The sequence below is a fragment of the Tachypleus tridentatus genome, chromosome 11, assembly GCF_004210375.1.
Source record: "Tachypleus tridentatus isolate NWPU-2018 chromosome 11, ASM421037v1, whole genome shotgun sequence".
Classification (NCBI taxonomy): domain Eukaryota; kingdom Metazoa; phylum Arthropoda; class Merostomata; order Xiphosura; family Limulidae; genus Tachypleus; species Tachypleus tridentatus.
Genome location: NC_134835.1, coordinates 29,605,079 through 29,667,180, shown reverse-complemented (window position 1 = coordinate 29,667,180; position 62,102 = coordinate 29,605,079). Strand labels below are relative to the sequence as shown.

The 62,102-nt window shown below is 34.2% G+C and overlaps 2 protein-coding genes across 2 annotated transcripts; both read left to right on the top strand.

Moving 5' to 3' along the window:
• Positions 1 to 16,732: 16,732 nt before the first annotated feature.
• On the top strand, positions 16,733 to 32,416 carry LOC143231847 (uncharacterized). The gene is made up of 4 exons (XM_076466565.1): positions 16,733 to 16,751; positions 30,680 to 31,060; positions 31,109 to 31,298; positions 32,283 to 32,416. The coding sequence occupies exons 2-3, from the start codon at positions 30,688 to 30,690 to the stop codon at positions 31,279 to 31,281; spliced, it is 546 nt and encodes a 181-aa protein (XP_076322680.1). The 5' UTR covers positions 16,733 to 16,751; positions 30,680 to 30,687; the 3' UTR covers positions 31,282 to 31,298; positions 32,283 to 32,416.
• Positions 32,417 to 35,025: 2,609 nt separating this feature from the next.
• LOC143231846 (uncharacterized) lies at positions 35,026 to 38,163 on the top strand. Its single transcript, XM_076466564.1, has 3 exons — positions 35,026 to 35,307; positions 36,477 to 37,047; positions 38,032 to 38,163. The coding sequence occupies exon 2, from the start codon at positions 36,485 to 36,487 to the stop codon at positions 37,028 to 37,030; it is 546 nt and encodes a 181-aa protein (XP_076322679.1). The 5' UTR covers positions 35,026 to 35,307; positions 36,477 to 36,484; the 3' UTR covers positions 37,031 to 37,047; positions 38,032 to 38,163.
• Positions 38,164 to 62,102: the final 23,939 nt, after the last annotated feature.

Genomic DNA, 62,102 nt, shown 5'->3' with positions numbered 1-62,102 from the left:
CAAATATCATAATTATAGGGTGAAGTGATGTGTGGTTTTAGTGCGTTCACAAGTTACTATACAAGTTACTGCGTGATGATAGGTTAAGTAATGTGTGTTTGTGTTCACAAGTTACTATACAATACATAATGATAGGTAAGTGGATGTGTGTGTTTGTGTTCACAAGTTACATATACACGACAGGTGTGCTGACGCAAGTGTCAGGTTCACAAGCAATACGATAGGTTATGTGTGTTTGTGTTCACAAGTTACTACAATACATAGTAAGGATGCAAGCTACTGTGTCTCACGCTTTCACAATACAACAAGTTAATAACACAACAAACGACAGGACAAACAGATTCCATGTATTTGTCCACATGCAACCCAACGTGCTGTAGAAAATATCTGATAAACAAATGCCTTTTTTGCCAGCTCCATGGCTTGTCACCCCTCTTTAAAAGCATCCCGGTGGATGTTGGGCGATGACAACTTCATGTTAAAAGTTGGGTGATCCCGTGATGGTCAGCCAAATAGATAGCCCGATGTGTGCTTACTGCATGTAATACATAATAAAGTCCTGTAAGTTAAGAACTAATTAAAATCACTTGAGAAGTATCACGATTATTTAAGTAAATACATATAATTTAAACTAAAACATGACAGCAGATTTAAAACATCATATAGATTTTGTATTAGTTTTGTAACAAATTAAAATGTTTATAACAAAATAAACTAACATTTATTTGATGATAGAAAAATATTTGTCTAATCAGAGACGTAGCACAGAATGTACCCCTTCCCTCTGTGTGAATTCCATTGTGACCTCCAATATCGGACTATTGACCCCAATTTAGAGATTAGCCACTACACCCTTATCCGCCAAGTATATCCGGCTCCAACCCAAAACAAAGGCCGCTTTAAGAAATGTATTAATTATCTTGGAATACAGGGGCGTAGATTTTTTACAATCTGATGGGGATGATTTTATAACCACTTATGTGGACTGTTCACGGTAAATTGGTAATATCTTATTAGGTGAATCTGAAAGCTGTAAACATGCAGTCACAGAGTAACTTGCTGCCGATACTTCAAGGTTTCCATGGTTTGTATAAGTGAGGGTTGTGAACAGTTTTCAAAATGTTAGTAGAATAAAGATAAATGTGTCACAAATTAACTGCCACATGAATTTATTCCCACACCGTAATAGTATAAAAGATGCCATTATATTCTGACAAGTACTAATAACTTTCATTGCATGAATTACGTTTTCAAATGTTAATAAAATTAGTAATTACCCTTGATGTTTATATCTACTGAAAAACTGTTCAATGTTGTTTGATGTAATTAAAATGTTCTAGAACCTTGGAAAATTACACATCAATACAATGTAGCACACATAATTATTCATACTTTTATTAAAGTAAGATTCATTTAGTTCTCTAGTCTACATGTTCCCAAACGTCCCTCCTCCTTGTGATGATCTGTTTATGAATTCTTTCATAAGCTCTTTCTATCTATATTTATCTTGTCGACCTCACTTTTGTGAGTGTGACAAACCGTCACATGGTTGGAGAGGCGACACTGAGACATAGTTGACCTTAACCACGTCTTCAACCGTCTTAATGCAGAAAAGCTGCGTTCACATATTTGCAACTGGATACTGGACATATAAGTAAAATGTTTCATGGGAAGAAACACTTCACTGAACATCTGCTGGCTTGTTTCATGCATTTTACAGTAAGCATCCTTCGCACCTTCAGAGAGATACTGCTTTTGTTGTTCCTTTGAGCATGGGCAACTGAAACTCGAGCTGTGCAGAGATTTCTGGATAGGAGTTTATAAACCGAGTTGTCAATCTTGCCAGATGTGATCATGTTCTCAAGTGCCAGATATTGCCTCAAGTCATTGTTGTCTGCATTGAATCTAGTGGTCAGATGTTCTATGACTGTGTGTCCACAAATTCAAAATATTGGCTTCTGTAGTAATCTCTAGCTGTTGCAGAATGGTGTGCTGAGCCATCATCTGTGATCCTTTTGGTCTGCGAATGCGTGATAGTTCAATAGGCACCAGATCTAGGAAGTTACCTTTTCCTCAGCTTCATCAAATATCTTGTTGTAATTCTCCCTGTTCGCACAACCCGCAATTGCTCAACTGTCATTGCAGATGCTTCAATCATGCCAGATACTGTCGCTGATGTTGCTTTGAATGCAACGGTTTAGTTCCTCTAATGGCGTTGCATGGATGCTGAGCCATCAACAATCTTAAAACTGTCTTCTTCCTTTGTCAAATCTGTCCAGCAGACCTCGTGTTTTCACTGTTACATCTAAATTTTCATTTGCTAATTCAGACAAAGAATCAACAATGTCACTGTAGTGATCATTAGCACATGTAATTGCAGATAAGCAGCACAACCAACGTGTTGGACACAGTGGGCGGATGTATTTAACTGGACCATTGTGGCTGTCTGACGATGACAATATTTTCAAAGATCGTCTTGTATTTGCCTTGACCTCTGAAGCAAGACACCAAGTTCATGTACCCACTGGATAGAATCTCGAACACATTCACAAGCTTCCAACTGCATGTTGCATTATTAAATTAGCCTTGTAGTCTCCTGCAGTGAAAAACAAAGCTGACGGTTGCTTCTTTCTTATTTTTGCTTGGCATCCACTGTAATGCAATCCACTCCATGTTAGCGGCTCCATCATAAGTTCGTGCTCTTAATCCTGACAGTGGTAAATTGAGTCTAGCTGTGCAGTACATCAAGTATAGTCGAGGATACTGTTTCATCAGTTGTATTGGAAACACTGTACAAACCAAGAAATGTCTCATGGACGTCAAGGTTCTCATCTATGTATCGTACACATATATTGCTTCCTGTTCGACACACTATAACTTGAGTTCCATCAACCATTAATGATTTTACTTTGCTGCACTTGGTGCTATTTTCAGTATTTGATGGCTGAACATCTCCATTATTTCATTTTGAGCCTGGGGTGATGTGAATGGTTTTTCTTGGCAAGTAGGCTATCAACACAGGATCTTCGTCTTCCAGGAGCTTCATTAACTGCAGGAAGTTCCCCTCCGTATTAGTATGTCCACGTAATGCTAAACCTTGACACAGTAAGAAACGTAAACTTCTGAATATTTTTATAGACTTCTTTTTGTATTCTTCCTGCTGCTTATTTTACATCATGCAGCTGGACAGTCACTGAGTTACATCAAGTTTAACCTTCTGGAGATATAGCGAATCTGTACTGGGTGAAAGATTGGTGTTCGTTGAATTTCTGTTTTGCCTTTTCCAGTTGCAAAAAACTGGTGGATATGAAGGTATACTCCACTGGCCTCCAATCCCTGTAAAAGGTCCCTATTTTCCGCCTTGGTACAATGAAAGCATGTGACTTTTGAGTCTGATTGTCGAAGTGTAGCCATGGGAACTCATCAAACCACTTGCCCTGGAAGTTGATATTTTGAGATTTTGCTTTCTGTCGTGGTATTAGTTGTGCGTCTGGATGACATGGCTTTCCACACTGTCTCTGTGGAGTGTCAGATTTTTCATTACTGCATAAACTTGTTTCACAACTATCTGGTGGTTCATGATGTGCAGTAGTTGCACAAGCATTTTCAGACTCGTCCTCTGATGAACATGGTATTTCCTCTGTATGGCAAGTTTTATTCCTTTGTTTGAGGTTGTTGGATTATCTGCATTGTCACTTGTAATACTAGTAACTGGCTTGCAGAACTGTCTAGTATCGAAAAGTTTCAGACACTTGCTTGTCATAATTGGAATCTGTTTCTCAGATGACTCAACAGGCTAAAATACAGTCTTTATTGAAAAACTCTAACGTACAACGAACGAAGATAAAACAGAATGGAAGTTGGACTGATCTGTACAATGTATTTAAGTCGAACGCGCGAACCTCACAGTGACTATCGAGCCGACTGACCGCCTGGATATCGCTGGAGACAATGTATGTGCTAGTTACAACACAAGTAATTGCAAGTTTCTCGAAAAATACTTAAACAATCACAAATATATTATATTCCTGTTAAAGCTCATCAAACAAACACGTTGTGATATAATGTCTACAAGCACGTCTATTAAATAAAAACATCTAAACAAAACTAGCAATACAATTAGAGTAGAGCCTTCAGGCCGCTGAAATCGCTCCCTTTGTGTTCTAATTATACAAGAAAATACAATACTTTACTATCTATGATAAAAGATATATTCTTTATCATAAAGCACCAGCACTTTATTAGAGGGCGGTGATAATCGGAAATTTCATGGATTAATGAGGGCCACAAACACAGGTCTAATGAGCCCTGTTGTAAAATCGAGGCTCAGACTAAAGGGAGCGGAGGGGTGATTTAGGCGCGTCTGGATCCGAGCGGCCCGAACTGTCGTTAACTGTACACTAAACGTACACTATGGTCATCGACTCCCGGCAGCTAAGGAGAGTAAGGCGTTCGACAATAAAACCGGCTAGACATGCGTAAGAACAAATGGCGTAGGAAAACCGCACAATATACACATAAGATTGATGCAGCTACAAGCTACAAATGGCCTGCCAGATCTAGATCACAGGAGTTTATGCTTGGGAGTAATATTTTCAAATTTCATGCTCTGTTCAATCAGCTGTGATGAAAATTTTACTTAATCTTGCACTACGAACAACACGTAGGTAGATTCTGTGATAGTGCTTGCAAGCCTTGCTGTATACTTAGGCCTACTGACTGATACTTACGAACTATCGCTTTGATCGAAAAGCTTAGAAGCACGCTTATATTAAAATGTACATTTCGGCTACTGAAAAGCCTACCATCTAGGCCCACCATGTAATTCGATAAGAACACGAGAATCACAAGAACAAACACATTTGTAGGCCTGTGATGCAATAAACAATTCAACAGGCCAACTGTAGGGGATGATTGCATACACTATACCCCCACCTAAAATGAAGGGGAAATGTATACTCCCATCCCCCAGGATCTACGGCTCTCTTATGATAAGCAAAGCTTTTTCTCACAGTGTTAATTAGAATAATAGCTTATTTCCCATTGTTTTGTCATAGTTTGCATTTCGTAAACAACGGGGTTGTATCTTACTATTGTGCTCTTCTTCATGATATAGGGTATTTACCCCACTGGAATACGCAGAAGTATTTGTGTAAAACCCCATACTTTTAATAAAAAAAAAACTAAAGTATTCATAGTAAGCAATCTTTATCATTTCTCCTTTGTATTTTTATAACAAATATTTTGTACCTGACCCGGTTTCAACGTGATTTTAGTAGGTGAGTGGTTCTGGTTATTCAACCGAATATTATACAGTATGATGCTCCCATCCATGTTTTTTTTTTTTAAACATATTACGTCATAAACACGATAAACCTGTTTTCTGGTAGCTCAGAAATAAGAGTTTATAACGCTAGAATTCAGTGCTCCTTCCTCGAGAGTTACAGAAAGCAGGTTGCCTGAAACAGAGAGCCATGGCGTTAAAACAAAGAAACAAACGGAAAAAAGAAGTTACAAAAGTGTAGATGTTAAATGATTCTATTGTTGAAGGGTAGTCGGTCGAGCCATAAAGAAGATTTAATTGTTCAAAAATGTCATGCATTTTATATTACGTACATTAATATCTGTTGATTTGATGGGATAGGAGAGGCAGGTGAAATACTGTTGAGTCACTCCACAGTAAACTACTGAGACCCAGAAGTCCCGAGTGGTACCTGTTTAAAACGTGACGATATAACAACGACCTTGGTTTTAACAACATTCGCAGACCTCACCCCATAAACTAATGTTCAGGGAATCTCCTTGCCTATTCCGTAACACTGAATCACTTATTTTTTCAAGTCTTATATCAGTTAATTATATAGTCTGGACCAAACGCTGTTACTTGTTTAACTTATCTAATTCCAAGAACTTGCGAGTTACAGCATATTAGATTGCTATAATGTAATAAACACATTACATCTGCTACGTCCAGTGCCAATAAGGCCTAAGATATTGCGCACTAACTCAAGTAAAAACAACTCTGTATTTTCTGAAAAAAAAAAGACATTTTTTTCCTACAAGGCATTAGTTCCTGTGTAAAGAATGCAACTGATAAAACATAATTTAGTTAAAGCAGACATTACATATTAGTTTCATTTATTCATAATTTATATATACGTTTTTGTAAATGTATAATTGGAAGAAACAAAATTAAAGTTAAACAAAAACACGTGCGTTTGATTTCCCAGAAGATGTGAATATACTTATATGTAGATACACTTATTTTAGTTAGCTAATGGAACCCAAGGAAATTAGTGTCCGCTAGTAGGATTAAAGAAGGTTACAATGTTATCTAGTGGGATTCAAAAAGGTTACAATGTTATCTAGTGGGATTCAAGAAGGTTACAATGCTATCTAGTGGAACTCAAGAAGGTTACAATGTTCACTAGTAGGATTAAAGATGGTTACAATGTTATCTAGTGGGATTCAAGAAGGTTACAATGTTCACTAGTAGGATTAAAGAAGGTTACAATGTTATCTTGTGGGATTCAAGAAGGTCACAATGTTATCTAGTGGGATTCAAGAAGGTTATAATGTTATCTAGTGGAACCCAAGAAGGTTACGATGTTCACTAGTAGGATTAAAGAAGGTTGCAATGTTATTTAGTGGGATCAGAAGGTTACAATGTTCACTAGTAGGGTTAAAGATGGTTACAATGTTATCTAGTGGGATCAAGAAGGTTGCCAAAATGTTCACTAGTAGGATTAAAGAAGGTCACAATGTTATCTAGTGGGATTCAAGAAGGTTACAATGTTATCTAGTGGGATCCGAAGTTGCCAATGTCGGCTAGTAGGGATTAAAGAAGGTTACAATGTTATCCAGTGGGATCCAAGAAGGTTACAATGTTCACTAGTAGGATTAGTTAAGGTCACAATGTTATCTAGTGAGATCCAAGAAGGTTACAATGTTATTTAGTGATCCAAGAAGGTTACAATGTTATCTAGTGAGATACAAGAAGGTTACAATGTTCACTGGTAGGATTAAAGAAGGTTACAATGTTATCTAGTGGGATTCAAGAAGATTACAATGTTATCTAGTGAGATACAAGAAGGTTATGGTGTAAACAAGTGGGATTCATGAAGTTTCCTGTAAGCTAGTGGAATCCAAAAAAAGGTATTTATAGTGTGAACTAATGAGATTCAAGAAGGTTATAGTGTCAGCTAGGGGGAATCAAGAAGGTTACAATCTTAGCTAGTGGGATTAAAGAAGGTTACAATGTTAGCTAGTGGGATTAAAGAAGGTTACAATGTTAACTAGTGGGATTAAAGAAAGTTATAGTGTCAGCTGGTGGGGTTAAATAAGGTTATTTATATTATCAAGTAGTGAGATTCAAGAATGTTATACTGTCAACTGGTGGGATTTAAGAAGGTCACAATGTTAGCTAGGGAGATTAAAGAAGGTTACAATGTTATTTAGTGGAATTAAAGAAGGTTACAACGTTACCTACTGGGATTCAAGAAGGTTATAGTGTCAACTGGTAAGGTTAGAGAAGGTTATTTATATTATCAACTAGTGGAATTAAAGTATGTTACAATGTCAGTTAGTGGGATTCTAGAAGTTTACTGTTAGCTAGTGGGATTCAAGAAGGTTACAATGGTAGCTAGTATGGTTCAAGAAGCTTACAATGGTAGCTAGTGGGGTTAAAGAAGGTTATTTATAGTATCAACTTGTGGGATTCAAGAATGTTATAGTGTCAGAAGGTTACAATGTTAGCTAGTAGGGTTCAAGAAGGTTATAATGTTAGATAGTGGAATTCAAGAAGGTTATAATGTTAGATAGTGGAATTCAAGAAGGTTATAATGTTAGCTACACTGATTCCGAGGCTGACGGTACGATATAACAAAATATGGTAACTTGAACTTAAGCCTTTTTTCAAGAAATACATTCATTTTCAGTCTTTTTTTTTCCAACGACTAAAGAGAGAATAAAAAGAACACGCTTGTTAAACAATACGAATAAAAAACGAATAATAATAAATAATAATTCCTTCTCTTTTAAGGGCACGTAAGTACATACGACATTTAAAAGTTAGTGTCTTCAACAGTTATGTAGTAAATCCAACCACAGTATTTAGAACTCGTTATAAAGATACCTTCGATGTTCTAAAATGCTGTTACAAGAAACATTCATTTGATCAGGCACACACATTTCTTTATAATGGTAAACGTGTAGAAAACTGTTTACAGCAATGTTCTACCACTATGTAAATAAGACATAAAAATACAAATTAAATTTCTATATTTTTCAACGATAAATTAATGCATACGTCCTCGTGACCTCGAGTAGCGCCACCTACTATTACAGATGTTGCCTTGATGGTTACTTATTGCCTAAAGCTAAAACGAATTAAACTAGCTGAGAATCCTTCTGGGATGAGCCACCGATACTTTGTAATCATTTCGTAACACTCAAACCACACTACAGTAGATTATAAAAAATAAAACGTAGACATAATTAGAAGACGATAACAGGAATAGTGGGAAAGCCAACGAATAAATATTCGAAGAATTTGTGACCCAGAAGTTCCTTCCGCTTTTGTTAATAGGATACAAATGTGTTTAAGGTGGTAAATCCCAAGCTTAAAGGCCCGGCATGGCTAGGTGGGTTAAGGCGTTCGACTCGTAATCCGAGGGTCGCGGGTTCGAATCCCCGTCACACTAAACATGCTCGCCCTTTCAGCCGTGGGGGCGTTATAATGTGACGATCAATTCCACTATTCGTTGGTAAAAGAGTAGCTCAAGAGTTTGCGGCGGGTGGTGATGACTAGCCGCCTTACCTCTAGCTTTACACTGCTAAATTAGGGATTTTGAGTTGATTAACTAGAGAAAAGACAGCTCGATAACTGTATACTCCATCAACTCTGGGGTTACTTTAATCGACTAATGAGTTTTGACTGTCACATTTATAACTCACTTATGGCTCAAAAGTGAGGAGCGTATTTCTGATATAAGGGGATACAATCGATGGACATCGGAATCATATATTGATATATTAATCATAAAGTCACATAAAACCTATCTTCATTCAGAAGGTTCTAGTTTTAACAGATGTTACCCACAGCTATTTATGACATAAAATCTCAGCTTTTGTTATTTCAAAATTCACTGAAATTTGAAAAAAAAGCAAATAATTAAATATTCTTTTTTACTATATCTATTTGTTGTAGACAAACCTGTAAGTTTGTTTTCTTATCTTTTATGGAGACAAATAACGTAAACGGACAGGAATTAAAACTAACATAAACCCTTCATAGTTTTATAATTCTAAGTAATCACTGTGGGAACATAGGCTATAAAAGTATTTTTTAAGCGTGTATATGCTTTAGGTGGTGAGAAGTGTGTATCATATTACAGTAAACGTGTAGTTTGTTTTCAGGGGGTGAGAAGTGTGTATCATATTACAGTAAACGTGTAGTTTGTTTTGTTTTGAATTTTGCATAAAGCTACACGAGGACTCTCTGCGCTAGCCGTCCCTAATTTAGCAGTATTAGACTAGAGAAAAGACAGCTAGTCCTCACTACCCCTCGCCAACTCTTGGGCTACTCCTTTACTAACAGATAGTGGGATTGACTGTCACATTATAATACCCACACTGCTGAAAGGGCGAGCGTGTTTGGTGGAACGAGTCGAGTACCTTAACCACTTGGCCATGTCGGGTCTAAACGTGTAGAGGTAAACACCGATTTTATAATAAAGTAGTTCTTTCGCTAATTGTGTATGGCTCTCGTCGAAAACGGCAACTTTAAGTTGATATGAAGTAATAATTAAAATAAAAGTTCAAATCCTTCGATTATACATCGAGTATTTCTTGACTGTAGATTTCGTTGCGTGTTTACTACAGTTGTAGTTCTACATATGAAAGTGAGAAGGGGTTCTATAGAAAATATGTAATCTACTTTACCAATAACGATCATAAACTAATTTTGTATTGTGTAAATAAGTCTAAAGTTCCCAAACTTTTTAGGTCTCGCCCATCCTTTCCTCTATGAAATACACCTTGCTCACCCCCATTAAAAAACAAAAACAAAAATCACTTTCAACTGATTGAAACTGTAATATATATACAGAGTGTTCGGAAAGTCATTGTGCAGTTCTGTAATCATATTTTATTTAGTCTATTTCAAGCCAGCAACTGATAGCGGTGTTTAGAAACAAAATAAGAAGGATCCAAGCCTGTATTGATGTCAACGGGGGTCACTTTCAACATTGTTTATAATTGTCATTCATATTTACCTCCTGTATTCTATATTAAAACATGTCTGTTAATAAATATATAAGTGCACAGTGTCTTTCCGAACACCCTGTATATCTACCATATATATACGATCGCGTTCCCAGGAGTGGTAACCCCACAGTTTGAGAACCATTGCATAAGAACACAGTTGTGCCATTTTAGCTTTTTCGAAACGGTGAGACATAGTAGAACGAACCTATGATTGCTTGAGGTTCTCAAAAGGAGCCTCAGTTTGTTGTTATCTTATTCCTATATTAAAAAGGTGACTTTATCTACCTCGTGTGTTATATGTGATAGATGTAAATCCCACTATTCGTTGGTAAAAGAGTGGCTCAAGAGTTGGCGGTGGGTGGTGATGACTAGCTGCCTTCCCTCTAGTCTTACACTACTAAATTAGGGACGGCTAGTGTAGATAGCCCTCGAGTAGCTTTGTGCGAAATTCAAAAACAAACAAACAAGACTTTATCTACTAATCGTTATCACTGTATTGGTGAAATGAAGAATTTAAAGCTGAAAAGATGGTTTAGGCTTCGTGTCTATTATGTTTATTAAGTTTTTTTTTATTTTTTTACGGATAACAACACTCTCTGATAGTAAAATTTGAGCAATTTCAACAATTACTTTGACTTCCATATTTTTGCAAGTTTGGAAGTTACTTGAAACGTCAAGATGAATCGACTGTCACCACTAATGAGCCGTTGCTACCCATAAATAAACTTCTGATGACTGAATCACGAAACTGGTCAATTTATTCTCGACGGTTACATCCAATACATCTTGTAACGTTGAGACATCGTTTATATTAAGAAGGATAATTTGCCAATTGTAACCTTTCTAAGGTTCTATTTTGTGTCTCAACTACAACTTTAATAGCGCTTCTAAACAGGTTAAGCAAATGTAATAGCTTGTTTTTGTTTTGGAATTTCGCACAAAGCTACTCGAGGGCTATCTGCGCTAGCCGTCCCTAATTTAGCAGTGCAAGACTAGAGGGAAGGCAGCTAGTCATCACCACCCACCGCCAAGTCTTGGGCTACTCTTTTACCAACGAATAGTGGGATTTACCGTCACATTATAACGCCCCCACGGCTGAAAGAGCAAGCATGTTTGGCGCGATGGGGATGCGAACCCGCGACCCTCATGCTGTAGACACAAAAACTAATATGGAAGTACAATAACCTTAGACAACGAAGTCTGGTAATTACTTCTGTGTAACACTACACAAGGGTCAGCTGCACATAACTGTTTTTAATCCTAAGATTACAAGTCGCACGCCTTAACACGCTTGGCCATGCCGGGCCTAATGTAATAGCAGATGTAACAATAACCATGTAGACTATGCATGTTAAATAGATGTAATTGAGTGTTTAAGATTAAGTACAAACACGAATATCTGTGCGTTATGGAAACTTCCAGCAGTAAGAAAACCACAAAGAAATATTAGAAAATAACTTGAGACTGCTATCAACCCGATCTTTGTTGGAAAAGTAACATTTTCATTACGTGTAATTTTATTTTTTAAAGAAATGTTGTTGTTTTTGTCGTTTTTTGAATTAAGCACAAAGCTACACAATGGGCCATCTGTGCTCTGACCACCACGGGTATCGAAACCCGGATTTTAGCGTTGGGGGGGCTTTTAGAGAAATAAGTAGGGGAAAATCTTTCTGATAGTTACCAACCGGATATTAGACAAGAACGGTAAGAACTGATAATCCATGATATGTTACAAATTTCATGTTCTGAAGAAAGTTGTACCAGAAATATCCTTTCTAGTGAATTAGTAACAGCTTTTCATGAAGCGATTTTATTAGTCGAAATCAATTTAAAGAAACCAATAGCATTTCTAGGAATATATAATATCGCAAATCAGCACACTGGAAAAAAAACCAACAACTCTAAAACTTGTAAAGGTAAGAATCACAGTTTGAGTATCTTTGTAAAATCGATAACTGTAATGGGGCTTCTTTGGATTTTATTATATATATATCTGTCTAAATACATACACAAATGTGGTTTGTTTCTTCAATACACAAAATTCTTATTAAACATTCACAAGCCTCTTCATATATGTATAAGATACAACTTGATTTATTATACAGTCAGTAGAAGTTATAACTCTAGGTCTACGGTCCGCAGTATGAAAATAGAATAAAATGTTTTCTGTAAGCAATCACTAGAGGGCTCTAGTAAGCCTGTACACGTGTCGCTGGCCCTCTGAGGAAACAATATTTTATCCAACTTTCTCAGAAACTACTAAATGGGAACAACTTTAGCAACATCTGTGGTACATCTACTATCTATTCTGTGAATGATCATTTCGATTACCTGATAAAAAAAGGAACTTATTAGCAACTAGAGGGTGATTTGATTTGTATTGTAAATAATTAAAAGTTTGTAACAACTTTTTAAGGGTTAATATGGACACGTTTACTAACAAATCATGTTGTTTTTTTCAGTAAAAACACAATACGTATCTTAACCGAGCATGTTTTTTTTTCAGTAGGAACATACCAAAGTATGATCGCGATCCTTTTCAGTTGGAGAATTATTTTGTGTTCTGTTGACAAATGTTTTGTTATACGCAAGTAACAATTTTTCATGTTTATGTCGTCATTACCAGTTGTTCGTTTGTCGGTTTCGTGAGCTTGTTGAGTTTTTTGTGCCCACCTGTTTACATAGCGTTAACCAAATTCATTTAGTAAATATAACAATGTGCTACATGTGTTTTAATATTTACCATTTGGGGGTAAGAGGGTAAGTGGAAAACGGGCTGTTTGTTAATCTCGATGTTTAAAAGATATTTTATAAAACCAGTTCGTTTGTGTAAATTCAATTTTCTCAAAGTATCAGTTAGAAGCGTGTTTTAACAGTTCCTCAAGAAGTGTAAGGTTTGGTTACAAAGCGATATAATCTACGTCATGGCCAGGTGGCTAAAGCACTCGACTCGTAATCTTAAGGTCATGGGTTCGAATCCCCATCACACCAAACATGCTCGCTCTTTCAGCCGTTGGGGCGTTATAATGTTTCAGTCAATTCCACTATTCGTTGGAAAAAGAGTAGCCAAATAGTTATCGGTGGGTGGTGATGACTAGATACCTTTCCTCTAGTGCTATACTGCTAAATTAGTGACGGCTAGTGCAGATAGCCACGTGTAGCTATCAAAACAAATAAACTACGCAGCTTAACTAGAAAGTTCAACTGATATTAAATACGATTAACATGTTTCATCAGTGATATAAACAAGTTAAAAATCTATTAGCACCCTAATCTAGTAACTCTCCACGAAATTCACGCAATTTCCAATAATCATTAATTGTTTTGAGTAATAATAATACATATAAAAAAACTTAATAAGACTTCGTATTATTAAGTATTTTAGAATAGAATGACAGACAATTAAAATATGAAAAGTAAAAAAGTAGTGTAATCTTTACAGACCAAATTGGTTTGTTTAATATTACGTTTATAACCTACATGTAAATAACAAAAATCCATATATGTAATCTCTAATGTTTAACCCTAGAATTACCAACAGAATTGTTCTGTGGTGGATAAGCGATAAGATACGGACTTATCGCACTAAAAAGTCCATTATGCAACTTTGTTGAATTTCGCGTAAAGCTACACGAAAGCTATCTGCGCTAGCCGTCTCTAATTTAGTAGTGTAAGACTAGAGGGAAGGCAGCTAGCCATCACCACCAACCGTTGGGCTTCGTTTTTACCAGTGAATAGTGGGATTGGCCATCACATTATAACGTTCCTACGGCTGAAACGACGAGCATGTTTGATGTGACAGGAATTCGAACCCGCGATCCTAAGATTACGAGTCGAGCTCTCCAAACACCTAGGCTTACTAGGCAGTGTAGCTTTGCGCTAAACAAAGAAACCAAGAGGTTCCAAGAATTTAAATATATTTTGTTTTACAGGGTGGCCCGTAAGTCCCTACCCATCCATTTATCTTATGTATCCAGTGTATCCGTGTGCTGTCCCTCATTCTCGCTGCGTAATATTATGCACAATACGCTCTTCAAGTGTAAATGGGCATAAATCGGCCATATTTCTCTGGAAAAAGAAACAAATTTATAATACATGCGTAATTGAACATAAAATAATAACAAATGGATGGGTACAGACTTTCGGGCCACCCTGTACTTACCAATGCTTTAAGTTGTTTCTACGTTTCTGACTTTATTGGTTATAATTTTTAGCAATATTTTAATTTACTTGCTTCGAATTTAAATAAACAGATTTACGACATTTTGAAGAAAATCGATCAGACCAGCAAGGACAGACACCTTATACTTTATGTTTGAGCACTTTGGAAGTTTAATTAATTTACCCTGGAAGACGTTACACGTGTTCGGATTAATTAAGTGTAACTTCTGAATTAAATCTATTTTGAGAATGGAAAGAGAAACGATCTAACATAAAATAAACTACACTTAAATTTAAGCCTAACGTACAAAGTAAGTTTCAGTCTTAGTTCCAAAATAGTTTCACGATCTCGTTTAAAACCTACGGGTTAGACTTGATTGTTTCAAAGCGTAAAGCTACCCAATGGACTTATTGCGCTGTGCCTGCCGCTAACACCAAGCTGTTATTTATAGCATTATAATCTTTCAATTTTATCATTGAAACCACCAGGGGTAAAAAGTACACCACAACTTAAAATAAAAATGTCCCCCGCTAGTATAGCGGTATGTCTACGGATTTACAACGCTAAAATCAGGGGTTCCATTCCCCTCAGTGGGCTCAGTAGATATCCCGATACGGCTTCAGAAGAACACACAAAATAATAGTAATTTTATATATATTTAGAATTCCAGAAAGTTAATATCCGTTATGAATAAATTTACTAAGCGTAACCAAAATAATCGTCAAAAAAGGCCTATCTTTGTCTCGATAATTGTCTGAATCTTTAACTTTACTGGAAAGGCTTAACTTTGTCTCGATAATTGTGTGAATCTTTAACTTTACTGGAAAGGCTTAACTTTGTCTCGATAATTATCTAAATCTTTAACTTTACTGGAAAGGCCTATCTTTGTCTCGATAATTATCTAAATCTTTAACTTTACTGGAAAGGCCTATCTATGTCTCGATAATTATCTAAATCTTTAACTTTACTGGAAAGGCTTAACTTTGTCTCGATAATTATCTAAATCTTTAACTTTACTGGAAAGGCCTATCTTTGTCTCGATAATTATCTAAATCTTTAACTTTACTGGAAAGGCCTATCTTTGTCTCGATAATTATCTAAATCTTTAACTTTACTGGAAAGGCCTATCTTTGTCTCGATAATTGTCTAAATCTTTAACTTTACTGGAAAGGCCTATCTTTGTCTCGATAATTGTGTGAATCTTTAACTTTACTGGAAAGGCCTATCTTTGTCTCGATAATTATCTAAATCTTTAACTTTACTGGAAAGGCCGATCTTTGTCTCGATAATTATCTAAATCTTTAACTTTACTGAAAAGGCCTATCTTTGTCTCGATAATTGTGTGAATCTTTAACTTTACTGGAAAGGCCTATCTTTGTCTCGATAATTATCTAAATCTTTAACTTTACTGGAAAGGCCTATCTTTGTCTCGATAATTGTCTAAATCTTTAACTTTACTGGAAAGGCCTATCTTTGTCTCGATAATTCTCTGAATCTTTAACTTTACTGGAAAGGCCTATCTTTGTCTCGATAATTGTCTGAATCTTTAACTTTACTGGAAAGGCCTATCTTTGTCTCAATAATCATTTGACTGTTCAAGTTCAGCTGTTTTTATAATATGCTTCATTAAAGTATTTAGCGAGGACTTACTGGTGTTAGGTTTAATTCAACTATTTTAGTGTTCAACGTTGCACTATATACTCCATTGTTATCACGAATGAAGACACATTCTTTCTTACCTCTGAAAATTTACAGTCAGACCTTTAAAACTTTTGAAAATATCATTCATACAAATTTAACTAATACACCTGAGATAATTAAACCAGGAACAGTATCTGGTTAATACAACCCAAATATCCTCTGCTTTTCCCAATATTCACACCTAGTTTCACTCACTTTTAAATAATAACTGAATTCAAGGCTTCGCAGAATTGGGAAGTATTTATTGTTCAGTATGTTAAAGGTTGTACACTTTCACAAAGGTTAGATGTGATAATCAGAATTGTGTTTGTTCAGTGACTTGGAAAGCTCTTTCTTGCAGTGTTATTTAGAACAATGTCACATTAATTAAATATTCTAATAATAAATACGAATAAAATATAATATAACTATTAACAATGTTTAAGAACTCGATGTCAGTTTCATAAAGAAAATTTTGGAAACCTATGTTAGCAGAAATATATATAGGTGGCAGCACCATTAATGGTGATAGATAAAAGTTTTATTACAAATTATAAAGATGTGTGTAAGTTATTGTTTACTGCACCGTTCTTCTTGACGATGGTGGGTTTGTGACCCATCGAAACCTGTAAGGAGTTGTTAGGTAAGGCTTGGTGTCTTTAATAAAGTTTATTTAAAGTATTGTGAAAATTGTAACGTTATTTTATTTAATATTAATAAATAATTATAACTACTGTTATAACCGAACTAACCGAATGTTAAGACATGAACTGTAGCATATGGGTGAAGATCTACAACATTGTAAAGTGTGAAATAAGATAGGCCACATGTGACCAAGGACGTAAGTAGATAATAATACGTCAGGGAGAACTTATTATGTGTTATGATGAAACACATTCCTTTCACACACACACAGACACACATGTGTGTAGATGTTGGCTCATGACTCATCAAATAGAAATAAATAGTCATCATTTTTCGAAACTTTCTGTAAGTATCATTATTCGTTAAATGTAAATAAATTCTGTTTATTACCGTTATCTATTACATAGGAGTTAACTACCAATAACATCTTCTATTTTAAATTTAACGTATTATGATAACACCATGCGATCAAGAACTATAAGCAAATAAAAAAATTCAAGTCGAATTTTTATGACGTTTTACTAACGTTCACAAAGCCTAACTTTGTCTATACACAAAAAATAATCCAATCTAGCCTATTTCAGGAGTCATTCTTGTCTCGGAAGCAGGTAGAAATGCCTACATATTATTTTGTGCTGTTCAAGCACATATATACACACACACAAAGGGACAGAAACCAGGGACGTTTTAATAAATCTCAAATTTTCTAAGATACATGTGATTGTATAATTCACTGTTGACCAGAACCACAGATTATGTAGTTAAAATAAATATAAAAATAAATGTCTTAACATAAAACTATAAAGAAATTGAAGTGTTTTAACCACCACAGATCTCTGATTTACTTAACTATTTAAAATAAAATCCATGAAATAATCTAAAGGTTTGAGGGATCTTGGAAGTAATCCACGCTGCTTTTTAACAATAAGATATATCAACATTTATTATTTTTTTACAATACGAACTGTTAAGATTCAGTTCATACCTTACAAAAGTAAGTCGCCAACATGGCCAGGTACATTAAGCGTTCGACTCGTATTCTGAGGGTAGCGGGTTCGAATCCCCGTCCCACCAAACATGCTCGCCCTTTCAGCCGTTGGAGCGTTATAATATGACGGTCAATCACACTATTCTTTGGTAAAAGAGTAGCCCTCTAGTCTTACACTGCTAAATTAGGGACGGCTAGCGCAGATAGCCCTCGTGTAGCTTTGCGCGAAATTTAAAACAAATAAACAAAAGTAAGTTTTCTCCTGATATTTAAATAAGTTGGTTGGAAATTTAACCCAAACTAAGAATATTCAAATAACTGATAGTTTTTCATGAGACACAATTTCAGAATGTGGGTTACAGCTTTTCGGGTTTTCATAGGGCCAGATTATTTACAGTAGGTGTCTGTGACTTGTCGGCGATAACTTTCAGTAACAAATGAACAGCACAATGTCCACTTGTTTTAAACTAACATATTCAAAACAAGTCAAACGTACTTACAAAACCTCGTTACACTATTGTTTTTCATAGCTGTATCGAGAGCTTTATAGGATTGTCTCCTTTTCGTCAAAGTTCACACAGGTGGGTTCAGTTACTTTAGAACGTCCTCTGATAAGACAAATTCTTACTTTTGATCTCTGTTATTTCAATACCAGATTGTGATACGCACTTTAAAAACTGTCCGTTAAGGCTAGACTCACACGCAGTCTAAGTTCACTTTCAATAAACTTATCTTTTTTGTCCTAAAGTCGTCGCCAGTAAATATTTATATATTTTACCCAACTTTCTACAAATTATGAGACGTTACGACTTAAAATACTTACTTAAAACAACGAGAAAAATTCAAAAGGTTCGAGTAACATGGAACTACAAAACAAATGATTCGCAAACAGTTACTTACATGAAAATGAGATAAACTACCGCTTCTAAAAGTTCTAAATTTAACACTAATGAATTATAATCATAGCTTTAGTGTTAAATTTATATGAAAGTCGAGCATAATTAACAAAGCGACGATTTTCATTTGCCATCACATTGACTGTTATTACTGGAATGAATCACAAATAAAATTTTCGGAATGAAACTTCAACTAGCAATTTTTCAATATTGATTTGGTTCTTTCTATTATTTAGATAAATTATTGTTATGAATATACTTATATATTTTTCTTTCACTTTAAGGATAGTTTTAGCAGAGGAAAACAAAAACTAAAAACAACAACAACATGAAAGTAACGTGTGTTTTTTTTATCCGTTTAATTTTTAGAAATTATTTCTAGTTTATTTTTTTTCTATGGAGCTCAAGACGACCGCAATATAGGCCCGGCATGGTCAGGTAGGTTAAGGCGTTTGACGCATAATCCGAAGGTCGCAGGTTCGAATCCCGGTCGCACAAAACATGCCAGCCCTTTCAGCCGTGGGAGCATTATAATGTGACCGTCAATCCCACTATTCATTGGTAAAAAGAATAGCCCAAGAGTTGGCGGTGGGTGGTGATGTCTAGCTAACACTGATAAATTAGGGACGGCTAGCGCAGATAACCCTCGAGTAGCTTTGCGCGAAATAAAAAACAACAACAAACAAACGACCACAGTATTAAACGGTAAGAATTTGGCTTCGTTAGGGTGGCCATATTTCCTCAACATCTCACTGATTCACTCACTTATAACACATCACATCAACGTACTACTTACATCAGTAATCGAGGAGACCAATAAACCTTACTGACAAACAAAAGTCTGTAGCATCAATAGAGTATTTTCCGACATGGAACCAAGAGATATATTTTTTTGCGTAAGAAATCACGTGACTGATTGCCCGACGCTTGTTTTACGCCATCACGAATGTCGTTGCACTTGTTTAATATGGTAACTGTGCCCAGTTAAAGGTAGAATATAAAAACACACCGAAAGCAGCTATGTGGAGGCTACGCCACTTCACTTTCTCTTATGGCACTTAGAAACAAGAAAGTATTTGAAAGCTAACATAATCAACTTTGCTTTTTATGTGAAATTTTTATGTTAAACTGTTGTAATATAAGCTGGCACTATCAGCTCGACTTTTTTTTTTTCCTTAAAATAATTTTAGCATAAATAAAAGCGCGAAAAGCTGGCTGGATGTTTTAGAGCAAAATCCCAATAGGATATCTGCTGTATTCGCTGCAAGGGATTGAACACCGGATTATAGGGATGTAAATTAGTAAACTTATCGCTGTCTGCTGTCCCCCTGGTGGCTACAATCGTCAGTAGGAATTGAATTGGTTCTGATCTGATATATTACATGTTTATGTGAAAATCTGTAGATTTTATATCAATTTATCATTATAAGATTAAAAATAAAATGTGATGTTCAACTCTGTATCTGGTGATGCTTTGTTTGTTTGTTTTTTACTCGAGGGCTATCTGCGCTAGCTGTCCCTAATTTAGAAGTGTAAGACTAGAGGGAAGGCATCTAATCATCACCACCCACCGCCAACTCTAGAGATACTCTTTTACCAACGAATAGTGGGATTGGCCGTCACATTATAACGCTGGTGATGCTTTAGAAATCCATTAGAAAATATAATTATAAAATTCCATTACGGACGTTTTTGAAAATTGTTTGGGTGGTCGAAATTAATATTTTATTTAGCATTGTTTTTGTTGGTAGGATGAACTAAAGATTAATATATTATCTACAGGGTGGTCCAACACTTAAATTCACACTTTGAAGAAACGTATTTCCTCATAAAGATCCCTCCTAAGAGGACCGGCATGGCCAGGTTGTTAGAGCGTTTGACTCACAATCGGAGTGTCATGGGTTCGAATCCCTCCAGCGAAGACAGTCATCCTTACCCACCGCCAACTCTTTGGCTACTCTTTTTTACCAACGAATAAAGGGACTGATCAGAGACAATAACGCCCACACGGTTGAAAGGGCGAGCTATGTTGATGGGATGGGGATTCGAAACCGTGTGTACTCAGAGCAGCCAAGCTGAACGCTGCTCGGTGCAGTTATAACGTGAAGTTCTGAGTTGAAAAGTTAGATATGCTCATTGGCAGAAATATATATAATTACAAGATACTCTTTCGGTGGTATTGAAAATACCACAGTCGCTCATGTTTAGTTTTCGAGCTAGCAGACGAAATAAGGCTTACATACTGTTCTTCTAGCCTGTAACTACGTTATGACGTGTGGGTGAAACTGCCTAAAGAAAAACAAAAGGTGCTGTTTGACGTATTAAACACACTACGTCATCTTTTTTCACCCTCAGAGGCGAGACTGCACCTATGATGGTAAATTACGAAGCTTTTGCCTTATGTACAGAAGATAGAAGAGACAGTGGGAAACCCCATGAATTAAAGTCCCTATCAAGTTGGCGCACTTGAAAGCTTTTTAATGATATATGAATAAATTTGAGACAGAAAATCTTAAGTTTTATTCCAGAATTTTCCAGATTTATCTAACCAACCTTGTTATCATGTATAAGAAAGTCTGAGTTATTGTTTTACGTCGCAACCTGCAGGAATCAAAGGTTAGCTTAAGGGATAATTCTAGGTTAGCTTAAGGGATAATTCTGGGTTAGCTTAATGGATAATTCTAGGTTAGCTTAAGGGATAATTTTAGGATAGCTTAAGGGATAATTTTAGGTTAGCTTAAGGAATAATTCTAGGTTAGCTTAAGGGATAATTCTAGGTTAGCTTAAGGGATAATTCTAGATTAGCTTAAGGTATAATTCTAGGTTAGCTTAAGGGATAATTCTAGATTAGCTTAAGGTATAATTCTAGGTTAGCTTAAGGGATAATTCTAGGTTAGCTTAAGGAATAATTTTAGGATAGCTTAAGGGATAATTTTAGGTTAGCTTAAGGAATAATTTTAGGTTAGCTTAAGGGATAATTCTAGGTTAGCTTAAGGTATAATTCTAGGTTAGCTTAAGGGATAATTTTAGATTAGCTCCACTTCAATTTGTTATTTTTATCTTGAAATAACATTTTATAAAACACAATTTTGAGTAAGAGAAACCTCATGTTAGTTACTTAGTTAAAAAACTCTTAACTCATCTTAGTTAGGTAGGTAAAAAACTGTTAACTCGTGTTAGTTACTTAGTTAAAGAACTGTTAAATCATGTTTGTTAGGTAGGTAAAGAACTTTTAACTCGTGTTAGTTACTTAGTTAAAGAACTGTTAACTCGTGTTAGTTAGGTAGGTAAAGAACTGTTAACTCGTGTCAGTTTTAACTTATGTTAATTAGTTAGCTAATTAGTGAGTGAGTTTTTAACTCATGTTGGTTAGTTAGTGGATTATTTTATATCCATAAGAAATTAAATTATTTTTAAATAAGGATATAGGAGCACCATTTGGAAACAAAACTGAGTAGTTGAGGTTGTTTTATGAGAACAAATATTATAGTGAAGAAACTTAATTTGAAATAAGGGCACTGTTTGCTTCGAATCCATGTCTTTTACAACGTTTAAGATCAAATGATATAATTACTTAAAAACGTTGAAGTATAAAGAATATTTTATCGATCTTATTTGCCAAAAACAACACAACAAAAACATCTTAATTTACTGTGCATTTGATATATAACTATTATTTTTACAATACCTGTACGTTACTGATTTTATTTAATACTATGCTAATAAATAGTAAAAGAGAAGATTGAAACGAGTTTATGTGTTATATTTGAGGAATAATTGTAAATATAGCTGTAGCCTAGATCGTACCCTAACAGATACAAGGCAATGTGTGGATTACATGTTCGTAAATCGAAGCATTTGCACCACAGTCCTTGAAATGTTCTTGAGCTACGCGTACAATCAAAGCTATCTTTTCATTATCTGGAATGTGACACTAAAACTTCTAAACAAAGATTGTGTGAGAAACTGTGAGGAAATATAAGTATTAGAATGTGGAACATTTTAATAATAAAATATACAATTCATTCTTCATTCACGAATATTTAGAGAGATCGCTAAAAATAAAGCATAAACACTTTTTTTTTTATAATGCTTCTATTAGGATTAGCAAGTATAAGGTTTGCATTTAAGATGTCTCTGGTCAATATAAAACTTAGAAGTTTTAAATGTTTGATCTTCCAGATAAACCGCCAGATAAATCATGGGTAGCAAAACAACACTGTTTCTTGCTTTAGTCATCATTGTCTTAGAGATAACTTCAGTGGAATCATATCCTCATGGAGTTCATCGTTGAGGAGGGTTAAATAAGTTTGGCAATCAGTTTGGTGGCGGAACTAGTGTTGGAAAATGAGGAGGATCTGGTAGTGGTTTTGGTGGCGGATCTGGAGAAGGACAAGGTGGTAGCAGTGGTACTGGATTTGGAGTTGGTTCTGGTACCGGTTAAGGTAATGAAAGTATTGGATTTGGAAGAGGAACTGGAGGAGGATATTGGAACAACAATATTGAAAATCGAAAATATTAAACAAACTTTGATCACTGGAAGAAAGTTAATGTATTCATTTTTAAATTGAATTGATTTGATATATGTGTCTTTTGGCTCGGCATGGCCAGGTGGTTAAAGCACTCGACTCGTAATCCGAGAGTTACGGGTTCGGATTCCCGTCACACCAAATATGCTCGTCCTCTTAGCCGTGGGGGCGTTATAATGTGACTGTCAATCCCACTATTCGTTGGTAAAAGAGTAGCCCAAGAGTCGGTGGTGGGTGGTGATAACTACCCACCTTCCCTCTAGTGTTACACTGCTGAATTAGGGACGATTAGTGCAGATAGCCCTCATGCAGTTTTGCGCGAAATGCAAGAACAAACAAACAAAACATTCTGACAAATAATATACTTCTAAGAAAAAGGAAATGGACCTCGAATGCTTGATATGTACCATAAATAATTTGTTTTCATACACAGCAATAAAAATTAACTAGAACAATCAATACATACCACTAAAATTAACTAGAACAATCAATACCTACCACTAAAATTAACTATAACAATCAATACATACCACTAAAATTAGTCAGAAGAATCAATACATACCAATTAAATTAACTAGAACAATCAGTACATACCACTAAAATTAACTAGAACAATCAATACCTACCACTAAAATTAACTAGAACAATCAATACTTATCACTAAAATTAACTAGAACAATAAAAAATACCACTTAAATTAACTAGAACAATCAATACTTACCACTAAAATTAACTAGAACAATCAATACCTACCACTAAAATTAACTAGAACAATCAATACATACCACTAAAATTAGCCAGAAGAATCAATACATACCAATAAAATTAACTAGAACAATCAGTACATACCACTAAAATTAACTAGAACAATCAATACTTATCACTAAAATTAACTAGAACAATAAAAAATACCACTAAAATTAGCTAGAACAATCAATACCTACCAATTAAATTAACTAGAACAATCAATACTTACCACTAAAATTAACTAGAACAATCAATACTTACCACTAAAATTAACTAGAACAATCAATACATACCACTAAAATTAACTAGAACAATCAATACTTACCACTAAAATTAACTAGAACAATCAATAACTACCACTAAAATTAACTAGAACAATCAATACATACCACTAAAATTAGCCAGAAGAATCAATACATACCACTAAAATTAGTCAGAAGAATCAATACATACCACTAAAATTAACTAGAACAATCAATACATACCACTAAAATTAACTAGAACAATCAATACTTACCACTAAAATTAACTAGAACAATCAATAACTACCACTAAAATTAACTAGAACAATCAATACATACCACTAAAATTAGCCAGAAGAATCAATACATACCAATTAAATTAACTAGAACAATCAATACATACCACTAAAATTAACTAGAACAATCAATACCTACCACTAAAATTAACTAGAACAATCAATACTTATCACTAAAATTAACTAGAACAATAAAAAATACCACTAAAATTAACTAGAACAATCAATACATACCACTAAAATTATCCAGAAGAATCAATACATACCAATTAAATTAACTAGAACAATCAATACATACCACTAAAATTAACTAGAACAATCAATACATACCACTAAAATTAACTATAACAATCAATACCTACCACTAAAATTAACTAGAACAATCAATACATACCACTAAAATTAGCCAGAAGAATCAATACATACCACTAAAATTAGTCAGAAGAATCAATACATACCAATTAAATTAACTAGAACAATCAATACATACCACTAAAATTAACTAGAACAATCAATACATACCACTAAAATTAACTATAACAATCAATACCTACCACTAAAATTAACTAGAACAATCAATACATACCACTAAAATTAGCCAGAAGAATCAATACATACCAATTAAATTAACTAGAACAATCAATACATACCACTAAAATTAACTAGAACAATCAATACCTACCACTAAAATTAACTAGAACAATCAATACTTATCACTAAAATTAACTAGAACAATAAAAAATACCACTAAAATTAACTAGAACAATCAATACATACCACTAAAATTATCCAGAAGAATCAATACATACCAATTAAATTAACTAGAACAATCAATACATACCACTAAAATTAACTAGAACAATCAATACATACCACTAAAATTAACTATAACAATCAATACCTACCACTAAAATTAACTAGAACAATCAATACATACCACTAAAATTAGCCAGAACAATCAATACATACCACTAAAATTAACTAGAACAATCAATACATACCACTAAAATTAACTAGAACAATCAATACCTACCACTAAAATTAACTAGAACAATCAATACTTATCACTAAAATTAACTAGAACAATAAAAAATACCACTAAAATTAGCTAGAACAATCAATACCTACCAATTAAATTAACTAGAACAATCAATACTTACCACTAAAATTAACTAGAACAATCAATACTTACCACTAAAATTAACTAGAACAATCAATACATACCACTAAAATTAACTAGAACAATCAATACTTACCACTAAAATTAACTAGAACAATCAATACATACCACTAAAATTAACTAGAACAATCAAAATTCAAATACTATGCAATAATCATTTAGACTTCTTAAGAGACAATTATAAATGTTATGATTTAAGAAATGCGAACTAATTTTTATCTTAAAATTGCCTTAAATCTGAAGTTCTTAGAACATCTTAAACTGAAACGATCTACAAAACTTATAAAGTTACCTTTTCCATTTCTTTTATAAAATTCATGCAAATGTGTTCCGAGTTCTAATTTTCAATGTTACTATTAGTTAAGTGAGGGTTAGCAATATTACAAAATTTGTCTACGTCAATCTTCCAAAAAAATTTGATGCTTTGGCCAGAAAATTTTCTTTGCTTAGCAAAGACGAAAATTTTCTATGCGCTTAAACACATTTCGAATTTGCATACTAATAACCATTTAACCAGATATTTAAAGTTGAAGCTTAGGATATATTCCGCAGTAATAGCTTATGTAAATTAAGAAAGCAATGTTGTTGTTTTTTGTATTTTCTCAAAACAGTGACAGAATTAGGGAAGCTTAGCACTTACACAGCTGCACGATACATCAGTTTCTTTGGCATTAAGATGTTAAAAAGAAACTGTAATTAACTTTTATAGAGTTCTAATCTGGCTTCCTGTTTTTCATTTTTGCGCATGATAATTAAATAATTAAACCGTCACATTATAACACCTCCCATGGTTCAAAGGGCGAGCATATTTGGCGCAACGTCGACTCGAATCCGCGACCCTCAGATTACGATTCGAGTGCCTTAACCACGTGGCCGTGCCAGGCGTTATCAGAATGTTTATGGCTCAGTGAACAGTACTTCATAATATTAGATGTCTTGCCATTGTTTGTTATATTATATATCATCTTAATTTTTCAGTGACCATGTTGCAGAAATGGAAAAATAGTGGAAGACAGCATCTAATAAATTAAAGTGTAGTTCCAATAGGTTATTTGTAATTTCCACCAGTTTTTACAAAATAATTATGTTTGTTAATTTAAACATAAAAAGGTTTGTGTTGTGAAATTCTTAAAGAAGAGAGCAGTGCGTGTTTATGTGTGTATTTATAAATTATTTGTATTTTCTGACAAGTTGTGTACAATATGTGTGTAAATATATGTATATATATTTAGATAAGAATAGTTTATCTTGTTGAATTATCCAACCAGTCCCCGCTGATACAGCGGTAAGACTTCGGATTTACAACACTAAAATCAGGAGGTTCGGTTCCCCTCGGTGGACTTAGCAGATAGCCTGGTGTGGCTTTGCTATAGGAAAAAAATCCAGCAAACACACATATACTCTCCAAGCATAAAATATTGTTTTTTAAGACACATTTATTTCCTGTCTCAATACAAATCTAGAAAATTAAATAATAGTTGGAATGAAACCTTCTTACACGTGTAGGCCTGACATAGCCAGGTGGTTAAGGTACTCGACTCGTAATCCGAAGGTCGCAGGTTCGAATCCCTGTCACATCAAACATGTTTGCTCTTTCAGCCGTGGGGACGTTATAATGTTACGGGCAATCCCACTATTCGTTGGTAAAAGAGTAACCCAAGAGTTGGCGGTGGGTGGTGATGAATAGCTGCCTTCCCTCTTGTCTTACACTGCTAAATTAGGGACGGTTAGCGCAGATAGCCCTCCAGTGTCTTTGCGCGAAATTCAAGACAAGCAAACCTTAAAATTAACAAGGGAACTTGTTTTATACGAAAATTTCCTTAGTGGTTAACATGCCGGAATGTTGTCCTATTACTACAACAACAACGAAGTTTAGGGATTTGGATGCATTATAGGATAGTTCGCATCCCCAAAGTAAAGATTAAATTGTATAAATTTGTTATTGTGGTTTTAATTCTTGCTATCAGGAATATGACTGTACTGAAAGTTTGCAGATGTTGTGTCTATTCTATGGACATATAAAAAAATTAAAATTTTAACCTGAAAGTGTGGATTGTTGATTACTCGTAGAATTGCTATAAGAAGTATCCAAAACAAAACAAATATTGCAATAACAAAGTATCAGATAAGTAAAATGATACTAGATGGATGGAGTTTAAAACGATTTTTTAATCCTTACTTTGTTTGCTATTCAGATTGCAAGATACACTCCAATATCGACGATACCATATCAACAAAACACGCTCCTGCATTGGGATATCTGACTGATAAAATACACTTTGATACTAGGATATCAACTAGATAAAATACACTTCGGTATGGAGGACATAAGATAGATAAAATACACTTCGGTATGGAGGACATAAGATAGATAAAATGCACTTCGGTATGGAGGACATAAGATAGATAAACTACACTTCGGTATGGAGGACATAAGATAGATAAAATACACTTCGGTATGGAGGACATAAGATAGATAAAATACGCTCTGGTATTAGAGGCATCAGACAGATAAAATACCATTTGGTATGGAGGATATCAGATTGATAAAATACCTTTTGGTATAAAGGATATCATATCAATAATACACGTTCTGGTATTAGGGATATCAGATTGATAAAATACTCTCTGGTATAGAGGATATCAGCTTGATAAAGTACACTCTGGTATTAAAGATATTAGATTGATAAAGCTCTGGTATTCGGAATATTAGGCTGATAAAACACACTTTAGTATTAGGATAAAAGATAGATAAAATTCACTTTAACATCTAGTATGCCAAACAATTAGAAATGAAACAGGTCGTATATACATATAAAGTCATCGATGTGGTTAATATGTTATTATAATTAGCACAAAATGTGAAAATGTTTTACTTTTTGAACATTTCTCTATTACACTCGTTCTGTAATTGCTTTCATTATATACGTATAACAATTAATGTGAGAGAAAACCTTTAGTAAAATCTAACGGTTTATTAGTTTCGTAAATCACACGATAAATCATGGGAGTTAAATTACACGTATTGTAGATTTGAAACATATTTTCTCAGCACTATTTCAAAACAAGTGCAAACAAAGGTGGAAGTAAACATTGTTATAATTAGAATGATAAAGTTATAACTTAAATTTAGATTATTTTTACCCTTTCAGTGACGTTTCTCATGGAGATCAAAGGGCTGGACTTAACATATTGTAATTAACCTCGTTAATTCTAAGGTTCATAAAACTTAATATAAAATGTAATTTTTTTGAAGGCATAGCCAAGAGTGCTACGTTATATAAAAATAAACTGTTCGTAAGCTATTTTCTTGTTTTAAACAACAGCCTGAGATGTCCACCTCGTTACATCTGACATTAGGCTAAGATTTCTTTGAATAGTCATAAGAGTGACGGTTGCTATCCTATTGCTTCATGACCTTGAAGTAATCATCTGCGTGGAAGAAAAAGAATCTCGTCTGCCGCTCTAAGAATTGTTTATTCATGCTCACCTTCGTTTCTTCCCCGATCCCCCAAGGGTGAAGATCCGGGAATTCCACACCTGAAGTCACTCAGCCAATAATCGTGTAGATTTAGTATCATGTGACATCGGCGATTCTCATAACGAAAGAGTTTATTTTTTAATGTCCACGAGACAATAATAGGAACAGCGGGAAATGCCCGTGACTAAAATGCCCACCGGACTACTGCCCACAATAGGATGTTGTTGTTTGTTTTTAATTAGGGTTTGTTGAAGTTAACGAATTGGAAAACCCCAGGTTCAGAGCCTCTGCTTGAGCGCGTGAAGGTATAAAAGATGTTAACGTCTTTCAGTTGTGAACGTGTGCAGAAATACAGTTGACAAATCTTAATATCAAGGGTTCAACTCATTCGAGGTAAAGTTTATTTTTCTCTCTTAATGTATAAACAGAATCTAACTATTAATTCGTTCAACAAGCAGCCAATCGCACGAGCATGTGGGTAATACGGAAACTACAGAAATAATGTTTGTGATATTTCGCTAAACTTGATCCGAATTTGTTATTATTTTCAGAATCTCATTGGCAATTTTAATACTTTAAAATATCAAATAAAAACATCAGGAAATTCAGGTTATGAATTGAAAACGAATAGTTAAAAAACAGTATGTAAAACAGTATATGATGATAGCGAATAAAAATAATTTGTTTTTGTTATAAATGTAAAATCAAATTCAACTTCTAAGTGATCTGAACTGTAATAAATACTGGATTTTTCTTTCTTGATAATTATATCGTAACAATATGTCAATAACTGTGTCGTTTCATAAGCCTGATGATGTATCAATAATTAAGGTTTCATATATAAATTATTTTTTTGTATGCCAGTTAAGGAAACGTTGTAATTCTAGTTATTACAAGTGTAGTTTTAACATAAAAGTAGTTGCTGTGTCTTTATAAATTTTGGTCTGATTGTCTTAGCGCAAAGCTACAAATGGGCTATCTATGCTCTGCCCACCATAGATATCAAAACTCAGTTTTTGGCGGTATAAGCCTGGAATCTTACCGTTGAGTCACTGGTAGGGGTGGGATTTTTGTATTTAATCAATTAAGTAGTTACTCACACACACACACACACACACATATATATATAGACATATACATCAAAATTACAGCTTCGATACTTGTGGGGGAAACAGCGCGGATAGCCTGTCTTATAGCTTTACACTGAACAGTAAACAAACAAATAAATAAATGAAAATTGTAACACAAACAAAATAAATTTATTTGAGTTTTGAAGATTAAAACTAATTTGTTCTTTCAGCAATTTTGAATGAATACTTTAGCCCTAAGCAGACATCTGTTTCAATCTCTCTTCCGCACATATCTGGTTACAAAAGTCAGATATATAACAACATTAACTATTGTTTTGTAACACTATACTCAAATTTTAGAATTTGAAGAATCCCAAAAAATATTATTTCATTATATGTTTTTTCGTATGAAAAATGCACCCAATTAAAATGTATTTTTAAAATACTAATATTTTAAGAATCTTGTCTCCAGTCTTATGTATTTGTTGTTATTTTAGAGAGAGCTATGAAGATGGACAACAAACTGACACTTGTCTTATTATTGGTTGCGACAACATTGGTAGAATCTTATCCACATCGAAAACGTTTCGGTGGTGCTCTTCGCAATTTCGGAGCAGGAGTAGGAGGCGGTGTTGGTGGTGGTGTTGGTATTGGTAAAGGAGGAGTTAGTGCAGGCTTTGGTGGTGGTTTTGGTGGTGGTTTTGGTACTGGTCAAGGAGGCGGAGGCGGCAAAGGCAGTGGATTCGGAGCCGGTTTTGGTGGCGGACAGGGTGGTGGTGGAGCGGGTAGTGGATTCGGAGCCGGTTTTGGTGGCGGACAGGGCGGAGGTGGTAAAGGCAGTGGATTCGGAGCCGGTTTTGGTGGCGGACAGGGTGGTGGTGGAGCAGGTAGTGATCCGGAGCCGGTTTTGTGGCGACAGGGTGGAGGTGGCAAAGGTAGTGGATTCGGAGCCGGTTTTGGTGGCGGACAGGGTGGTGGTGGAACGGGTAGTGGATTCGGCGCCGGCTTCGGTGGCGGACAGGGTAGTGGCAAAGGAGGAGGATTTGGAGCAGGATTCGGTGCAGGATTTGGAGCAGGATTTGGAAAAGGGCGTAAATGAGATCCTAGCCATTAAAAGTAAGTACTGTTTACTTCCTCAGTATGAGGCTGCTTTGTCTAGGAAAGTTTTTGTTTCATTAAGAATATTTGAATGAGGTGTAATAGTTTATATTCTCAGCTCTGTAAATGAGTATCTTTACTATACTATAGATATAGTGTACTAATCTTAATGGTCTGGTCTACTGACAATGCACGAAATATCGGGCTAGTTTTAAGAGTCATTTGAACTAGGAAATCAAACTCAGTCCGTAATGTACACACTAATCACATTTCAAGTTCATTTACGAGCTCTTTGTCTCGTGAGAGGCAATTTGCATCTGTAGTTGTTCTTTTTAAAAATAATATTAATTGATCAATCTTTCAAACAGAAGGTGATTACATTCAACTTAACTTCTAAAATGACAATATAAACAGACTTAGTTTATGTTAGCTCAACGTGTAGATACACGAGATCGTATTATGGCAAGCGCTAATTTTTGGTTTCAGTGATTATACTCAGACTGTTCACGAGCTTCATCAAACTTGTATGGAACTTAAAACTTAATTAACAATTTGCAACTGAGAGGTCTACCAGATAATCGTATGATTAACAGAAGTTACCAGAAAGAACAATAACAACATGTATTACGTCAGCGAAGATTAGTATCAGAAAGTTAGTCAAATTCCGTGACGTCAACTTTTCTAGGGCTTCAACAATCTCTGACTACAGGAACAAAGATTCCAAGTTAGATGAACTTATCTTGAATACTGTTAGAGACTGCAAACGTGTTTTCTGTGTTTAAAAATAATTCATATTTTGTAGTTGTGGTGTACAATATTTGAAAACTGGGCGTTCTTTACTAAACAAGATTTTAACTTCTTACCCACATAGAAGTAGTTAGGCTTAATTACTTTTATTTTCAAGTACTGGACATCTTAACCAAGGAACATGGCTGTTATTGTTGTGTTTATGACACCGGTATGTACCTGACTTAATGTTTCTTTCACGATTATGTCTTACAGTGGTCATCAGAAGAGACAGTGAACATCAGAGTCCGGAACCAATAAAGATTTCTGTGAAACCTTTTCGTTTTATCAGTCAGTTTTTAACATCTGTATTTGCGTTTGTAAAATAAAAAAAAATATATGTAAATATTTTTTAAAAGCGTATTTTCAATTATTATGTAAGTTAAGTGTTTCCTTTTTTTGTAATATTGAAGTAAAAGTACGTTCTGGACTATAAGAGAAAGTAGAACTAGAACGAGCTCAAAAGTAGGACTGATGCCTTGAAGGATCCAAATATTTACAACAATATAACTTTTCTAAACTTTTCCAGTTTTCTAAAGATTCAGGGCCCGGCATGGCCAAGTGTGTTAAGGCATTCGACTCGCAATTCGAGGGTCGCGGGTTCGATTCCCGATCGCACCAAATATGTTCGTACTTTCAGCCGCGGGGGCGTTATAATGTGACGGTCAATCCCACTATTCGTTGGTAAAAGAGCAGCCCAAGAGTTGGCGGTGGGTGGTGATGACTAGCTGCCTTCCTTCTAGTCTTACACTGCTAAATTAGGGACGGCTAGCGCAGATAACCCTCGAGTAGCTTTGCGCGAAATTCAAAACAAGCAAACCTCAAAATTAAAATTAACAAGGGAACTTGTTTTATACGAAAATTTCCTTAGTGGTTAACATGCCGGAATGTTGTCCTATTACTACAACAACAACGAAGTTTAGGGATTTGGATTCATTATAGGATAGTTTGTTTGTTTTTGAATTTCACACAAAGCTACACGAGAGCTATCTGTGCTAGCCGTCCGTAATTTAGCAGTGTAAGACTAGAGGGAAGGCAGCTAGTCATCACTACCCACCGCTAACTCTTGGGCTACTCTTTTACCAACGAACAGTGGGATTGACCGTAAACATAATAACGCCCTCACGGCTGAAAGGGCGAGCATGTTTGGCGCGACGGGGATGCAAACCCGCGACTCTCAGATTACGAGTCGCACGCCATAACACGCTTGGCCATGCCGGGCCCATAAATGGCCCGCGTTCGCATCCCCAAAGTAAAGATTAAATTGTATAAATTTGTTATTGTGGTTTTAATTCTTGTAAACGTTATTGCTATCAGGAATATGACTGTACTGAAAGTTTGCAGATGTTGTGTCTATTCTATGGACATATAAAAAAATTAAAATTTTAAACTGAAAGTGTGGATTGTTGATTACTCGTAGAATTGCTATAAGAAGTATCCAAAACAAAACAAATATTGCAATAACAAAGTATCAGATAAGTAAAATGATACTAGATGGATGGAGTTTAAAACGATTTTTTAATTCTTACTTTGTTTGCTATTCAGATTGCAAGATACACTCCAATATCGACGATACCATATCAACAAAACACGCTCCTGCATTGGGATATCTGACTGATAAAATACACTTTGATACTAGGATATCAACTAGATAAAATACACTTCGGTATGGAGGACATAAGATAGATAAAATACACTTCGGTATGGAGGACATAAGATAGATAAACTACACTTCGGTATGGAGGACATAAGATAGATAAAATACACTTCGGTATGGAGGACATAAGATAGATAAAATACGCTCTGGTATTAGAGGCATCAGACAGATAAAATACCATTTGGTATGGAGGATATCAGATTGATAAAATACCTTTTGGTATAAAGGATATCATATCAATAATACACGTTCTGGTATTAGGGATATCAGATTGATAAAATACTCTCTGGTATAGATGATATCAGCTTGATAAAGTACACTCTGGCATTAAAGATATTAGATTGATAAAGCTCTGGTATTCGGAATATTAGGCTGATAAAACACACTTTAGTATTAGGATAAAAGATAGATAAAATTCACTTTAACATCTAGTATGCCAAACAATTAGAAATGAAACAGGTCGTATATACATATAAAGTCATCGATGTGGTTAATATGTTATTATAATTAGCACAAAATGTGAAAATGTTTTACTTTTTGAACATTTCTCTATTACACTCGTTCTGTAATTGCTTTCATTATATACGTATAACAATTAATGTGAGAGAAAACCTTTAGTAAAATCTAACGGTTTATTAGTTTCGTAAATCACACGATAAATCATGGGAGTTAAATTACACGTATTGTAGAATTGAAACATATTTTCTCAGCACTATTTCAAAACAAGTGCAAACAAAGGTGGAAGTAAACATTGTTATAATTAGAATGATAAAGTTATAACTTAAATTTAGATTATTTTTACCCTTTCAGTGACGTTTCTCATGGAGATCAAAGGGCTGGACTTAACATATTGTAATTAACCTCGTTAATTCTAAAGTTCATGAAACTTAATATAAAATGTAATTTATTTGAAGGCATAGCCACGAATGCTACGTTATATAAAAATAAACTGTTCGTAAGCTATTTTCTTGTTTTAAACAACAGACTGAGATGTCCACCTCGTTCCATCTGACATTAGGCTAAGATTTCTTTGAATAGTCATAAGAGTGACGGTTGCTATCCTATTGCTTCATGACCTTGAAGTAATCATCTGCGTGGAAGAAAAAAAATCTCGTCTGCCGCTCTAAGAATTGTTTATTCACGCTCACCTTCGTTTCTTCCCCGATCTCCCAAGGGTGAAGATCCGGGAATTCCACACCTGAAGTCACTCAGCCAATAATCGTGCAGATTTAGTATCATGTGACATCGGCGATTCTCATAACAAAAGAGTTTATTTTTTAATGTCCACGAGACAATAATAGGAACAGCGGGAAATGCCCGTGACTAAAATGCCCACCGGACTACTGCCCACAATAGGATGTTGTTGTTTGTTTTTAATTAGGGTTTGTTGAAGTTAACGAATTGGAAAACCCCAGGTTCAGAGCCTCTGCTTGAGCGCGTGAAGGTATAAAAGATGTTAACGTCTTTCAGTTGTGAACGTTTGCAGAAATACAGTTGACAAAACTTAATATCAAGGGTTCAGTTGTGAACGTGTGCAGAAATACAGTTGACAAAACTTAATATCAAGGGTTCAACTCATTCGAGGTAAAGTTTATTTTTCTCTCTTAATGTATAAACAGAATCTAACTATTAATTCGTTAAACAAGCAGTCAATCGCACGAGCATGTGGGTAATACGGAAACTACAGAAATAATGTTTGTGATATTTCGCTAAAGTTGATCCGAATTTGTTATTATTTTCAGAATCTCATTGGTAATTTTAATACTTTAAAATATCAGATAAAAACACCAGGAAATTCAGGTTATGAATTGAAAACGAATAGTTAAAAAACAGTATGTAAAACAGTATATGATGATAGCGAATAAAAATAATTTGTTTTTGTTATAAATGTAAAATCAAATTCAACTTCTAAGTGATCTGAACTGTAATAAATACTGGATTTTTGTTTCTTGATAATTATATCGTAACAATATGTCAATAACTGTGTCGTTTCATAAGCCTGATGATGTATCAATAATTAAGGTTTCATTTATAAATTATTTTTTTGTACGCCAGTTAAGGAAACGTTGTAATTCTAGTTATTACAAGTGTAGTTTTAACATAAAAGTAGTTGCTGTGTCTTTATAAATTTTGGTCTGATTGTGTTAGCACAAAGCTACAAATGGGCTATCTATGCTCTGCCCACCATAGATATCAAAACTCAGTTTTTGGCGGTATAAGCCTGGAATCTTACCGTTGAGTCACTGGTAGAGGTGGGATTTTTGTATTTATTCAATTAAGTAGTTACTCACACACACACACATATATATATAGACATATACATCAAAATTACAGCTTCGATACTTGTGGGGGAAACAGCGCGGATAGCCTGTCTTATAGCTTTACACTGAACAGTAAACAAACAAATAAATAAATGAAAATTGTAACACAAACAAAATAAATTTATTTGAGTTTTGAAGATTAAAACTAATTTGTTCTTTCAGCAATTTTGAATGAATACTTTAGCCCTAAGCAGACATCTGTTTCAATCTCTCTTCCGCACATATCTGGTTACAAAAGTCAGATATATAACAACATTAACTATTGTTTTGTAACACTATACTCAAATTTTTAGAATTTGAAGAATCCCCAAAAAATATTATTTCATTATATGTTTTTTTCGTATGAAAAATGCACCCAATTAAAATGTATTTTTAAAATACTAATATTTTAAGAATCTTGTCTCCAGTCTTATGTATTTGTTGTTATTTTAGAGAGAGCCATGAAGATGGACAACAAACTGACACTTGTCTTATTATTGGTTGCGACAACATTGGTAGAATCTTATCCACATCGAAAACGTTTCGGTGGTGCTCTTAGCAATTTCGGAGCAGGAGTAGGAGGCGGTGTTGGTGGTGGTGTTCGTATTGGTAAAGGAGGAGTTAGTGCAGGCTTTGGTGGTGGTTTTGGTGCTGGCTTTGGTACTGGTCAAGGAGGCGGAGGCGGCAAAGGCAGTGGATTCGGAGCCGGTTTTGGTGGCGGACAGGGTGGTGGTGGAGCGGGTAGTGGATTCGGAGCCGGTTTTGGTGGCGGACAGGGTGGTGGTGGAGCGGGTAGTGGATTCGGAGCCGGTTTTGGTGGCGGACAGGGTGGAGGTGGCAAAGGTAGTGGATTCGGAGCCGGTTTTGGTGGCGGACAGGGTGGTGGTGGAACGGGTAGTGGATTCGGCGCCGGCTTCGGTGGCGGACAGGGTAGTGGCAAAGGAGGAGGATTTGGAGCAGGATTTGGTGCAGGATTTGGAGCAGGATTTGGAAAAGGGCGTAAATGAGATCCTAGCCATTAAAAGTAAGTACTGTTTACTTCTTCAGTATGAGACTGCTTTGTCTAGGAAAGTTTTTGTTTCATTAAGAATATTTGAATGAGGTGTAATAGTTTATATTCTCAGCTCTGTAAATGAGTATCTTTACTATACTATAGATGTAGTGTACTAATCTTAATGGTCTGGTCAACTGACAATACACGAAATATCGGGCTAGTTTTAAGAGTCATTTGAACTAGGAAATCAAACTCAGTCCGTAATGTACACACTAATCACATTTCAAGTTCATTTACGAGCTCTTTGTCTCGTGAGAGGCAATTTGCATCTGTAGTTGTTGTTTTTAAAAATAATATTAATTGATCAATCTTTCAAACAGAAGGTGATTACATTCAACTTAACTTCTAAAATGACAATATAAACAGACTTAGTTTATGTTAGCTCAACGTGTAGATACACGAGATCGTATTATGGCAAGCGCTAATTTTTGGTTTCAGTGATTATACTCAGACTGTTCACGAGCTTCATCAAACTTGTATGGAACTTAAAACTTAATTAACAATTTGCAACTGAGAGGTCTACCAGATAATCGTATGATTAACAGAAGTTACCAGAAAGAACAATAACAACATGTATTACGTCAGCGAAGATTAGTATCAGAAAGTTAGTCAAATTCCGTGACATCAACTTTTCTAGGGCTTCAACAATCTCTGACTACAGGAACAAAGATTCCAAGTTAGATGAACTTATCTTGAATTCTGTTAGAGACTGCAAACGTGTTTTCTGTGTTTAAAAATAATTCATATTTTGTAGTTGTGGTGTACAATATTTGAAAACTGGGCGTTTTTTACTAAACAAGATTTTAACTTCTTACCCACATAGAAGTAGTTAGGCTTAATTACTTTTATTTTCAAGTACTGGACATTTTAACCAAGGAATATGGCTGTTATTGTTGTGTTTATGACACCGGTATGTACCTGACTTAATGTTTCTTTCACGATTATGTCTTTCAGTGGTCATCAGAAGAGACAGTGAACATCAGAGTCCGGAACCAATAAAGATTTCTGTGAAACCTTTTCGTTTTATCAGTCAGTTTTTAACTTCTGTATTTGCGTTTGTAAAATAAAAAAATATATGTAAATATTTTTTAAAAACGTATTTTTAATTATTATGTAAGTTAAGTGTTTCCTTATTTTGTAATATTGAAGTAAAAGTACGTTCTGGACTATAAGAGAAAGTAGAACTAGAACGAGCTCAAAAGTAGGACTGATGCCTTGAAGGATCAAAATATTTACAACAATATAACTTTTCTAAACTTTTCCAGTTTTCTAAAGATTCACGGCCCGGCATGGCCAAGTGTGTTAAGGCATTCGACTCGTAATTCGAGGGTCGCGGGTTCGAATCCCGATCGCACCAAATATGTTCGTACTTTCAGCCGCGGGGGCGTTATAATGTGACGGTCAATCCCACTATTCGTTGGTAAAAGAGCAGCCCAAGAGTTGGCGGTGGGTGGTGATGACTAGCTGCCTTCCTTCTAGTCTTACACTGCTAAATTAGGGACGGCTAGCGCAGATAACCCTCGAGTAGCTTTGCGCGAAATTCAAAAATGAAAAAAACAACAAAGATTCAATACCTTGAAGATTGTTAACCACCATCTCAATGACCTAATGTCACAAGTTATCCGGTTGTTCACTACATTAAAAATCTTTAAGTGTTTTGAGATGGTACTGATAGAACAGAAAACATCGAAGAGGTTTCCCGTTAATTTTAATTTACGTTAAAAAAATGAAACAAGTAGTTTCGAATAAGTTAAGAAATAGTTTTGTTTAAATCATTTGTTTGTTTTTGAATTTCGCGCAAAGCTACACGAGGGCTATCTGCGCTAGTCAGCCCTAATTTAGCAGTGTAAGACTAGAGAGAGGGCAGCTAGTCATCACCACCAACTTTTGTGATACTCTTTTACCAACGAATAGTAAGATTGACCGTCACATTATAACGCCCCTACGGCTGAAAGGGCGAGCATGTTTGGTGCGACAGGGATTTCAACCCGCGATCCTATGATTACGAGTCGCACGCCTTAACCCCCCCCCGACCAACAAAGTTATTCTGTACCTAATCGTTTCCACCCAGTAGTAGAGCGGTACATCTGTAGATTTACAACGCTATAATTCGGATTTCGATACTCGTGGGGGTATAGCACGGATAGCCCATTGTGTAGATTTGTGCTTATTTACAAACCAACCTGAATGTTAATTTTGCTATCAAAAAATACTGTCACTGAAAGGTTAAACACAGCGTAAGTATCACATAATCCCACTTACGCTGACAAACAATTTAAAGAATGGGCTAAACCACGCAGAACGTGAGTGGTTAATTGTCTAAAATACACAACTAATTGAAAGTTATCTGAGGTACGGATAATCGTGGACGTTATTGTTTAAACTGATGTTCGGTCGCACAAGAAAAAAAACCTATCCAGCAGCTATCTAAGACTTGGATACAGTGCAAAAACGTAGGTGTCAGAACATGTTGTGTCTTCTCTATTCCGAGCTAGTTTTAAAAGTGTTGCAACCAGAACTTTAGTTTTTTAGTATATTAAACGAGACGAGGCTACAAGCTTTTGTGTCTGGACAAATTAATTCTAAAAGAAACAGTTTATCACGTGACTTTACAAACAACAAACAGTTGAACATGTTTTCCCGTTCTGGGTTTTGTAGCTACGCTGATTATTAGTATGTAACACATTTACTTTTGAAATCACACAGAGAATAATGATGGAAGTTTGAGTAGAAAACTTAGTATCTTCTAACTGACCAAACTTGTTTTTATCAGTTTTGGTGGATCCTAAAAACATGAAAAAAAATCCATACCAAGTGAGTAACTCAACATATGAGTGTAACACACGTTTTAAATCCGGGTAACTTTTCGTCTATTACGGTCCTTTTACATAATTAATTCTTGATCAAAACTCTGTTTTTTATTACATTCTTTTGAAATGGTCTTTCGAAATTACCACTAATGGCGATGTCCAAAAGTAGGCCTAGGTCCTATTATAAAAACAAGAGGAAAATCAGACAAAGGATACAAACTGTAGGGTTCCCTAGTGAAATATGTATTACTATTTAACAGCTGTAACCTAATCTGTTAGCAACGTCTAGACAGCATAAAAAGTATAGCCCTCCGTATCGTGTTGAAAGGAGAAAGCCATCGCTGTCCATTGACTCAACTGTAAGTATTGAAGCTTATAATGCTAAAATCATGGTTTTCGCTCCCTTGATGGACACGTAAATATCCATCTCTGTAGTTTTACGCTTAGTAACAAAGAAGAAAACAGACGATTGGTAATTTGCGTAAACGAGTGGTAAAAGTGGGAACTATTACAGAATCAAATTTGGATTGTTGTTTTTCATATCACAATTACATTTCCTGTTTAATTCGTCAAACTTTGTATTGCGAAATTATTTAATCTCGAGGTTAAAGTTCAAGAGAGGTCCAGGTCAGTCTACACTAATTTCGGGGAATTCCACTGCTCATCAGGTTTACGTTATAACGATTACGAAGCACTTTCATACCAACAGTGTCTTTGATACCTTTCACTATAATATAAGTCCAGCTTATCTCTCTTTGGTTAACTTGTATTTAGGGTTACCGATGTGGAATAGAATTCTCCTAAACTAGAATAATACATTCGATTAAACAATATTTCAGAATACGTATTTTATTTATTATATCTGCTATTTGCTGTTGTATAATTTGAATAACTAAACAGCGGCCAATTACATTTTTTTTTTCGCCTCACGTGCTCAGTGTATAGGTTTTTCTCGTAGGGACTACCAAGCACTTTCACACCAACAGTATTAAACAACCGCAGGACGTGACAAATATTGAAATAATGGAAAAAAAAAACGATTCAAAACCGGCATAAACACACGTCTATGATAAAAACTTCGCATGTATTTACAACGTATCGGGTAGAAGCCTTACGTCGGGCAGTTCAAACAATGTTACATAGAAAAAGGCTTAGACAGAATCACACCAAGAGTATGTTTGTTTTATTCATTATTGTCGAATCACCATTATTGTCTGGATTTATAGGGACATTGTTTATTTTTTGTCAATCAATGGTCTTTCGTTATCTTATTTGTATTGTATGACACATTATCAAACATAAAGTTCTTATTCTTCTTTCATTTAAACATTGTAATTCATAAAAGATGTCCCCTTTGCTTTATTTTCTGTTAGTTAAAATAAAAATCAAGAGATGGCGCACTTGAAAGTAATGCACCATTTTCCACATAAATACGTTTGATTTATATATTATTGACAGTTCCTTCTTCCTAACAGCCCTGACCTTCAGTACTCGTGTTAAGTAACGCACTGTCTAAAACCGTATCACAACAATTTGCTCAAAATGGTAAGATTTAGATAAATAAATTATATGACAACCACTAAACCCTAGTATCACCTATAGGCAACTGTTTTCACAATTTAATCTCTTCTAAACTGTTTATAAATTATGACAGTTTCCAAAGTCTGTTAATGTGTATATCAAAACATAATATAGATATTAAGACCAGTAACATATTTAAGGAATACGTTCTGGCTAGAAACATAAACAATTGAAGCGAGTCATGTCACAATATGAAACTAAAATGTGCAACAAATGGCCACGTGGGTTAAGGCGTTCGACTCGTAATCCGAGGGTTGCGGATTCGCATCTCCGTCGCGCCAAAATGCTCACCCTCCCAGCCGTGAGGCCGTTATAATGTGACGGTCAATTCCACTATTTGCTGGTAAAGAGTAGCCCAAGAATTGGCGGTGGGTGGTGATAACTAACTGCCTTTCCTCTAGACTTACACTGCTAAATTAGAAAGGGCCAGCGCAGATAGCGCTTGCGCAGCTTTGTGCGAAATTAAACAAACAAACTGCGTTTCATTAAACTTAATTATTCCACAGCATAACGTATACTGTGTTTCATTAAAGTTAATTATTCCACAGCATAACGTATACTGTGTTTCATTAAACTTAATTATTCCACAGTATAACGTATACTGTGTTTCATTAATGTTAATTATTGCACAGCATATCGTATACTGTGTTTTATTAAAGTTAATTATTCCACAGCATATCGTATACTGTGTTTCATTAAAGTTAATTATTCCGCAGCATAACGTATACTGTGTTTTATTAAAGTTAATTATTCCACAGCATATCGTATACTGTGTTTCATTAAACTTGATTATTCCGCAGAGTAACGTATACTGTGTTTCATTAAAGTTAATTATTCCACAGCATAACGTATACCGTGTTTCATTAAACTTAATTATTTCACAGAGTAACGTATACTGTGTTTCATTAAAATTAATTATTCCACAGCATATCGTATACTGTGTTTTATTAAACTTAATTATTCCACAGCATATCGTATACTGTGTTTCATTAAACTTAATTATTCCACAGCATAACGTATACTGTGTTTCATTAAACTTGATTATTCCGCAGGTAACGTATACTGTGTTTCATTAAAGTTAATTATTCCACAGCATAACGTATACCGTGTTTCATTAAACTTAATTATTTCACAGGTAACGTATACTGTGTTTCATTAAAATTAATTATTCCACAGCATATCGTATACTGTGTTTTATTAAACTTAATTATTCCACAGCATATCGTATACTGTGTTTTATTAAACTTAATTATTCCACAGCATATCGTATACTGTGTTTCATTAAACTTAATTATTCCACAGCATAACGTATACTGTGTTTCATTAAACTTGATTATTCCGCAGAGTAACGTATACTGTGTTTCATTAAAGTTAATTATTCCACAGCATAACGTATACCGTGTTTCATTAAACTTAATTATTTCACAGAGTAACGTATACTGTGTTTCATTAAAATTAATTATTCCACAGCATATCGTATACTGTGTTTTATTAAACTTAATTATTCCACAGCATATCGTATACTGTGTTTCATTAAACTTAATTATTGCACAGCATAACGTATACTGTGTTTCATTAAACTTGATTATTCCGCAGAGTAACGTATACTGTGTTTCATTAAAGTTAATTATTCCATAGCATATCGTATACTGTGTTTCATTAAACTTAATTATTCCACAGCATAACGTATACTGTGTTTCATTAAACTTGATTATTCCGCAGAGTAACGTATACTGTGTTTCATTAAAGTTAATTATTCCACAGCATAACGTATACCGTGTTTCATTAAACGTAATTATTTCACAGAGTAACGTATACTGTGTTTCATTAAAATTAATTATTCCACAGCATATCGTATACTTTGTTTTATTAAACTTAATTATTCCACAGCATATCGTATACTGTGTTTTATTAAACTTAATTATTCCACAGCATATCGTATACTGTGTTTCATTAAACTTAATTATTCCACAGCATAACGTATACTGTGTTTCATTAAACTTGATTATTCCGCAGAGTAACGTATACTGTGTTTCATTAAAGTTAATTATTCCACAGCATAACGTATACCGTGTTTCATTAAAGTTAATTATTTCACAGAGTAACGTATACTGTGTTTCATTAAAATTAATTATTCCACAGCATATCGTATACTGTGTTTTATTAAACTTAATTATTCCACAGCATATCGTATACTGTGTTTCATTAAACTTAATTATTGCACAGCATAACGTATACTGTGTTTCATTAAACTTGATTATTCCGCAGAGTAACGTATACTGTGTTTCATTAAAGTTAATTATTCCACAGCATAACGTATACCGTGTTTCATTAAACTTAATTATTTCACAGAGTAACGTATACTGTGTTTCATTAAAATTAATTATTCCACAGCATATCGTATACTGTGTTTTATTAAACTTAATTATTCCACAGCATATCGTATACTGTGTTTTATTAAACTTAATTATTCCACAGCATATCGTATACTGTGTTTCATTAAACTTAATTATTCCACAGCATAACGTATACTGTGTTTCATTAAACTTGATTATTCCGCAGAGTAACGTATACTGTGTTTCATTAAAGTTAATTATTCCACAGCATAACGTATACCGTGTTTCATTAAACTTAATTATTTCACAGAGTAACGTATACTGTGTTTCATTAAACTTAATTATTCCACAGCATAACGTATACTGTGTTTCATTAAAGTTAATTATTCCACAGCATATCGTATACTGTGTTTCATTAAACTTAATTATTCCACAGCATAACGTATACTGTGTTTCATTAAACTTAATTATTCCACAGCATAACGTACACTGTGGTTCATTAAACTTAATTATTCCACAGCATAACGTATACTGTGTTTCATTAAACTTAATTATTCCACAGCATAACGTATACTGTGTTTCATTAAAGTTAATTATTCCACAGCATAACGTATACTGTGGTTCATTAAACTTAATTATTCCACAGCATAACGTATACTGTGTTTTATTAAAGTTAATTATTCCACAGCATAACGTACACTGTGGTTCATTAAACTTAATTATTCCACAGCATAACGTACACTGTGGTTCATTAAACTTAATTATTCCACAGCATAACGTACACTGTGGTTCATTAAACTTAATTATTCCACAGCATAACGTACACTGTGGTTCATTAAACTTAATTATTCCACAGCATAACGTACACTGTGTTTCATTAAAGTTAATTATTCCACAGCATAACGTATACTGTGTTTCATTAAAGTTAATTATTCCACAGCATAACGTACACTGTGGTTCATTGTTTTTGTACTTGTACGAATATTTGTACGAATTAAAATTTTTCTAATTGGATCAAACTTATCTGTGACCTTTGACTTGTTCAATGTTTTGAATTGTTTCTGACTAAATATTGATTGATCCCTTGCTCTGATGTGTGGTCAATAGAAATATTACTTTAAAAAATCGTGACTGAATTTTGGGGAACTATGAAAACGTTAAAGTACGTACACTATCATATCTTTACTAAACATTGACTATTTATATGTAAGTGAAAATTATAATGTTTAGCTAATTTGCATATTCTTATCACAAATTTGTAGCTTTTTAATATATACTGGATGAAAGTGTGATTTTGGTAAAGTAAGAAAATAATAATTTATCGGAACGTGGAAAACAATATCGAGCAGTAACTATGGAAACAACAATGTAGAAAAAAAATACGAAAACCTACTGCGATAAAATGAACAGAACAAATACCTTTTATAACGCACGCGTTTTAGGCTTCAAAATGGCTTCAGTGCACCCACGTACTTTTCCGTTTGTCAAGTCAATATAAAGGGTTTACTCACGTATTTTCGGGTTCACCAAGTCTATACAAAGAGGTTCCAATTTTCTAAATTATTAGGTGTATATTTGTTTTATTTTATCCCGCACTCAATTAGTGTGTGTTCAATTTGACCGTATTCTTTCTTTATATAGACTTGTATGAAAGAGATATTATCATTCATTGTCCTGTGTGGCGATTTGTAAACATGAATAGTAGTAGCCACTCAGCAACATAAGGGTTGTTTTATCTCAGAGAGAAAGGCTGCATGACAGATTCTTCTATTTTTCTGTTTATAGTAGAATAGCAATTACTTTTATTACGTTTAAGGATTAAGCTTGCGATGCTTGAAAATTCGATTATTTATTCAGATGGACGTTTCCAATTCAATAGGCTCACAACAATGAGTTCTAGTAGACTGCTCACTATACTCCGACACACCTGCTACAAATTGCCTTGTGTTATAAATAGCTATACAGAACGAAAAAGGCTTACCACTTATCTATTATCCCTTAAACTGCTAGATCCATGTGTAAGTTTTTATTTCATCCACCATTTGGTCATTCTTTTCGCCAACTTAAGGTAACATCGGTCATTTGAGGAATTCTCTTTGTTTTACTTCTTAGATCATTTAGTGATTCTGGTTACAGATCGGATGTTTACTGAGATGTGATCGTGAATTGCACTAACATGATTTCTTGAATTTAAAACAGGCTTGGAATAAATTGGTGGTTACAGTTCTCGAGTCACATTTAGCGAACAGTAACTTCGAATCCCATCTTCAAACTTGCTCGCGCTTTCATCCGTGGAGGCATTATCGTGTTACGGCCTATCCTATCTTTACATATTCAAATCATTCGTAAAGGGCAGTTCAAGAGCAGGCGGTGGGTGTTGTTCATTAGCTGCTTTACCTCTAGTCTGTCACTTAAGTGTTAGGAGCGGCTATCGTGGATAGCTCTCGAACAGCGTCTTTCGAAATTCAAACACACAAAGAAACAAGTATTTTTAATTACATATATACGTAATCAGTAAGTACAAGATGCACTTCCGCATGGTTACCGGAAGTAGCCTGTTTCAAGAGGAAGTAAAGCCAAAATTACGAATAACAAATATTTTTCTTTTTTCTTTTGAAGGTCACTTGTCATGCTGTGTTATAGCCCATACAGCGCTATAATATTTTTTCTTGTGATTCTTAGTGTGAGCACGTTTTACTGTTTTGTTTTTGAATTTCACGCAAAGCTACACGAGGACTATCTGCGCTAGCCGTTCCTTATTTAGTAGTGTAAGACTAGAGGGAAGGCAACTAGTCATCACCACCCACCGCCAGCTGTAGGGCTACTCTTTCACCAAGGAATAGTAGGATTGACCGTCACATTACAATGCCCACACGGCTGAAAGGGTGGGAATATTTGGTATGAGGTGGATTCGAACCCGCGACCCTCGGATTACAAGTCGAACGCCTTAACCCATCTGGCCATGCCGGGCCTAAGTTTTACTGTTGTCATGAGAATACCAATTATAACCTTTAGTGTTCCTCATGTTACATCATTTTAGAGCCTACTGACTTGCTAACAAAAAACACACGACCGTATAGTGGTGTGACTGGTTGAAACACGTAACTCCTCCAGGCTTTAGGCCAGACATGGCCAGATTGTTGGAGTGCTCATCTCGCAATCTGAGGGTCGCGGGCTCGAATTCCCATCAGAACAAACATGCTCGCTCTTTCATAAGTGACGGTCAATTCCATTATTCGTTGATAGAGTATCCCAAGAGTTAGCGATGGGTCGTGATGGCTAGCTGCCTTTCCTCTGGTCTTAAACTGCTAAACTATGGACAGCTATCGCAGATAGCTCTTGTGTAGTTTTGTGCGAAATTAATAAAAAACAAACAAATAAACAAACACTTTGATGAAACTTGAAAGAATACCTTCTTTTCCACCCACTTTAACAGGAAGAATTTGGTTTGGTTTGTTTTGAATGTCGCGCAAAGCTACTCAAGGGCTATCTGTGATAGCCCTCCTTAATTTAGTATGACTAGAGGGAAGGCAGCTAGTCATCATCATCACCACCCACCGCCATCTCTTGGGCTACTCTTTTTACCAACGAATAGTGGGATTGACCGTCACATTTTAACGCTCCCACGGCTGAAAGGGCGGGGATGTTTGGTGTGACGGGGATTCGAACCCGCGACCCTCAGATTACGAGTCGAACGCCTTAACCCACCTGGCCATGCCGGGGCCAACAGGAAGAGAGTCTACGCTCTAATTCACTTTATACCAAGGATATTTAGTACTTTGCTAAATAATCAACTATTTTATAAATACTTGGCTTTCATTTTGATTATGTAGTTTCAAAATTCACCAAAAATAACAATTTTTTTTTTCACCACTATTAGAAATTTTAGACCCAAAAACATAAGCTCCAGACTAGTTAAAACTGCTGTAAATAAAATGTGTAATAATGTTTAAAACTGCAGTAAATAAAAAGAGATATTAATATTTGAGTAAATAATAAATTATACTCCATTGTCCCATGTATGTGCTGATAAAAGTTTTAAAGACATTTAATTTCTAGATGATTTCTTCATCTGCTATTAAATAAACTTACGTTTCTTTTAAAACATATGCCATTATACATATAGTGATTACAAAACTTTACTGGGGGAGAGAAAATATTATTTTGCGGGGAGCTAAAGTTTGTTGAAATTTTTATGACGTGAAAGGGATCTAGGGCCTAATTTAGAAGAAAAAAGGCCATTTCCGTTATCATCAGCATGCGAACATTTATAGTTAATTATATGTACATATTGTTTATGTAATTTCGTAGGTAATTACGCGGGCAGGCAAGATAGTCGATGTTCATCACGTGACTCCGTTTTTACTTTGCTGATTTTAAACAACAACAAATTATAGAAATCGTGGTAAAAGAAACACAGTTAAAGTTTACCGATTTTTTGTATAAAGTGTGGTTGTTTTACACTGAGTGGATGAAGGTGAAAACAGATTTTCAGGGGACCGTCTTACCCCACGTTCTGCTCACGCTATTTTGTGCAGTTATCCTAAATAATGTCCGACATGGCCAGGTGGATAAGGCATTCGACTCGTAATCCAAGGGTCGCGGGTTTGAATCCCCCCTCACATCAAACATGTTCGCCTTTTCAGCCGTGGGGGCGTTATAACGTGACGGTCAATACCACTATTCGTAGGTAAAAGAGTAGCCCAAGAGTCGGTGGTGGGTGGTGATGACTAGCTGCCTTTCATTTAGTCTTATACTACTAAGTTAGGGAAGGCTAGCGCAGATAGTCCTCGTGTAGCTTTGCGCGAAATTCAAAACAAACAAACTAATAGAAAGATGCCTGGTACGAGTGTTGAAACAGGCACAGGGAAACTGTGTAAAAAATTCGATTGCTTCCCTGGAATTATTTTCATGTTTATAACACCATTAGATTTAACGTGTTTAGCATTATTTTATGTATTTTTGTAACTTTATATCTTAAGAACAACTTCCTATTAATAGCTAGGGTTTCTGTCGATAAACTTTAATATTTATTGCTTATTAGTGATAAAAAATTATAGATTCACAGTTGTCGTTTTTGTCCTTTTCAGCAAATACCTTTGGTTGGCACAGTACAGATAGCCCATTTGTAGCTTTGTGCTTTAAAAAAACGTATACAAAAGTCTAGAAAATTGAGTCAAAATATAATTATACGTTCAGGGCTGAATTAGGGAAGGGGGGAAACAATAGCCCTGATGTTCCGGATTGAAGTGTTCTCATAATAAGAGAGAAAAACATTAAACACTGGGTATCTCATCAAACTGTTATTACATTTTTCATAAACATGTCTCGTTTTGTTTTTTCTTTCATAATATATGTTCGGCAATTTAACATAAAAATTCGTTGTCACTTGTTACATTAGTTATAAATATAATTTGGTTATTTAACGAACTACCAAGGATAGTCAGTTGAACATGCTATTATTGGCTGGCTTACTGAAACAGATTCATACACAATTGTTTTTAAGTAGAGATTTCTTATATTATAGGTTCGACGATGTATTTCAGTTAAGCGAAAATGTGGGTTGGTTGCTTTTAAGTGTAAACCTACGCAATGGGCTATATTGTGATTTGCCAACCACCGGTATCGAAACCCGATTTTTACAGTCGTAATTCTGCAAACTCGTCATTGATTTGCTTGGGGACAAAAGAAAAAGAAAATTACGTTGTTGAAACCCAACAGAAAGAAATGGGGTAAAATTATACATGATAATATAATCACCTCTGTACTGTGATTTATCTACTTTTGACTTGTGAACGTTATGCATCTAGATGTAGCCTCGACTCGTAATATGAGGGTTGCGGGTTCGAATCCCTCACACCAAACATGCTCGCCCTTTCAGCCGTGGAAGCGTTATAAATCCACAGTCAATCTCATAATTCGTTAGTAAAATAGTAGCTCAAGAGTTGACGGTGGGTGATTATGACTAGTTGATTACCTCCCGTCTTACACTCTAAATTAGTGACGGCTAACGCAGATAGCCCTCGTGTAGCTTCGCGCAAAATTCAAAACAAACCAAACTTAAATAATACATAGTTTGTGCATGGAATAGCTAATTTTAACCTAGTCTGAAGTAATTAAGTTACTCATCTCATTTAAATGCTCCCTGTAACTTCATGAAGACCCCTTAACCAGTCATCTAAATACAATTTTTAAGATCGAGTTATAATAAATTAGACAGAAGCCTCGCTTCCCAGCTTGGGGCGGGGACTGTTTTATCCTAACTTGTACGTAAAATGGGCTCAAGCACAAAAAGTGAGTTTTTTCAATACATAAAATAAAGTTTCAGAGTATAATGCTTATTTTAATTACAAATGACATTTACAACAAATAATGGTTCATTTCAAAAGTTTCCACAACTTTATAACGTTCATATCAATTATTGAAAATCATACTCAGAGTTAAGCTTGTTATACGTCCTAAGTTGACAGAAGCTGTTTTATTTTTGTTGTTATTAGTAACTCTAGTGATGTTTTTATTCGAGATATCCATGAGCCAAAATGCCACAAAATTATTCACAAATTAGAGATTGAAAGTCGTTTCACTCAGATATAATAAAGGAAAGTTGCTGAGGACACAATTTCTTAAACATAATACAAAACAACTCACACAAACCTGAACTGGTATTAAAAACAATGTTCGCTTTTTGATAAGTAATAAACTTAGCATTATCTTATAAATCAGTATTTCGGTTCTCAAATTCTGTTGAGTTTGCAATATTGGATACGATGTTTAAGCCAGTTTGTAAAACAGTGCAGAGCTCAAGATTGGATATAACTTATATTCAGTTATAACTGTATATATATATATGTGTGTGTGTGTGGGTTTACACTGAGGAAAAAAGTAAAAATAGTCGGTTCGCTTACGCCCCTCGCTAGTACAGCGGTATGTATTTACAACGCTAAAATCAGGGGTTCGATTCCACTCGATGGGCTCAGCAGATAGTCCTTTGTGGCTTTGCTATAAGAAAAACACACAAAAACACACGGTTCGCTCACGTTCTTTGAGGGTTCTTGAAAGAGTGTTAATATTTTGTTGTTGTTGCGTGATGCCTGATGTTTCATCTCAACATGAACGTCACTAAGAAAAAGGTAATGTTTGCGGAAAACAAAACCCACAAAGAACTGGATAGGTTGGATAAAACAAATATCTTATCATCACTAACAAAACACACAAAGAACTGGATAGGTTGGATAAAACAAATATCTTATCATCACTAACAAAACACACAAAGAACTGGATAGGTTGGATAAAACAAATATCTTATCATCACTAACAAAACACACAAAGAACTGGATAGGTTGGATAAAACAAATATCTTATCATCACTAACAAAACACACAAAGAACTGGATAGGTTGGATAAAACAAATATCTTATCATCACTAACAAAACACACAAAGAACTGGATAGGTTGGATAAAACAAATATCTTATCATCACTAACAAAACAAACAAAGAACTGGATAGGTTGGATAAAACAAATATCTTATCATCACTAACAAAACACACAGAAAACTGGATAGGTTGGATAAAACAAATATCTTATCATCGCTAACAAAACACACAGAAAACTGGATAGGTTGGATAAAACAAATATCTTATCATCACTAACAAAACACACAAAGAACTGGATAGGTTGGATAAAACAAATATCTTATCATCACTAACAAAACACACAGAAAACTGGATAGGTTGGATAAAACAAATATCTTATCATCGATAACAAAACACACAAAGAACTGGATAGGTTGGATAAAACAAATATCTTATCATCACTAACAAAACACACAAAGAACTGGATAGGTTGGATAAAACAAATATCTTATCATCACTAACAAAACACACAAAAAACTGGATAGGTTGGATAAAACAAATATCTTATCATCGATAACAAAACACACAAAGAACTGGATAGGTTGGATAAAACAAATATCTTATCATCGATAACAAAACAAACAAAGAACTGGATAGGTTGGATAAAACAAATATCTTATCATCACTAACAAAACACACAAAGAACTGGATAGGTTGGATAAAACAAATATCTTATCATCGATAACAAAACACACAAAGAACTGGATAGGTTGGATAAAACAAATATCTTATCATCACTAACAAAACACACAAAAGAACTGGATAGGTTGGATAAAACAAATATCTTATCATCACTAACAAAACACACAAAGAACTGGATAGGTTGGATAAAACAAATATCTTATCATCACTAACAAAACACACAAAGAACTGGATAGGTTGGATAAAACAAATATCTTATCATCACTAACAAAACACACAAAGAACTGGATAGGTTGGATAAAACAAATATCTTATCATCGATAACAAAACACACAAAGAACTGGATAGGTTGGATAAAACAAATATCTTATCATCACTAACAAAACACACAAAAAGAACTGGATAGGTTGGATAAAACAAATATCTTATCATCACTAACAAAACACACAAAGAACTGGATAGGTTGGATAAAACAAATATCTTATCATCACTAACAAAACACACAAAAGAACTGGATAGGTTGGATAAAACAAATATCTTATCATCACTAACAAAACACACAAAAGAACTGGATAGGTTGGATAAAACAAATATCTTATCATCGATAACAAAACACACAAAGAACTGGATAGGTTGGATAAAACAAATATCTTATCATCACTAACAAAACACACAAAGAACTGGATAGGTTGGATAAAACAAATATCTTATCATCACTAACAAAACACACAAAGAACTGGATAGGTTGGATAAAACAAATATCTTATCATCGATAACAAAACACACAAAGAACTGGATAGGTTGGATAAAACAAATATCTTATCATCACTAACAAAACACACAAAGAACTGGATAGGTTGGATAAAACAAATATCTTATCATCGATAACAAAACACACAAAGAACTGGATAGGTTGGATAAAACAAATATCTTATCATCGATAACAAAACACACAAAGAACTGGATAGGTTGGATAAAACAAATATCTTATCATCGATAACAAAACACACAAAAAACTGGATAGGTTGGATAAAACAAATATCTTATCATCACTAACAAAACACACAAAGAACTGGATAGGTTGGATAAAACAAATATCTTATCATCGATAACAAAACACACAAAAAGAACTGGATAGGTTGGATAAAACAAATATCTTATCATCACTAACAAAACACACAAAGAACTGGATAGGTTGGATAAAACAAATATCTTATCATCGATAACAAAACACACAAAGAACTGGATAGGTTGGATAAAACAAATATCTTATCATCACTAACAAAACACACAAAGAACTGGATAGGTTGGATAAAACAAATATCTTATCATCGATAACAAAACACACAAAGAACTGGATAGGTTGGATAAAACAAATATCTTATCATCACTAACAAAACACACAAAGAACTGGATAGGTTGGATAAAACAAATATCTTATCATCACTAACAAAACACACAGAAAACTGGATAGGTTGGATAAAACAAATATCTTATCATCACTAACAAAACACACAAAGAACTGGATAGGTTGGATAAAACAAATATCTTATCATCACTAACAAAACAAACAAAGAACTGGATAGGTTGGATAAAACAAATATCTTATCATCACTAACAAAACACACAAAGAACTGGATAGGTTGGATAAAACAAATATCTTATCATCACTAACAAAACACACAAAGAACTGGATAGGTTGGATAAAACAAATATCTTATCATCGATAACAAAACACACAAAGAACTGGATAGGTTGGATAAAACAAATATCTTATCATCACTAACAAAACACACAAAAGAACTGGATAGGTTGGATAAAACAAATATCTTATCATCACTAACAAAACACACAAAGAACTGGATAGGTTGGATAAAACAAATATCTTATCATCGATAACAAAACACACAAAGAACTGGATAGGTTGGATAAAACAAATATCTTATCATCACTAACAAAACACACAAAAAGAACTGGATAGGTTGGATAAAACAAATATCTTATCATCGATAACAAAACACACAAAGAACTGGATAGGTTGGATAAAACAAATATCTTATCATCACTAACAAAACAAACAAAGAACTGGATAGGTTGGATAAAACAAATATCTTATCATCACTAACAAAACACACAAAGAACTGGATAGGTTGGATAAAACAAATATCTTATCATCATAACAAAACACACAAAGAACTGGATAGGTTGGATAAAACAAATATCTTATCATCGATAACAAAACACAGAAAGAACTGGATAGGTTGGATAAAACAAATATCTTATCATCACTAACAAAACAAACAAAGAACTGGATAGGTTGGATAAAACAAATATCTTATCATCGATAACAAAACACACAAAAGAACTGGATAGGTTGGATAAAACAAATATCTTATCATCGATAACAAAACACACAAAAGAACTGGATAGGTTGGATAAAACAAATATCTTATCATCGATAACAAAACACACAAAGAACTGGATAGGTTGGATAAAACAAATATCTTATCATCGATAACAAAACACACAAAGAACTGGATAGGTTGGATAAAACAAATATCTTATCATCACTAACAAAACACACAAAAAACTGGATAGGTTGGATAAAACAAATATCTTATCATCACTAACAAAACACAACAAAGAACTGGATAGGTTGGATAAAACAAATATCTTATCATCACTAACAAAACACACAAAGAACTGGATAGGTTGGATAAAACAAATATCTTATCATCACTAACAAAACACACAGAAAACTGGATAGGTTGGATAAAACAAATATCTTATCATCGATAACAAAACACACAAAGAACTGGATAGGTTGGATAAAACAAATATCTTATCATCACTAACAAAACAAACAAAGAACTGGATAGGTTGGATAAAACAAATATCTTATCATCACTAACAAAACACACAAAGAACTGGATAGGTTGGATAAAACAAATATCTTATCATCGATAACAAAACACAGAAAGAACTGGATAGGTTGGATAAAACAAATATCTTATCATCACTAACAAAACACACAAAGAACTGGATAGGTTGGATAAAACAAATATCTTATCATCACTAACAAAACACACAAAGAACTGGATAGGTTGGATAAAACAAATATCTTATCATCACTAACAAAACACACAAAGAACTGGATAGGTTGGATAAAACAAATATCTTATCATCGATAACAAAACACACAAAGAACTGGATAGGTTGGATAAAACAAATATCTTATCATCGATAACAAAACACACAAAGAACTGGATAGGTTGGATAAAACAAATATCTTATCATCACTAACAAAACACACAAAGAACTGGATAGGTTGGATAAAACAAATATTTTATCATCATTAACAAAACACAAAAAAGAACTGGATAGGTTGGATAAAACAAATATCTTATCATCGATAACAAAACACACAAAGAACTGGATAGGTTGGATAAAACAAATATCTTATCATCACAAACAAAACACACAAAGAACTGGATAGGTTGGATAAAACAAATATCTTATCATCACTAACAAAACACACAAAGAACTGGATAGGTTGGATAAAACAAATATCTTATCATCACTAACAAAACACACAAAGAACTGGATAGGTTGGATAAAACAAATATCTTATCATCACTAACAAAACACACAAAGAACTGGATAGGTTGGATAAAACAAATATCTTATCATCATAACAAAACACACAAAGAACTGGATAGGTTGGATAAAACAAATATCTTATCATCACTAACAAAAAACACACAAAGAACTGGATAGGTTGGATAAAACAAATATCTTATCATCACTAACAAAACACACAAAGAACTGGATAGGTTGGATAAAACAAATATCTTATCATCACTAACAAAACACACAAAGAACTGGATAGGTTGGATAAAACAAATATCTTATCATCGATAACAAAACACACAAAGAACTGGATAGGTTGGATAAAACAAATATCTTATCATCACTAACAAAACACACAAAGAACTGGATAGGTTGGATAAAACAAATATCTTATCATCACTAACAAAACACACAAAGAACTGGATAGGTTGGATAAAACAAATATCTTATCATCATAACAAAACACACAAAGAACTGGATAGGTTGGATAAAACAAATATCTTATCATCGAATAACAAAACACAGAAAGAACTGGATAGGTTGGATAAAACAAATATCTTATCATCACTAACAAAACACACAAAGAACTGGATAGGTTGGATAAAACAAATATCTTATCATCACTAACAAAACACACAAAGAACTGGATAGGTTGGATAAAACAAATATCTTATCATCGATAACAAAACACACAAAGAACTGGATAGGTTGGATAAAACAAATATCTTATCATCATAACAAAACACACAAAGAACTGGATAGGTTGGATAAAACAAATATCTTATCATCACTAACAAAACACACAAAGAACTGGATAGGTTGGATAAAACAAATATCTTATCATCACTAACAAAACACACAAAGAACTGGATAGGTTGGATAAAACAAATATCTTATCATCGATAACAAAACACACAAAGAACTGGATAGGTTGGATAAAACAAATATCTTATCATCATAACAAAACACACAAAGAACTGGATAGGTTGGATAAAACAAATATCTTATCATCACTAACAAAACACACAAAGAACTGGATAGGTTGGATAAAACAAATATCTTATCATCATAACAAAACACACAAAAGAACTGGATAGGTTGGATAAAACAAATATCTTATCATCACTAACAAAACAAACAAAGAACTGGATAGGTTGGATAAAACAAATATCTTATCATCATAACAAAACACACAGAAAAACTGGATAGGTTGGATAAAACAAATATCTTATCATCACTAACAAAACACACAAAAGAACTGGATAGGTTGGATAAAACAAATATCTTATCATCACTAACAAAACAAACAAAGAACTGGATAGGTTGGATAAAACAAATATCTTATCATCACTAACAAAACACACAAAGAACTGGATAGGTTGGATAAAACAAATATCTTATCATCATAACAAAACACACAAAGAACTGGATAGGTTGGATAAAACAAATATCTTATCATCACTAACAAAACACACAAAGAACTGGATAGGTTGGATAAAACAAATATCTTATCATCACTAACAAAACACACAAAGAACTGGATAGGTTGGATAAAACAAATATCTTATCATCACTAACAAAACACACAAAGAACTGGAAAAACAAATAGGTTGGATAAAACAAATATCTTATCATCGATAACAAAACACACAAAGAACTGGATAGGTTGGATAAAACAAATATCTTATCATCATAACAAAACACAGAAAAGAACTGGATAGGTTGGATAAAACAAATATCTTATCATCACTAACAAAACACACAAAGAACTGGATAGGTTGGATAAAACAAATATCTTATCATCACAACAAAACACACAAAGAACTGGATAGGTTGGATAAAACAAATATCTTATCATCGATAACAAAACACACAAAAGAACTGGATAGGTTGGATAAAACAAATATCTTATCATCACTAACAAAACACAGAAAGAACTGGATAGGTTGGATAAAACAAATATCTTATCATCACTAACAAAACACACAAAAGAACTGGATAGGTTGGATAAAACAAATATCTTATCATCACTAACAAAACACACAAAGAACTGGATAGGTTGGATAAAACAAATATCTTATCATCGATAACAAAACACAGAAAGAACTGGATAGGTTGGATAAAACAAATATCTTATCATCGATAACAAAACACACAAAGAACTGGATAGGTTGGATAAAACAAATATCTTATCATCACTAACAAAACACACAAAGAACTGGATAGGTTGGATAAAACAAATATCTTATCATCGATAACAAAACACACAAAGAACTGGATAGGTTGGATAAAACAAATATCTTATCATCACTAACAAAACAAACAAAGAACTGGATAGGTTGGATAAAACAAATATCTTATCATGGATAACAAAACACACAGAAAACTGGATAGGTTGGATAAAACAAATATCTTATCATCACTAACAAAACACACAAAGAACTGGATAGGTTGGATAAAACAAATATCTTATCATCACTAACAAAACACACAAAAAACTGGATAGGTTGGATAAAACAAATATCTTATCATCACTAACAAAACACACAAAGAACTGGATAGGTTGGATAAAACAAATATCTTATCATCACTAACAAAACACACAAAGAACTGGATAGGTTGGATAAAACAAATATCTTATCATCACTAACAAAACACACAAAGAACTGGATAGGTTGGATAAAACAAATATCTTATCATCACTAACAAAACACACAAAAGAACTGGATAGGTTGGATAAAACAAATATCTTATCATCACTAACAAAACACACAAAGAACTGGATAGGTTGGATAAAACAAATATCTTATCATCACTAACAAAACACACAAAGAACTGGATAGGTTGGATAAAACAAATATCTTATCATCACTAACAAAACACACAAAGAACTGGATAGGTTGGATAAAACAAATATCTTATCATCACTAACAAAACACACAAAGAACTGGATAGGTTGGATAAAACAAATATCTTATCATCGATAACAAAACACACAAAGAACTGGATAGGTTGGATAAAACAAATATCTTATCATCGATAACAAAACACACAAAAGAACTGGATAGGTTGGATAAAACAAATATCTTATCATCGATAACAAAACACACAAAGAACTGGATAGGTTGGATAAAACAAATATCTTATCATCACTAACAAAACACACAAAGAACTGGATAGGTTGGATAAAACAAATATCTTATCATCATAACAAAACACACAAAGAACTGGATAGGTTGGATAAAACAAATATCTTATCATCACTAACAAAACACAACAAAGAACTGGATAGGTTGGATAAAACAAATATCTTATCATCATAACAAAACACACAAAAACTGGATAGGTTGGATAAAACAAATATCTTATCATCACTAACAAAACACACAAAGAACTGGATAGGTTGGATAAAACAAATATCTTATCATCACTAACAAAACAACACAAAGAACTGGATAGGTTGGATAAAACAAATATCTTATCATCACTAACAAAACACACAAAAAGAACTGGATAGGTTGGATAAAACAAATATCTTATCATCATAACAAAACACACAAAGAACTGGATAGGTTGGATAAAACAAATATCTTATCATCACTAACAAAACACACAAAGAACTGGATAGGTTGGATAAAACAAATATCTTATCATCACTAACAAAACACACAAAAGAACTGGATAGGTTGGATAAAACAAATATCTTATCATCACTAACAAAACACACAAAGAACTGGATAGGTTGGATAAAACAAATATCTTATCATCGATAACAAAACACACAAAGAACTGGATAGGTTGGATAAAACAAATATCTTATCATCATAACAAAACACACAAAAAGAACTGGATAGGTTGGATAAAACAAATATCTTATCATCACTAACAAAACACACAAAGAACTGGATAGGTTGGATAAAACAAATATCTTATCATCACTAACAAAACACACACAAAGAACTGGATAGGTTGGATAAAACAAATATCTTATCATCATAACAAAACACACAAAAAGAACTGGATAGGTTGGATAAAACAAATATCTTATCATCGATAACAAAACACACAAAGAACTGGATAGGTTGGATAAAACAAATATCTTATCATCACTAACAAAACACACAAAGAACTGGATAGGTTGGATAAAACAAATATCTTATCATCACTAACAAAAAACACACAAAGAACTGGATAGGTTGGATAAAACAAATATCTTATCATCATAACAAAACACAGAAAGAACTGGATAGGTTGGATAAAACAAATATCTTATCATCATAACAAAACACACAAAAGAACTGGATAGGTTGGATAAAACAAATATCTTATCATCACTAACAAAACACACAAAAAGAACTGGATAGGTTGGATAAAACAAATATCTTATCATCGATAACAAAACACACAAAGAACTGGATAGGTTGGATAAAACAAATATCTTATCATCACTAACAAAACAAACAAAGAACTGGATAGGTTGGATAAAACAAATATCTTATCATGGATAACAAAACACACAGAAAACTGGATAGGTTGGATAAAACAAATATCTTATCATCACTAACAAAACACACAAAGAACTGGATAGGTTGGATAAAACAAATATCTTATCATCACTAACAAAACACACAGAAAACTGGATAGGTTGGATAAAACAAATATCTTATCATCACTAACAAAACACACAAAGAACTGGATAGGTTGGATAAAACAAATATCTTATCATCACTAACAAAACACACAAAGAACTGGATAGGTTGGATAAAACAAATATCTTATCATCACTAACAAAACACACAAAGAACTGGATAGGTTGGATAAAACAAATATCTTATCATCACTAACAAAACACACAAAGAACTGGATAGGTTGGATAAAACAAATATCTTATCATCACTAACAAAACACACAAAGAACTGGATAGGTTGGATAAAACAAATATCTTATCATCACTCTTCTGTTATTATTGTATTTTTTAGTCATCAGTTTTTGAAATATGATTCGGGGTACGAATCCATGACAGAAAAACCATCCGACTCGAGAATAAAAAATACAAAACAACTTGTGTGTGTGGGTAACTGTATGAAGAAATTCAATATTAAAGCATGATTTTCTCAATATTGTTTGTTTTTTTCCAAAAGACATCTGGAGGGAAAGAAACTACTAAATGATTCAATACTTTAGTTTCAGAATGTAGTTGAAGCTGTTTGGAAGAGTTTTGGGAATCCAAGAGACAGCGAACTTCAAGTTCTAAATAACAAAATAACTCTAACGTATAAGTTTACCAAATACATCTGCTTACTTTTAAAGAATCGAATCCCTGTCGCACCAAACATGGTCGTCCTTCAGCCGTGGGGCGTTATAATGTTATGGTCAATCCCACTATTCGTAGGTAAAAGAGTTGCCCAAGAGTTGGCGGTGGGTGGTGATAACTAATTGCCTTCTCTTTAGTCTTACACTGCTAAATTAGGGATGGGTAGCGCAGATAGCCCTCGTGTAGCTTTGAACGAAATTCAGAAACAAACAAACAGACTTTTAAAGGATATCCTTTGACATAACATTGATATCTCTCGAAGTTTAAGCGAAAATACAGATTTACAATGCTACAATTTGGGACTTGATTCTCCGCAGTGAACAGAACGGAGAAAGCCTATTGTGTAGCTCTGCACTCGAAAAAGCAAAGAAACAAAGACATACAGCTAATGAGAAATAATAAAACTTAATTTAATATATCTTTAGTTGTACTATAGTAGACATACAAAGACTGGATACGTTTTATCAAAATCATTTTGGAGTCTAACGACGTCGCCACAGTTCACGTCGTTACGTTAGTACCTTTGTATTCGTCAGTTCTCTCCTATTACAAGACGCCCACACTTTGTTTATAACGGCTGGGACACGACCTGTTGCAGGTCCTTTTAGACTGGTTCTGCTATCCCAAGTAATTCATATTACTTTGTTTTCCGATTCTTCTAGATACAAGGGATATCTCCGTCTGTGAAATCCTAAATCCCTGATTTGAACACGTCTTTATGATTTGAGTGTATGTGTACTTTGCGTCTGGAAAGGCTGTTATGAAACTCTCTCAAAAATGATAAATTTTTGATGACATTACACTATATATATCATAAATGTCGAACAATAGTTATGATGCGTTCCGTTCCATCACGACTCAAATAAAGCGTACTAAACTCTCTCTAGTTAGAGTATCTCAAAATACACCAGATTTTATTAGTTTTCTTGTTTGTTCGGTTGTTAAGGTCAAACCCACACAATGGGCTGTCTGTGCTGTGCCCACCATGAATAACGAAACTCTATTTTGACATCGCGAACTCACAGATTTGTCGCTCAGATTCTCGCGTTTCTAGACGTGAAATAAGACAGCCTGTTCGATAAATTGTTCACGAGATAGACAAAGTTTCCCTAAAAGCCCACAACACCTTCACCCAACCCCTGATGGTCCAGCGGCACGTTTGAAGGCTTAATAAGCTAATTGAGTTTCGTTATCTTCAGTGGACGAAATACAGATAACTTGTTATGTAGCGTTGGGCTTAGCAATAGAATAAATAAATAAGTCGTAGGCCTAACTCCCCTTTGTTTTCACACAATAAG

What these genes read in the sequence shown, in the direction of transcription:
- LOC143231846 (XM_076466564.1), top strand. Translation starts at nt 36,485, where the DNA reads ATGAAGATGGACAACAAACTGACACTTGTCTTATTATTGGTTGCGACA.
- LOC143231847 (XM_076466565.1), top strand. Translation starts at nt 30,688, where the DNA reads ATGAAGATGGACAACAAACTGACACTTGTCTTATTATTGGTTGCGACA. An exon ending in TGGTGGCGGACAGGGTGGTG is followed by an intron (nt 31,061 to 31,108) that starts GTGGAGCAGGTA and finishes GACAGGGTGGAG; the next exon opens with GTGGCAAAGGTAGTGGATTC.